General features: G+C 39.2%; 4 protein-coding genes and 1 long non-coding RNA gene across 5 annotated transcripts in view; 3 read left to right on the plus strand and 2 right to left on the minus strand.

Moving 5' to 3' along the window:
- The first annotated feature begins 21,802 nt into the window (after positions 1 to 21,802).
- Positions 21,803 to 27,129, plus strand: LOC149584054 (uncharacterized). The gene is made up of 5 exons (XM_089863310.1): positions 21,803 to 22,606; positions 22,702 to 23,251; positions 23,308 to 23,908; positions 23,974 to 25,336; positions 25,621 to 27,129. Exons 1-5 carry the CDS (start codon positions 21,803 to 21,805, stop codon positions 27,127 to 27,129), a joined length of 4,827 nt encoding a protein of 1,608 aa, XP_089719436.1.
- Positions 27,130 to 50,182: 23,053 nt separating this feature from the next.
- LOC149584055 (uncharacterized) lies at positions 50,183 to 51,525 on the minus strand. Its single transcript, XM_089863311.1, has 2 exons — positions 51,186 to 51,525; positions 50,183 to 51,009 (listed from the first exon to the last, which is right to left on the minus strand). Exons 1-2 carry the CDS (start codon positions 51,523 to 51,525, stop codon positions 50,183 to 50,185), a joined length of 1,167 nt encoding a protein of 388 aa, XP_089719437.1.
- A 137-nt stretch (positions 51,526 to 51,662) lies between these two features.
- LOC149584056 (uncharacterized) lies at positions 51,663 to 55,430 on the minus strand. Its single transcript, XM_089863312.1, has 2 exons — positions 52,694 to 55,430; positions 51,663 to 52,618 (listed from the first exon to the last, which is right to left on the minus strand). The coding sequence occupies exons 1-2, from the start codon at positions 55,428 to 55,430 to the stop codon at positions 51,663 to 51,665; spliced, it is 3,693 nt and encodes a 1,230-aa protein (XP_089719438.1).
- A 4,382-nt stretch (positions 55,431 to 59,812) lies between these two features.
- Positions 59,813 to 60,083, plus strand: LOC149584057 (uncharacterized). Its single transcript, XR_016380292.1, has 3 exons — positions 59,813 to 59,842; positions 59,906 to 60,011; positions 60,070 to 60,083. It is a non-coding gene; the product is annotated as an uncharacterized LOC149584057 (long non-coding RNA).
- Positions 60,084 to 64,503: 4,420 nt separating this feature from the next.
- The window catches only part of LOC149584058 (uncharacterized), a 13,629-nt gene continuing 6,043 nt past the window's right edge, over positions 64,504 to 72,089 (plus strand). Inside the window, exon 1 of the mRNA XM_089863314.1 lies at positions 64,504 to 64,534. Coding sequence (XP_089719440.1) covers positions 64,504 to 64,534 — 31 coding nt within the window. The remainder of the gene's footprint in view (positions 64,535 to 72,089) is intronic.

Genomic DNA, 72,089 nt, shown 5'->3' on the forward strand with positions numbered 1-72,089 from the left:
GGTGACGTAATGCAAGGTCAGAATGTGAAAAGTGCCGCGAAAAAGAGATTGCAGGAAACTTATGAGAACATGACTGCTGCTCAGCAAGGTTCAGGATTAAAGATAAAGAGACGCAAAGTTAAACGCCTATCAGTTTATCACCGTCATTCAAAGCAGACGCCACGCGATATATTTAGCTCCTGAAAAAATCATGTTTTCTCTCCAAGCTCTTAAGAGTGAATTGGACATTTTTGCCCCTGTGCCGATTCAAACTAGTGTCGAACATGCTCAAGGTGTATGGGCCAAACCCTTGGCGGCCATTGGTGATAGCTCTACCCTCGAATACCTCATCTCGGGCAATGGAGATAGCTACATCGATGTAGCCCACACCATGCATTACAACAAAGTCAAAATCACCGACGAAGATGGAAGTGATCTTCCTGATGCCGCCGTGGTAGCTTTCGTGAACAACGCTGGCCATGCATTGTGGAGAACTTGCGATGTTTTCTTGAACAATACCCGAGTTTCTTCAGCCGCTCAAAACTACGCCTTCACTTCTTTTATCGAAACTGTCTCAAATTACGGACCCGCGGCCAAAAAATCTCACCTCATGATGGCCGGATGGGAAAAGGACGAAGCCGGAAAATTCGACGACTTTTCAAATAAAGGTTTCGTCGCTCGAATGGCTAAAACTGCTAAATCGGCCGTGATTGAATTTTTTACACCCGTGTTTAGTGACGTGTTTAATATTCCCGAATATCTCTTAAACGGGGTGGACCTTAAAGTCGTGTTTACTGGCAACAAGGACGAGTTTGCCTTAATGTGTGAAGAAACAGCCACTCTCAAAAACTGTAAAGTCAAGATACTAGACGCTGCACTCGCGGTACGTAAAGTTAAACTCAGTCCTAAAATATTGTTAGCGCATGAAGCAGCGCTTAATAACGGTACTGCCAAACATAATTTTACGCGCACCGAACTTTAAACTAAAACTATCTCTACCGGAAGTAGCACCGAGAGTTTTAACAATATATATCTAGGCCCTCAGCCTAATCGCGTCATTATTGGAATAGTTTCCAACGCGGCGTTCAAGGGCAGTTACGCTCTGAATCCCTTTAACTTTAAAACTTGGGATTTAAATTTTTTGTCTCTGTACCTCGATAACGAACAAATACCTTCGAAACCGTTGACTCCTGATTTCGGTAAAAACTTGTATATACAAGCTTATCAAACATTGTTCGCGGGCACGGGTATTCATTATAAAGACGACGGTAACGATATTACTCCCAACGAGTTTGCAAACGGGTTAACCCTCTACGCTTTTGATCTGACACCGGACCTATCTGCTAGCGAAACAAACCACTGGAACCCCGTTAAGCAAGGACAATTAAGATTGGACATGGGATTCGCTAAACCTTTGTCGGAAGCCGCAGTCTGCATTGTATACGCCGAATTTCAAAGCATGATTCAAATCGATAAAAATAGAAACGTAATTGTAGATTATTAAAATGTCAGCAACCACCACCGTAGACTTGATTCTCGCTTTATCAGATACGCCCAACTTTTTGGGTGTTTTCGCATCAAATAGGTTACCTAAGGTTACCAGATATCCCGCATCGTTAATTATAAATTTAGATCAGCACTATGAAAAGGGGTCTCACTGGGTATCGGCCTTCATAGATGGAGCTCGTGTAGGGTATTATTTCGATAGCTACGGTTTGCTACCATTTCTGCCTAGTATAAGAAGATTTTTATCTTTAAACTGCAGAAAATGGACTTTTGGTAAACGACAACTTCAGAGGCTAGAAAGTAGCGTATGCGGGCAGTATAGCGCCCTCCATCTTATTCATTGAAGTAAGAAGAAAAGTACGAAAGCCCTCCTAAAAGCTTTTACCGCAAATCGAAAAATTAACGATATGAAAATTACTAAACAATTTCAAAATCATATACGGCGACTAAAAAAGTGTAAAAGGAGCTTATTAACAAACCGTGTGGTTGCCTGGTGGTAATGCGTGCAGCTCTGTGTTGTTTCAACAACATTTGAGTTTCCATTCCAGGGTTCGACTTCCTACCAACGGCGCTTTATTAGTCCGGTATAGGAAAAAAACATCATCAGATATGGCTTGAATCAAGTTTAAGGAGGTTTTTTTTAAATATTTAACCAATTTATTATTAATTTAACTTAATTATGTATGTTATTATCACGCTTATTAAATGTTTTTGATTTAAAATCCGATTGTTTTACAACTAGCATAAGCCTAGAATAACCTAGCATAAGCCTATCTTTCAGGATCTACCATAGCATAAGCCTACCAGGATCTACAATAGCATAAGCCTATCCCTATAGGTACCAGCCACGTGACGTCATCAAGAAAACCACCACCATGTGGCTCAACAATTCAAATTTCCCGCCAAAACCATCACGTGACGTCATCAACCCCCCATCTCCCCCTCCACCCCCCAACCCCAGGGATGTCTCTATAAACCCAAAAATTTTACCCCTCCCCCCAAAGGGGGGAAAGAAGGGGGGTAAAATTTTTGGGTTTATAGGGACATCCTTACTCTCTCGAGTCGCACCTAAACCGGAGATCTGAAAAAAGTTATCGCGAGGTGGCGAATGTGTCGCTCTTCTTCAGTATTGCTGCACAAGAGAGGGGAGTTGCAAACCCCGCTTTTGGTTACGTCCTAGGCTAATTTAATGGACTTCTGCAAATAATCAAATAAAATATAAAATACATATTAATCTGATGTTAATTTATTATATCAATCTTTGAAACCCTTAGATTACGTTTAGCATTTTTTAACTGGAAGAGAAAACTGTTCAAAACAAGTTGCCCTTTAACCTTAATTACAGCCATGCTTAAATTCATTTATTTATGGTTTAACCTCAGTTCAGTGTTACCAAACGTGCAACAGTACTCAATTGATCAAAGCAAATGATTTGTATCAAATGTGTAAATATGTTATGAACTCGAAATATTCACGTGATCTATTCGAATTTCATTCAAATCATTTTTAGTATTACAAAATTATAAAGATGCGATGAACCGCGTGGAAAAGATGAAACGAACAAATAATTTATCGTACTTAAGAGATCAGATACATCATTCCTATTGCTAGCTATAAACTCAGACACGTTGCCATTTATCATATCGATTATTTCTTCGTAGGCAATTCAGCATTATTTCACGCAAAATAAGTGTTCATATGATCTGTTCCACCCTCGTGTACAGAATTCATTACTTCCACTGCCTTTCAATAATAATTAAGTTTCTCCGACTTACGTGTGGACGTTTTATTGATTTTAATATTGGCCTACTTTTCAAGTCAAGTTTTCTAACTTCACGGCTGCCGATTGTTCTGACGACTAAATATCATGCAGTCATATCGGAATACAGGCAGGGTTAGCTATTTGAGGTCCAATGTTTCTATAAATTAGTGATTTCATTAACTGAATTGAACTGAATACGTAGAATTTCCATTTCAAGCGAGAGTCAAGATAAATTCGTATTTAAAGACAATAATTACCCGTCCCCACTCAGTTCACTTGGGGTTGGGGAAGCACTACACTTTAGAAGCTTCAAATAATAAAGACACCCTCTTTACATTAGCAATATTTGTTATTATCGACCGGTTTATAGCACTAACATTTTGCACGCTTTATTATTTCTAAATTATAAAAGTATAGGAATATAGTTTCTGTGAGCATAACAACAATAAGTAAGTGGAATAATTTTTGAAACTCACCAAATCTTTCGTAGAAGCGACTCGTGTTGAGGCAGACCCATAGCTTTACCTAGAAGCGATATCTAGTTTACTAGGGAGAAGTTGTAAGATGCCTAATTATTCGCACGCCATAGTCCCAGACCCCCTTTCTAAATACAAGGGGGGACGTGAAAGGAGGCCGCGCTATTTCGCCTCTTCTCAATCGGAAAATACGTAATTTTCGTCATTCACGTAGCGCTGACGTGAGTTTTCAAGAACCAATGAGATGCTGGTTGTAATTTAGAGGCGGGGATTAACTCCGAACCTACGTTTGGATTGGAGATTAAGCTAGAAATGTGGCGAATCTATACCCTCTCCCTAGTAAACTAGATATCGCTTGTTGGCTCTACCAAGACCGCTATCAATACCATGGTAACCAACATGTTAATTAAGTTTAACATCTTGCATTACGGCAATGGCTAGTCTCATACCTATGGTTATTATGTTACATTTAATCACTGGATATATTTTTAGAGTTTATGTGCAGGGTGTTTCTGAAAGTTCTGTAAGATATTGGGTTGATTTTAAGTTAAAAATGACATTTTGCCGTCCGGGTCAATGTTTTCAAGTTAAGATTGCCAAGATTGTTTTAAGGATGAACTATAAAATTTAATTACCATTCTCTTTCAGCTCCATAATTAAATTTAAGAGGTCATCCGTGAAACACTCGAACCATTACTCGAAAACGGTGGCCAGGACGCTGAAGTGTCATATAAGGCATTAGACTCGAAATCGCCCACAAAGAACACTCCACTTTATTTCTTTCAGACCTATGAGAAACACCCTGTATTAGAATCTAATTTCCAGAACTAGCGTGCTTTATATAAGGGCACCCGTTTCATTATTTTGTAACCTGAAAGGAATTTTAACGGTTTTTGTACTCTAGAACGTTTCGCAAATGCTCAGTTTCATTCAGTAGGCGATCCAAAACGTATATTCATTTTCTCGTAAATTATTTTAAACCCTTTTGAAGGATATGGTGAGTAATTTGGTAATTTTTAGTTCCGATAAATATTAGGCCTAGTGGTCAACTGTTCGTTAAAGCCTATCGGCGGAATAAAGATCACTGCTTTTATCATCACTTTCCAGTTCGGTTATTAGTTAGGGAGATATCTGGTAAGCTAATTTTGACCCTTTTTCACATAACTGATCGATATTAAACTTAGCACGCAACAAAAGCAATTTTGTATCTCTTACTGGATCGGCACTCCTTAATCGCGAAAGGTAGGCCTACCGTGATTTTGTTTTCTTTGTTAAAGCACCTTTCAAAGACTTGTTGAAATAACTCAAAAGCGTTTTAAAATCCTTAGAACTTACGTTAAGCTTTAAGTGCCAAAACCAGAAGCATTTGTATTGCAATAGAGTACGTTGAGAGCTTGGAAGTTAGACAATTGATTAAGTTTGCCTTCTATCTCACTTTTTGGGGCCTGCACGGTAGTCAGTTTCATGAGAGTGCACAGAGACGGAAATGTATCAACACCCTTGTACGTCCCGATACTGAGGGGTGCATACACCCTTTTTACATTAAAAAAGGTCTAGTCCAGTCCTTTGGAATGTCAAACCATCAACTTGATAAACTTCTAAAATCAAAACTAGCCTAGGTTATATTTCCTATATAATGAATTTACTTGTATTTCTTTCTGGGCTTAATTTTCAAAGTATGGATGAATTTGATATACAGTGTGGAAAAGATCAGAGTAACACCTACCTTTGTGGAAAACCCTCAAAATCCCTGACGGACTACTTCACTGCAGTACACTTTCTAGCTCGTATACAGGGTGTGACATGCGTCATTATGCAAATAAGAACGTGCAACTGGTATCATAGTGAATATCGTTTAATGATACGCACTTTGAAACGTTAAAGACCTACGATTAAGCTTAGGAACTAAGGCATCACACTAAAAATTAAAGGCTGTTTGGTAAACCCATCAGCGTAAATGTTCGATGTGCCTACCGTCGTGGTGTAGGCACTCTTCAAGACGATTGTCCATTTTTTACGTTTTCTAGCATTTGAGGAGTGATTCCTTATCTAGTTGGCCAAAGCATAAGGGTTCACGTTATGCTTTGGCCTACTTAGAAAAGGAATCCATACTAGGTTACGAAGGTCAGAATTATCCACGGCACTGAGAATTCGGCACATTATTCAATCAAACGTACGCGTCGTTACAAGCAGTTTAGTTCGTATAAACCTTGTAAGTCCTGTATCGTAGACGAATGGCAGCCTACTCCAACCGAGAAAAATTGGACATGAAGTTTCTTTTGGTTGAATGTCGCGGTAACGTTAAACAAGCGGCATTGCTTTATGCCGAACGCTTCCCACACCGACGAAGGCCGGTTCGAAGAACCTTCACGAACATTAGAGACAACCTACGAGATTTTGGGAGTTCCGTCGTGCAAGACCGTCAACGTAGAAGAGACCGTATAATTGGTAATCATGATAGGGAAGTCGACATTCTAGCATGTTTTGAAGCCAATCCTCATACTAGTAGTAGAGCAGTCGGAGAAGAGGTTGGTCTAAGCCATTCAACCGTTCTTGCCATTTACATCGGCATCACTACCGGCCCTATCATATCCACCTCCATCAAGCCTTAACGGACGACGACTACCTAAGACGTCAAGACTTCTGTCTTACCATGCGCGAGCTAATTGAAGCCGATCCATTGTTCTTAAGAAAGGTTCTTTTTTCTGATGAAGCGCCATTTCACAGGGATGGTACGGTAAACCGACATAACTTACATTACTGGACCCAACGAAATCCACACTGGTTGCGGCAACATTACCATCAAATTCGATAGAAGATAAATGTTTGGTGTGGCATTCTGGGGAACAGAATCATCGGACCTTTCTTCTTCGAGGACAACATTACTGGTGACAGGTATTTGCACTTCCTGCGCCACGAGTTTAGTGATGCGATAGACGCATTACCATTAGCAGTGATGCGGGACCTGTGTTTCCAGCAGGATGGTGCGCCACCACATTGGGCGGTCAATGTTCACCAATGGCTAACTGAGCACTTTCCAAACCGTTGGATCGGTAGAGGTGGACCAATTCCGTGGCCAGCAAGATCCCCTGACCCAACCCTACTTGATTTCTTCTTATGGGGATATGTTAAGGGGGAGGTGTATGCAACAGAACCTTTAAATGTAGACGACTTGAAGGCCAGAATTCGAAGTGCAATTGAACGAATCACTCCTCAAATGCTAGAAAACGTAATACAAGGCATGGACAATCGTCTTGAAGAGTTCCTACACCACGACGGTAGGCACATCGAACATTTTCGCTGATGGGTTTATCAAACAGCCCTTTAATTGGTACTGTGATGCCTTAGATCCTAAGCTTAATCGTAGGTCTTTAACGTTTCAAAGTGCGTATCATTAAACGATATTCACTATGATACTTGTTGCACGTTCTCATTTGCATAAAATGACACATGTCACACCCTGTATACGAGCTCGAAAATGTACTGCAGTGAAGTAGTCTGTCAAGGGTTTTGGGGGTTTTCCACAAGAGGGGTTCCCATTCAACCGAATCTCAATGGACAGAATCGCATTCGACAAAAAATGTTTGGCTAGAATTTCAAAATCTAGCCCAATGGCTATATTCCCGATGGACCGATATCCCAATCGTTAGAATTTGCCCTAAAAAATACATCAATATAACTTGAAACACGATAGCCGTCAGCGATTCAGTGGTGTAGTTTTAAAATATATAAATTAAATGTTTCGTGATACTAATTAAAACGCTCACTTTCATTCCTATCAAGGCAAGAGATATTTAGAATTAATTTAAAATGAAGTATAATCTTAATGGTAGTTCCATCAATTTTAAGTTTTAAATTAAAATTTTAATATTTTGGTTTCGGGTAGGTTAGGTTCGGTTCGGTTAGGTTATTTTCCAATTAATTAGCTACCACCTTTTCCAAAACATTCTCCTACTAATTAGCTACCACCTTTTCCAAAATATTCTCCTAACAGTTAGTTGCCACCTTTTCCAAAATATTCTGCTATTAATTAGCTGCCACCTTTTCCAAAATATTCTGCTATTAATTAGCTGCCACCTTTTCCAAAATATTCTCCTACTAATTAGCTGCCACCTTTTCCAAAACATTCTCCTACTAATTAGCTGCCACCTTTTCCAAAACGTTCTCCTACTAATTAGCTACCACCTTTTCCAAAATATTCTCCTAATAGTTAGCTGCCACCTTTTCCCAAACTTCTCCTACTAATTAGCTACCACCTTTTCCAAAATATTCTCCTAATAGTTAGCTGCCACCTTTTCCAAAACATTCTCCTAATAGTTAGCTGCCACCTTTTCCAAAACAATGGTTCAAATAATTCGTAACCACCGTTTCCAAAATATTCTCCTAATAGCTAGCTGCCACCTTTTCCAAAATATTCTCCTAATAGCTAGCTGCCACCTTTTCCAAAACATTGTCCTAATAGTTAGCTGGCACCTTTTCCAAAACATTGTCCTGCTAATTATCTACCACCTTTTCCAAAATATTCTCCAATTAATTAGCTGCCACCTTTTCCAAAATATTCTATTAATTAGCTACCACCTTTTCCAAATAATTCTCCTAATAGTTAGCTGCCACCTTTTCCAAAACAATGGTTCCAATAATTCGTTGCCACCTTTTCCAAAATATTCTCCTATTAATTAGTTTCCACCTTTTCCTAAATATTTTCCCATTAATTAGCTGCCACCTTTTCCAAAATAATCTCCAATTAATTAGTTGCCACCTTTTCCAAAATATTCTCCTATTAATTAGTTGCCACCTTTTCCTAAATATTCTCCTATTAATTAGCTGCCACCTTTTCCAAAATATTCTCCTACTAATTAGCTGCCATCTTTTCTAAAATATTCTCCTAATAGTTAGCTGCCACCTTTTCCAAAATATTCTCCTATTAATTAGCTGCCACCTTTTCCAAAATATTCTCCTATTAATTAGCTGCCACCTTTTCCAAAATATTCTCCTATTAATTAGCTGCCACCTTTTTCAAAATATTCTCCTAATAGTTAGCTGCCACCTTTTCCAAAATATTCTCCTATTAATTAGCTGATAACGTGATAAATATGACTTACAATAATAAAAAAAATCTACAATTCCCCTTAAAAAGTAAATTTTCGGGGATCTGAAAGTACTTGGTTCTTCTAAACTAAAATAGGTGCTTAATATTTTACAGAATGTTCCCGTATGGTGCTCAATTTCTTTGACCAAGTCAAATAAATTATTTGCTTATAAAGATGCAATCTTTGCGCTCCCGGGAATTAAATTCATTTTAGTTCCATCGGGTGTATATGCGCATGCATTCTTGTCCCAATGGACCGAATCCGAAACCCGGTGAAGTGCGGGTTTTCGCTCCAATGAGACTGTCCCATTGGACCGAATCCGCCAAAAGTGCGGGTTTTTCGGTTGATTGGGACTGGTTTCGGCCGAATGCGATTCGGTCCAATGGGGCAGAGCCTTTCCAGAAAGGTAGGTGTTACTCTGATGTCTTCCACACTAAAACCTACGTGATGTATATTATTAAGAAGCTGGTGGTATAAAGTCTGTTATTAGAGTTATAATTTTCAGTATTCTCTATTTCACGATGAACAAGACGCCGCGCGTTGTGTTTGAGATACAACATTACGTAACACATCTTGCACTTAAAAATGATTATTCGGACGGTTTTATTGGTTACCACAGTCAGATGTTCCAGGCTGTTCTGAACTTTTTGACTAGCTTGTAAGTAGCATTATATTATTCACACATCAATAGTTAAATGAATAAAGTTTAGAAAATCACGGAGATTTATCAAGTAATTTAGGAAAAATACCAAAATCAATGAATTAATTGCGTAATAAATTTGTTACATGTCGTATATTTAAATAGAGTGTAGTTTCTGGAAAGAAAATATTGCACAAACTCCACAACTATAAAAAATAGTACTTTTTATATAACTTTTAAGGTTATTTTTCATATTGAGATAAATAACCATCATTTTTTATACGTTATCAGCTCATGTAATTGGGTATAAAGCTCGGTTTGAAAGCGAATGTTTCGAGTAGCTTAACATTTATCTCACGTACGGTGTTTAACAGACATTTTCCTCAATTCACTTTAACCGAGATATCAATCAAAAATTGAAAAATTAAATTTTTGATTGTAGCATGTTTGTATATGTTCATTTGTAATAATATATTTACCATTTTAGGGGAATTCGTTTTAAAATATTTGTAGGCCGAAAGATATTCAATCCCCTTCCAGCCTACGATCTTGAAAATCCATCTGGAACCCTTCGGAACATAATTTTAAATGTACTGAAAGACGCTGAGTATAATAGTTATTCTTTTAACTCCAATGTATTTCAGAGAACAGACATTGGAATACCATACATAGCTTTACTTCATCATGAGCTCCCAAATATCGTAGACATTGGTGGGTTGTTTATGTTCGAGGACATCAATATAGTATCAGGAGGTCCCATAGAAGCGAATTATGGATATTTCTATTTAATAAGCATTTTTGATAAAAATGTGAGCCTGAAAATTTTTACTTCTCTTACTTTTCAACGTTATATTTTTCTAGATAATACCAAACATTCATGGTAAAAACAAAAAGTATTCTTCAATGAAGATTCCTTGTGCCGTGTAACATGAGTAACAAACCCTTTTTACCCACAGAATAGTTTAGACCCCTCTGTACCTTAGCACTGGGAACGATCTTAAATAGGCTCAGTACTGTCCCAAGAATTAACGTTTGGTTTTCTACCATAGAGTACTATTTTCAATTAACCTTTGACCTCAAAAAAAGCTTTTCTCTGATTTTTGGTCCGTGTAGGGATTGAGAGAATTGTCGTTTGCTTCACATTTTACATGGCATCAACAGCCAAGGCCTGTTAATGAAATATACTTTCTGTTTTAATCTACGAACTTTTTATGATAGGTGTGGTTTGCATTTCTTTGCTCCGTCTTTGTCTTGAGTTTTTTTATACGACTAAGTTCACTGGTAATGAAACAAACGAAAATTGCAATCAATGGGCAAGGACTATTTGGTGCTTTATTTCTGGTGTTTGCTTCTCTTTGCCATCAGACTCAGAGTAAGTAAAAGTATTTGCGTTTTCTTCGATTTGGTTAGTAAAATCATATATGACATTATTTTAGATTTTGTGACAATATTATGGTCTAGACGAATTTTGTTGTTTATTTGTATTTTTGCCTCGACGGCCTTTAACATGTTTATCAACTGCAACTTCTTTTCGGAGCTATCATCGGCGCAGAATCCGTTTTACATCAATAGCATCCATGACCTTCTCCTTCGTCCACAAATACAGTTCTTATTAAAACGCGATAACTTCATTTTTAATTTATTGGAGGTAAGCGATAAGTTTTATATCCTAAAAGCACTGGAACAATTGAATACGATTTATTTGTCTGTTCTATTTACTATTTAGAATTCACCCTTTAAAGCTGAACGAGATGTTTTTGAGCAAGCACGGAGAACAAAAGGAATATATGATCGCTATTCCGATTCTTGGCCATCTCTTTTTAAGGGAAAGTCAGTGTTTATTTATAGGAAACGCAACTTCTTCAAAGCTCATAAAACTAACAGGGAACGTTGTAAAAATTATAGGTTTTTTCATATTTCAAACGACAAGCTAGCATCGGTGTTGTACAGCATACCATGCAGGAAGAGACTGGACCCTTTCATCAAAACTAAGTTTTATTTGGGGTAATCTATTTCTAAATGTCTAAGTCCTGACAATGAACGCCCAGCCCAAACCCTTTTACTAATAAGGATGAAATTTAGAATGGACGTTCCATTTATTTAGTGAAATCATTGATAGATTCAATTTTAGAAGTAGGAATGGAGAACAAAGTAACCTTGTCTTAATATATACTTAGGACATTTGAAAACAGCGGCGAGGAGAGAAATTAATTCCCCTTTTTAAACAAATGGGGTCTTTCAATTAATCTACTATAAGTTTGAAAATGGATGTTTCATATACCCTTAAACTAAGTTTTGCTATCAAAATAATCCGATTAGCAGATACTTAACTGAACTTATTCTCACCGAGATCAAACTGAAATTTTTACTGGCCTGCTATTGACTTTTATACCTGTACTTGAAGTTAATCAAAGTTCCTATGCACTCGTATAAACTATCTTTGTACTTTCGTAGCATTTCGAGATACGTGGAATCTGGATTATTTTATTACGAATACGAAAAAGGATCGGACAAGTCTCTGAATTGCATGGCAGAAAGCAAATTACTAAATAAGGCACCGAAACTCAAGATGACCTTTAACAACATTGTCTTACCATTGGCAATACTCGCCGTGGGCTTTACTTCAGCATTATTAGCCTTAATTTGCAGCTGGTGTTAAAATTATGACTAAATTTTGTTGAGATGTGAAAACGTTTGTAAATTTTTATTTAAATATTGAAGATTTTGAGTTCTCCTTTTCGTCTTTGTGATAATAGAATTATCTCTCATCAAGTAAAAGTTTACTTATGTGTCACGTGAAACAAACCTCATGAGCACGAAGTCAACAGCTAAGACCAAACAGGAGATGGGACATTGTCGAAGTCAAACCACAGATATGATTAAAAAGCTATGTGTCTTTTGTGCCCCACAAGGAATTCAGCTTAGGCACCCGTTCAGAAGAGAAAATAGATAACTTGTAACCCCTCCATCCCAAACCTTGTAAGTGAGAGGGAAATCCGTATTTTTTCTCTCTGCGCATGGGCAAAAATTCAGACCCACAACTTAGCATGTATTTTGGTTTATTGATTAAATGTGAATCTACCTCGCATAACCTCTACCTTTCTTTCTGTTACCTAGAAGCACTATCAGAAGAATACATAAAACTAATAGAAATGATTGTGACATTATATCTCCCATGTTAATTTTTGTGCGGGTGTTAAGGGCCGGGCTTGACTATCTGTCACACCTAATTTTTTAACTGGGATTTCATTAGTTAGTAACAATGCAAGGTGCAACGCTCAGAAACATAGGTTATTTGCGAGGTAAAATTTATTATAGCGAATAATGAATCTGGCTGTTACCAGAAAATCCGCCTAGACTTGAGTACACTATGGTTCTTACTAGCTGTATGTATTCCTGGCCTAATACATAAACACGTCAATGGCTTTTTCGAAAGGTATAGATAATGATAGTAGCATGTCGTAACAACTAATGTAAAAAAATAGCAACAACAACAACAAAAACAGTATTACATTAAATAGGTTAATTTTTTTATTTTATTTGTTCCATTACTTTCTGTCCCTATTATGAATCCTGAATTGCTCCTACTCTTGCAATAATGTTTTCCTCTCGTGCAGTGTTGTCAGTAATTAAAGCTAGATTTCCACTCGACCGAAAAATACCGACGGAAATCACGAAGCCGACGGTAGAAATTTTAATTTACGCTGAACTCTAGCGATGGACCGTTCACACTATGAGTTTGGCGATAGATTTTTTTTGGGTCATGTGACAAATGGGAGTGGCTTCCCGACCAATCTATTTTCTATCTTTGTCGCATTGTTTCCAAAAAGGCCGGGTCAACTACTTCTAACAGCTAATATTTAACATAATAAATGAATGGCTTCTATCGATCGATCCCTTGTACGCATGCACTCTTGAAAGTTATGACGTTGTTATTCTTATTAATTTCATTGGCTTAGAAACCGGCGTAACGACAAACACAACCGAAAAAATAAAACACGAGTTAAGTCCGGCCGAAAGAAACTTCCGTTGGGTTCCGCATCAAAAACATCAGTCTAACAACTTTCCGCCGGGATTCCGTCATGTTTTCGGTCGAGTGGGAATCTAGCTTTAAGCTAGATTTTTCGTGCAACGATGTTTTGTCATGGATTGTCTTGTAGAAAGCGACTCTTGGACTTACGTGGTTTTACCGACGATACAGCGACTTTTGTTAGTCAAATTTATAAGGTATTCACTCGGTTTAAAGGTCATTTTTAAGCTTTGAGAAAGAAATGTGTGTAATTCTAAGGTAGCGGTAGCTCCCTTACATAAGGCCTGATGTCGGCTTTAAAGTATAAAAATGTTTCTTTGAATGGATGTAACTTTTTTGTGTAGTGTTTACTGTTTTGAAAAAGTTAGAGCCAAAATACAGGCTCTTAATGTGTGGTTAAAATTTCAAAGAGACCCTTCCAGTCTTTTATGTTATCAAAAATAAAGTTGCTAATCACTATCAGAATCCATGAAATTAATCCGACATTTTGATGAAAAAGACTAAATTTTCCCCTAGAATGTTTTTCGAAGTGAGGGTCAAATGGAAATCTTTATAAAGAAAACTATTCTTTTGTTAAGTTTCTTATCGATTTTAAATGAAAGGTACAAATTCAGATTAGTGCCTTTCCATATTTTCATTAAGTACAATTAAGTTTAAGTATTAATTTTCATAATTTAAAATGCATACTCTGACATACGACCTATTTCCCTGAATATATAACGCGAGCAGCATATGTGGTTGAGCGCGCGATCGAGTGGGCTATGGTGATAATTACAGGTATAGTCATGTTCTTCCGTGATTTCTTTTTGTTTGTTGCTCCTAACCTCGAAAGTCGATAGCTCAGTTGTTTGCTATGTTCAAATCATTCACAACAACATAAAACATGTACACTTCCTATCGAACGATACTGTGTTTGATTTGGTGTTGTGTGATCATATTATAATATTGTCCAGTCTTCTCCAAAATTCTCAGTAGGTATTAATGAATTTATAAATAAATTAAATTTTTTGGTAGACTAGATTGCTGTCTTAATAAGCTGTTTCAAGTTCTTGGTTAGCTCAGTAAACGCTACCTTGAAAATAATGACCAATTGATCGGTATAGCCATACCTTATATTCATTGCTGTTCATCAGAAGCCTAACCCATACCTTATATTTTAATAAAAGGGACTACATTGCTGTTCATCAAACGCCTAACATCTCAAGTTAATTTTGGGGATACAAACATAGCTCTTGTTATATGAAGGATACCGTTCTTTTCAAGAAGTTTCTAACACGATTTTCTTTAATTAGATAATTTTGAATTTGCTTTATGCAAATTATATCCGATGTTGATATTCTGATTTTATTGGAGCTATCAAACAAACGTAAGTTATTACTAACAAATTTTTTTTGTAATTGCCACTCTTGGGTTGTCTCTGTGGTTTTTTACCTCTCCGAGTGACGTATGTCACGGAGAGGTTCTGTAACGATCGTGTGTGTCTGTCTGTCTGTCTGTGTGTGTGTCTGTTGTTACACCCACGTGACCGCGTTCGCAGTTTCCAAATCGGAGCAAACGTGTTCGCCATTTCCGAACTGCTTTCACAGTCACGGAAATGGCTCCTCTACTTGAGCTCTCACACCACCATCTTTTGGTCTTTGTCCATCCCACACGGACACCAGTACTTACTGGCTTCTAATAACCACCATCTTTTGGTCTTCGTCCATCCCACATGGACACCAGTCTGTACATACTGGCTTCTAATCACCACCATGTACTGGTCTTCCGTCTATTCCACATAGACACCAATCTGTCTCATTGGCTTCTAACTCCATCGTCATCGTTGGGTTTAAGACATTCGCGCCGATCAGCTAGGGTTACGATAAACGTTTAGCCTCCCTAGGGTGAGTTGTCCACCAAAGGTTTTCGCAATTGCGGTTGTTCTTGCTTTTAGCTGTAGTTCGACACCCTTATATACCACCTATTTGAGTAAGGCAAAGCAACCGGCGTATGCTTCATTTCAAACGCCAATATTAGTCAAGTCTCTCAAGAATGTTTAATTGTTCTTTTTTAAAACGATGTAACGTTCAATAAGGCGAATAACTAACGAAGAAAATATTAAATATTAATTATATTTATTTTAATATTTAAGATAATCTTGTTTCTCAATTCAAAATTAGTACGAAAACGGTTGAAAAGCTGTCAATTTGATTGTCTGTGTGTGTCCGTCCGTTGTTACACTAGTGCGCCGCGTTAGAAGTTCGTTTTGTTTTGATGTGTATAGAAATCCTACAGAACCATAATATTCCCTTTATCCTTAATATAAAGTGAATATGTGGAAATATTTTTCGTAATTATGATGCATTTAGTACTTTTGTAGCTTTAAAGCTCTGTTTCATTTTGATATTCCAAAGATTTATTTTAATATTATTATTTGAAATGGCTGTTTATATATTACTTAAGCTATACTACATCTGTATATAGAATAATTCTTGGTTTAGTGACTTCATGAAGGAAGCTAAGACCTAAACTCCGGCGGGTATATCTAGTATTACCCCCAATAGGCTTAGTGAACTGAAGAGTAAATAATTGAGGAATTCGATAATTGGGAATTCGATAATTGATAACGATAAATTTTCAATGCCTTCAAATTATTCGAGAATGTTTTTGATTTACTCACCATTATTTTGGAAAATGTGCCAAATGCTTGGGGAATTTGGTTTTTTGGAACAAAATTTTGAAATGAAACGCGTCAAGTTATTGCAACTATGTTTTTAAAAAGGTGTCAATTTATAGCGAAATTAGTAAATGTCAACATCAATATTTCAGAAAAGAAGTCCGGTTTTTTCAACTATCTTTTGGAAAAGGCGACAAATTATTGGGAAAGTGCCAAACGTCAACATCAACGTTTTAGACAAGGTGTCTAGTTATTTCAGCAATATTTTGGAAAAGGCGACAAATTATTGGGTAATTAGCGAATGTCAAACATCTGTGTTTTAGAAAAGGACTCTAGTTATTTCAGCAACATTTTGGAAAAGGCGACAAATTATTGGGCAATTAGCAAACGTCAACATCAATATTTTGGAAAACGCGTTAGGTTATTCCAACTATATTTAGGAAAAGGTGCCCATTTTTTGGCAATTCGAAAAATGTAAACAGCAATATTCTGGAAAAGCGTCAAATTATGTGTGAATTTGTTAAGTGTGAACGGAAAATTTTCGAGTAGGTGTCTAATTATTCAGCAATTAGCTAAATTTGAATGGCAATATTTCGCAAATATGTGTCGAAGTATTCGGTAATTTTATAATTGTAATCAACCATATTTTGAAAGAGATTTCAAACCCTTTGCCAATTCGAAATGTGAAGGGCAATATTTTGGAGCATGTGTCACATTATTCCGGGATGTAACGAAATGTAAATACCGTGCTAGGGAGGAACTCAATGGTATGTAGTAATTTGTGGCACTTAGCGTTACCCGATAAACACCACTTGGAGGTGGCCACAGTCGTTTCTCATAGGAAGTTTATATATGGCAGGATCCCTTGCCTACTCCGCAGGGCAACGAAGCCGGCAGCAGGCAAGAGGGCTTGCCGAATGAAGACTACCCAGGACATTGAAGCCCTTTTGTCTACTAACTAAAAACGAGGACAACTGCATCATTCATCGCTGACTTCAAGAGCGTTTTCAGCGTTTTGCCCCGCCAACAAGGAACGCCGGCTGTAATTCTAGACTCAGAGCACTTAACTCTTCCTCTGACACGCCAATTTCTATTAGCTCAAGGCCTTAATTTTCTTCCTGGACCAGGGTAGCATTCCTTGACGTCCTCCAAGAACCGACGGAAGTTGGTTCATGGAGGAAGTTGGTCCTTGAAAAACAAGCACCTGTACCAAGCCATGTAGCTGTTCAATGCCCTGTCTGTTCTATATGACTTAATGCTGTCCTTTAAATGTCTGTTCCTATTTTCGATGTTATTGGTATGAGCTCGTGAATCCTAAAAATTCACAAACTCATACTTATGAAGGACAGTCAGATGTTCCTAAAACCTCATCAAAGTACAATTCATGTACATTGGGGCACCGTCCGAAACTATAACGGACCCAGGGGCTATATATTTAGACATTTGCGTCCATAAAACCGCCCTGGACTTATTTTTGACCCTTTAAAAGAGACCATCTTTGACCCTTAAAAAGAGACCATCTTTTGTATCTCTGCAGTAAATGCCAAAGATGCAGATGGTCTCTCCGGCCAATTGAGCTCCACGGTGGTATTTTGTAAATACGTTTCGTCCACCTCTTCGAGCAATTCTGGTCCTCCTATCTGAACCCTGTCGGCCCTGTTCGAGATTACAGTCTCGGCTACCTCGCGGCACATGGAATAGTAGTCCACGACGGTATGGGGGGAACATTCACTGTGGGTAACAGCGTCAGATACGCTTATGTTGTACACCAACAGGAATACCAAAAAGAGATTGTCAGTGACCGACAAGTTTTGATTGTAGAACCAGGTGTTTTTGAGCGGACGAAAGCCATTACACATTCGCCTACCAAGTACTCTGGTACTATTCTTTTTTTCGCCTTCAAGGCGTTTCGCTTATTATCGCGAGATTTGGCGGCTGAACAGCGGATTAAATATCCAAATCGCCTTTGAGCATGCTGAACGTCCAAAGGATACCCATTTATCTCCCCATCTTCAGACCAGTTTTCGAATTCACAAATTATCTTTCGTTCATTGAACGAATCAAGTCGCGGGACAAGCTCCAAATAAAGTACCCGAGTAATGGCGTCCTTCTCTGACCTCGCCTTAAAGGCTGATTTACATGGTTTCTAAAATTCTGCTTGTGTGTGAACTTTTCGCTAATGACAGAGCTTAAGATTTTTTATTTACGTTTTTACAGGCTCAAGCGCAAGCTTCAAGCATTTTGATTTACATGCCTTTAAAAATATATTTTAAGATATAACTTGAAATTGTTCAGATTTTCGTTAAGCCTAATTTTTCAAACTTTTGCTAAGCCTAATTTTTCAAACTTTTGCTAAGCCTAATTTTATAAATGTGTTTGGCCTAATTATTCAAATATGTGTTTGGCCTAATTATTCAAATATGTGTTTGGCCTAATTATTCAAATATGTGTTTGGCCTAATTATTCAAATATGTGTTTGGCCTAATTATTCAAATATGTGTTTGGCCTAATTATTCAAATATGTGTTTGGCCTAATTATTCAAATATGTGTTTGGCCTAATTATTCAAATATGTGTTTGGCCTAATTATTCAAATATGTGTTTGGCCTAATTATTCAAATATGTGTTTGATATTTGACGTCAATTTGGTACATTTGCCATTTCAAAGAGGCATAGTTAAAATTTTGTCAAAATGATTAAAAACGAAAATTTCATTGATGGGGGTGGCTTTTTTTGGCGCTTGCTAGAAAAAAACCAAATTCGTTTTGGTTGCGGATTGAGCTTGTAAAAAACCAAACCAAGGAACAAGCGAAGCTACAAGCAGTCATGAAAATGGCCGAGCTTGAGCTTGTGCAGAAAAGATTTAAAATATTTCAAGCAAAATCCGGTTTTTACGAGCTACAATCGTGCATGTAAATGAGCCTTTCGGGCATCATCCATACACGGGAAAAATTCTCCCCAATTCCTCAGTGAAACCCTTTGGAAAAAATGCTCCCCATGCCCAAAATTAGGGTTTTCATTAATATCTCTCTCCAAATTAGCCTCGGCCATTTAGAAATATTCCCTTGACTCCCAAATCTATGAAATATTGCAGCAAAAATAAATGCCTTAAAAAAGCCTTCTGAAAAAACTTGCCTTATCACATTGGTTTTCAACGAGGCTCTGCTCCATACGAAAGCTATTTTTGGGGGGGGGAACTGAGAATTTCACGGATTTGAAAGCTGGTTTTTTTGGGGAGACTGGGAATTTCACAGATTTGAAACCCGGCTTTTGGAGGCTGAGAATTTCACGGATTGAAACCGGTTTTTGGGGGGACTGGGAATATCTGGGATTCGAAGCCGGCCACAACCGCTAAGTATGCTCAGATGTGGATTAAAACTTACCTATCGGGCTCAAATCATCCGCAGTATATTATTGATTGTGGACAGGTTACTGGGCAAGTGTGTCGATCTTTCTTGAAGCTGCCTCTTGTAGAAAAATCGAAAATCATTTTGGTCGGTAGAAATCAAGAGTTTCTCTGAGTTTTGTACAAATTTCAGTTTTTAACAGAAACCTCAGATAAGGTTTTTAGTCAATAAAAAGGTAAGTTCACCTCGGGAATCGTATTTCAGCAATTCTGCCTGTGTTGCAAGAGAGAAACCAAGGCTTCGTAAGCTAAGATTTCATGTTTCGTGAACTCGTGAGTCGATCCTCTACTATCCAGACAGTGTTGCGTAATGCACGGGAACATTTTTTACAGGAAATGAAAAAAACATCTTTAGGAAAACCTTTTTTTAAAAGTAAATTGGCCTTTAAAATGATTAGTTAGTTCAATGTGAGAAATAGGGATTTTTTAAAACTGGACATTTGGCCAGTAGAGCCTAAGATTTTAATTTAAAAAAACGACACGGTGCCACCTACCATTTTTAGCATGAAAAATCAGGCTATCGTAATTTGTGGCGAAATTATGGGTATTTCAAAATATTGGAGTTTTAAATTAAGAAGTGTAAGTCTTTATTGAGTAATGTTAAATTAAAAAAAAACACAAATGGATCACGAGGCGAATTAATTTTTGACTAACTTAAATCCTCTATCATTAATAGTTAACATTTACTATATTATCACAATTATTACTTAAATGTCTTAAGATGTATTGAACTTTCTATTAGCTGCATCTAGCCAAAGATCAAGAGCCGGCTGGCAGTTAAAATCTTCAAAAGAAACATTGTAACCGCTTTTTTTCTTGTTTCCCTGTACTAGCGGAAAACATAGGCGTCTCGAAATCTGACTGTGGGTTCAATTAAAGTCTAGGGTATGAATGTAGGAGTAATAACTAGAGCTGGTTTAAATGTCCAAACGAAATGAAATTTAATAGCATAAAATACCTAACGAAGGCAGAAGGCCCTGGCTAACAAACGATAAACAATTAATTTAGATCCCCATATTATATTTGCATTAGCTCCAACAATAATTATATAAAGCCCCAACGTAAAGTAAATTGGACTAAATCAGTATCAGACAGGACACGGGATCGTTCCGCCTTAAAACGGGCAGCAATCTGGTTAATGATTAGTGAAGTTGCTTGGTTAACATTGTTAAATATCTTGTAAGATTAAGATTAATTACGCGCGAAATACAAGAATTTGAATTGTGTAATTTACTTGTGTGTAATTTTTACTTATGTTATATTTACTTATGTTTATACTTTTTTTCTATTTTTGGTCGATAACCTTAGTCCCTTTTGTAGATTTTTATCTTGTTTTATTTGCATTCACGTCAAAGATGAATTCTTGTGGTACGGGGAAAAAACCGGGACGCACCTTAAATTTCGAGGGGTTAAAAGACCCCTGTCAAGCAGTAGCTAGCAACAATACAGTGCTCCTTGCTTCATACCCCCTTTTTTTCTACGACTTTTTCTCCCCGAACCACCATGAATCAGTGAAATTCTTAACTCTTTTTTAACTAGAACGCTTTTTGCTCTCGCAAGTTCGAGTCAGCCCCAAAAGGGATCTGCCCAATGCAGAAATTAAGTTAGGTTCCAAAAGAACATTTACTCAACTTCAACTTTCTTTAATTTGTATTAAAATAAATTTGTTACTGTTCCCAATGAACACGGCTTAAAATCATTTGACTAGTACCACAAAGTCGCGAAGCATAATTATCCCTAATTAGTAGTGTTGTTTCAGTCCGGCGCTACTAATTTGTAAAGCTCTCCCCAAAAGAACCTGAAAACCCGAAACGAAAACTATAGGCAACTTTAGGCTTTTCTTCATGGTGCTAACAAACCCGGGATAGTTAGGTGCATTATAGATAAGAAAATTAACTGTCGCAAAAAATGGCTACGGGTACTACGAATTCCACGACATAAAACCAGCAACCTCCCGGAATCCTGAGCAATAGTGCAACACCTCCATGTAATGTACAAGAGTCAAAGGAACTTAAATTAGCCAAAGGTATTCGCAAAAGTGCCAGAGCTGCTGCCACAAGAATCATCAATAAAATTAAAGGATACATCAAGGATGGAACCGCCGAGATAGAAGATTACGAGGATGCTCTTGTGGTACTGCTCGTAAAGGAAGACGAATTAATCAAAAAAGACGCAAAAGTCGAGGCTTTGATCGAAGACGAGGTCCAAAGGAAATGGAAACAGATGAAGCCATAAAACGCCGTGAAGAAATCACAGAAATGAAGGCCAAAACGCAAACAATAATTAGAAAGGCCCAGGTATCAACTTTGGGGCTATCGGGTCCCGGATCAACCGTCTCGGTGACGGGAGGAAATCCAACGCCGGCACTGACCAACGTTACGGCATCAAGCAACGTCCCACCACCGGCGATCTACGGGAGCGGCGTCCAGCCGCCTCTCAACCCCGCGGGAAATTTAAACGTTCCCGCCAATATCATGCCGACGCTCAACGCCGCGGGAAACGTGGTAAATACCACGCCGCAGCTTAATACTACGGGCACCGGGTCCTCGCCAATCAGTGGATCGAACTTAGGGGCTCAAACGGGCAACGCTTCGTCAGTGCATCCCATCCTAACAAGCAACAACCGAATGGAAGTAAAACTGCCTCAGCTCACTATCAGCACCTACTCCGGGGACTTCTCCAAATGGAATAACTTCTGGACTCGGTTTCAGGCAACGGTAGATAATAACACTCGGCTGAATAAGGTAGAAAAGTTTATTTATCAAACTTCATATTTAAGTGGTGAGGCTCTTCAAACAATAGACGGATTCGTAGAATGCGAAGAATCGTATGACTTAGCAGTCGGTTTGTTAAAGCAAAGATTCGAACGAAATGGTATCGCGGCACATACCCACATAAATAAGCTTAAGGAATTACCGCAGGTCCGTGATGCCACTAATGTTAAGGCCCTTAGAAATTTGTTAGATACTACAGAAATAAGCTTACGTAGTCTTAAGGCCTTGAAAGTGAACGTGGCGAAAAGGCCGCTTTCCTTTGCCCAGCTCTACTCCGTTGTTTGCCAAGTGAGATAAGAACAGAGTTTTGTGTAAAAAATAAGCCCCAATCTAACGGCACGGAATGGGATTCTGATAAATTAATTAGTTTCTTAAGGGATCAGGTTGAAAACCGCGAAATGTCAGACATGCTTGGCGCGAGCCCAGCGACAACAGAAAGCGCGGGAAAAGCGGAGGGTCACCAGGATAGGTCAAAATTAAAAAGTAGGCACCCGGCATCGGCCTCAGCTCTGTCGATGGGGGCGCAGCAAAAGCCCCAAGAAAATCAATATTGTATATTTTGCAAAAACAATGGTCACCCGTCGCCCCAATGCTCTAATTTTACCATAGAGGAAAAGAAAGCTGAAATTAGAAATAGAAACAGATGCTACACCTGTCTTCGCCTTGGTCATGGTGCTAGAAGGTGCATGTCCAGGTTCAAAACTTGCAAGCAATGTGCCAAAAAACATAATTTTGTTATTTGTGAGGATAACCCATCACATAAGAAACCTAGGGAAGGAGTAGCGATCACTGAAAATTCCGTAACCTTAGCCACTGCCCCAATAATAGCCAATAAAGATGAACAAATCTTGCTCCAAACCGCATTAGCCAAGATAAAGGACCCACTAAATAATCAAAACCACTGCGTAGTTAGAACTCTCCTAGATAATGGCAGTCAGGTTAGCTTCATTAACAAAAGGTTGCTAAACAATTAAATTTACCCAAAGTAGGAGTGTCCGAGCTAGATGTCTTTCCCTTCCTACAAGAAATAGCCACAGAGCGTAAGGCGGACATAGTTAAGGTCAAATTGGAAAAAAGAGAAAACCCACAAGAATCCATTGAGATTTTAGCAGTTGTGCTTCCCTTTTTATGCCATGCGTTTACGGAAATGAACGCTTTGGATTTAGAGAAGGTTGTTAAAAGCAAGGGTTACCAATTAGCGGACAACGTAAGGGAAGCAAATCAGCGAGGTTCAGAAATTGAAGTTCTATTGGGAGGAGATTATTATTGGCTCGCAGTTAGTGGAAAAATTGATAGAATGGGACCAAGGTTGGTAGCAATAGAAACTAAATTGGGATGGTGCATCCAGGGTCCCATAAAAAGAAGTAAAAACTCCCTGGGAGTAGGAACCAATCAGGTGTCAACTTTGCTAATACAGTTAGGACAAAAGCGAGTAAATGAGACATTGAAGAAATTCTATGATTTAGAGAGCATTGGTATAGACAATAGGGAAACAATGGACCCTCAGCAGGACCAAACATTGACCACCCTTTTCGAGGAAATAAACTTTGACGAGAAACAAGGCGCTATTGCGTCAAATTTCCATGGCAGGTGAGACGCGAATCCCTGCCAGATAATTACAACGTAGCTTTGAAAAGAATGCTTACACAGGTTAGGAGATTCGAGAAAGACCCTAATTACTATGAAGAGTACAAGGGGGTGATCAATGAGTGGTTGAATCAGGGAATTATTGAAGAGGTTCCAAGGGAAGAATTGAAATTATCTAAGCCAGGGACTTACTATCACCCACATCAGGGGGTAGAAAGAAAGAATGTGGAGACAACTACCAAATTTCGGGTAGTATTAGACGGCTCGTCACACGCCTACGGAGTACCCTCATTAAATGATTGCCTAGCGGCAGGACCTAACCTCGTTCCTGACCTCATGTTATTGTTGTTACGATTTCGATACAATAGTGTGGCCATTGTGGCCGACATTGAAAAGGCCTTTTTGCAAATTAATTTGGAGGAAGAGGATAAGGACTCGGTTAGAATTTTATGGGTGACCGAAGAAAATGGAAGATTAAAAAATAATGAGTTTAGGGTCCTTAGAATGACTAGAGTCCCATTTGGCGTAACTTCAAGCCCCTTTCTTTTAGCGGGAACCATAAAATACCACGTGCAAGAGACCAAAAACGTCCCAGAGATTGTAAGGAAAAAGGTCAATAATGACTTATTTGTAGATGACCTCACTACGGGAGGCCAAAGTGAAAAACAGGCTTTTGAGATATCAGTGGGTGCGGCCGAACTAGCCAAAAAGACGCACATGACATTTAGAAAATGGGGAACCAATTCCGCAGAGCTAGCACGACTTTGGTCAGAGCATAACGAAAGGGGTGAAGCAAAATATTTTGACCATGAATCACAAAATAAAGTTAGGAAGATTTTAGGGCTAAAATGGGATTCATGTAGTGATTCTTTCTCTTTCGATCTGTCAATACTCATAGAAGTAGGAAAAGCTATGAAAGTAACCAAGAGGCAAGTGTTAAACTTTATCTCGCAAATCTTTGACCCCCTAGGGCTTCTATCCCCGTTCACCATAACCGCGAAAATTCTTTTTCAAAAATTGTGGGAGTGTAACCAAGATTGGGATAGCGAACTGCCCTCAAGGCTTAAATTAGAGTTCGAATCTTGGCGCCATGATTTGGAAAATCTCAACAAAATACACATACCTAGGTATTATTTTTCAAATTTCAATGGCAAAATCAAGGAGCTTGAGCTGCACTGCTTCTGCGATTCGAGTTTAAAGACCTACTGCGCTGCAATTTACGTTAGGTTTCGGTTGGAATCGGGAGAAACGGGCGTTACCTTAGTAACAGCAAAAACCCGTGTAGCCCCGCTTAAGGAACTAACCTTGCCCCGGCTAGAGCTAACCGGATGTCTCTTGGGGGCCAGGTTAACCAATCACGTTAAGGAAATCTTTGGTGAAGATATGAAATCAACCTATTTCTGGACGGATTCGATGGTTGCTCTGGGTTGGGTAAGGGGTGATAAGACAATTTGGAAGCCATATGTGTCCAACCGCATAACCGAGATACAAAATTTAACCGCAAAACAAAATTGGTTTCATTGTCCTGGCAAAGACAACCCTGCCGACCTACCCACGAGGCAAAAAATTTAGCCCAAAGCTAGCGATGGTGGGGAGGCCCCCCTTGGCTTCGAGAACCCAAAACTAGTTGGCCACAGGGAATAAAGACAGAAATCAATTTAGGCCTAGTTGAAGGGGAAAGGAGAAAAACAGTGTTATCGGTAAGCTCGAACAAGGTAGCGGGAATTCAAAATTTGATAGATTTAACTAAGTACAGCTCCCTCAACAAAGCGCTACGCGTCACGGCCTATCTTTTGCGCGTTGCTAACATTGGGAAAAAGGGTAAGACATTGGAGGGTCCCATTAGCTCGGAGGAAATGAACAAATCCGAATTATTGTGGATTAAAGCGGCACAAGCCCAAGATTACGCCTCCGAAATTAGAGCTCTAGAAAGTGGAAAAAACATTGATAGAAATTCAAAAATCGCTATTCTAAGGCCCCTGCTAAACGAACACGGCGTACTATGCGTCAGTGGACGTTTACAAGAGTCCTCCTTAACATACCAAGAGAAGCACCCCATTGTTCTAAACAAGAAACATATTCTGACAAAACTCTTGATGGTCAGAAGCCACCAGCAAACATTCCATGGAGGGGTAAGAGATACTCTGACGCAATTAAGAGAGAGATACTGGGTGCCGGCTGGCAGACAATTAGGGCAAACCATCGTAAAATGTTGCGTCACTTGCAAAAAAATCCGGGCGAAGCCAGGCGACATGCCTACCGCACCCCTGCCCAAAGACAGGATTAACGAAGCCCCACCTTTCTCCGTAGTGGGCATAGATTTTGCTGGGCCCCTGATAACAAGAGTGAATAATCAGGATAAAAAATCATACATTTGCCTGGTAACTTGCGCGGTCACCCGCGCGGTTCATCTAGAGCTGGTGCCATCGTTGAGCACGGACGAGTTTCTGATGGCTTTCAGGAGGGTCATAGCTAGAAGGGGTATTCCCACCATTGTCTATACAGACAATGCAAAGACCTTTAAGAAGGCAAATTCTGATTTGAAGCTCATTTGGCAAAAACTAGACTCCCCAAAACTGAAGGCGTTTTATGCAGCTCGAGGAATTTCATGGAAATTCATTATAGAGCGAGCGGCATGGTACGGGGGCTGGTGGGAGAGGTTGGTTCGGTCCGTCAAAACCTCCCTAAAAAAGATAATGGGCCGTGCCTCTTTAACATATACGGAATTGGAAACCATATTAACTGAGACGGAGGCCTTCATTAATTCGCGACCCATTACCTTCAGTTATAGCGATATTAACGAACCAACCCCCCTCACCCCCGCCGAGTTTTTAATTGGACGTAGGCTCACAACCTTACCTCCAATAAGCTTAAACATACAAAATGTGCCGCAAACGCGAATCGAATTAACGAAACGATTAAAATATCGCGAGCTCTTGATCGAGAAAATGTGGAAGAGGTGGCGTCATGAGTACATTATGGAACTGAGATCTAGCCACCATTCCAAAAACGCGAAAAATCAAAGTGTGTTTAAAGTGGGTGACATCGTCATCATTTGTGAAGATAAACAGCCGCGCCATATGTGGTCCATCGGTCGCATCTCGGAGGTGATAATCGGACGTGACCAAAAAATTAGATCTTGCGTCATTAAGACCACAAACGGCAGTGAAATAAGGCGCGCCGTGCAGCATTTATGTAATCTTGAAATTACAGAAACCGCGTAATTAGCCACTAGGTAATAAAATTATTACCGGTGGGGAGTGTTAAATATCTTGTAAGATTAAGATTAATTACGCGCGAAATACAAAAATTTGAATTGTGTAATTTACTTGTGTGTAATTTTTACTTATGTTATATTTACTTATGTTCATACTTTTTTTTCTATTTTTGGTCGATAACCTTAGTCCCTTTTGTAGATTTTTATCTTGTTTTATTTGCATTCACGTCAAAGATGAATTCTTGTGGTACGGGGAAAAAACCGGGACGCACCTTAAATTTCGAGGGGTTAAAAGACCCCTGTCAAGCAGTAGCTAGCAACAATACAGTGCTCCTTGCTTCATACCCCCTTTTTTCTACGACTTTTTCTCCCCGAACCACCATGAATCAGTGAAATTCTTAACTCTTTTTTAACTAGAACGCTTTTTGCTCTCGCAAGTTCGAGTCAGCCCCAAAAGGGATCTGCCCGATGCAGAAATTAAGTTAGGTTCCAAAAGAACATTTATTCAACTTCAACTTTCTTTAATTTTTATTAAAATAAATTTGTTACTGTTCCCAATGAACACGGCTTAAAATCATTTGACTAGTACCACAAAGTCGCGAAGCATAATTATCCCTAATTAGTAGTGTTGTTTCAGTCCGGCGCTAATAATTTGTAAAGCTCTCCCCAAAAGAACCAGAAAACCCGAAACGAAAACTATAGGCAACTATAGGCTTTTCTTCAAACATAATGTGTGAAAGGATAGGCTGACAGAGCGATATGAGAAAGAGCGGCATAAATCTCAGTTAGAACAACCATGGTAATGACCAAAGTGAAATTACAAATGGTATGATTCCTCCCTGGGGAAGCGACCAAAGACCAAAAGTGTTCTGGTGGGTGGCGGTGGCCTTTCTATCTGAAAAGGCGGTTGTAACCGTAAAATTTAAATGAAGGAAAGGGGGCCTTATTTCACGGCTCGCAAAGAAATTAAATTAAAACTAGCAATTAAGAAGTTCCCAGGTTCCCGTTTAAAGGACTTATTGTCCATGACAAGGATAGACTCAGAGTTGAATACAAAAGAACTTTTATTGAGCGTTTAAAGAAAACAATAAACTGGTCTTAACGCGAACACTGACTAGTCTGCCCTTTTACAGACTGTAGGCGGGGGTTTTTATCCCCGCGAAAAATGTTTTTTAACAAGGTTGACAGCAGTGGCGCTTAAGGCGCCACTTCAGGACAATTTAACATTATACAAAATTTAGTATAAAAAATACAAAATGAGTAAAGCAGACGACGCGTTTTTTTCCCGGGCAGGAGGTTCTGGCTGTGGACGGTTACACGGTCATTTATAACTTTTAAAACGGATGTAACGTAAGGGCAAAAATAATATATATGGAGAAACGAGCCAGGCGCGGGACAGAACAGGCAAAACCTGTTGTCCATGGGAAGGACAATGTGGGATAGACGCGTGGGATGAGGGAGAGAACCATGAAGAACTCGCCAACGGACACAGAGTTCCGCTCTACTGTTTAATGGGGAGAGCTGACGACCATTCCACCACTGAAGAGATGGAATGAGAGCGGTATTCGGGGGAGTGACTGGTTGCGTGGGAGAGAAACGGTTCGAGACAACTAATTTATACAGCGCAGAGGTCGTTACGGAATTGGTAATCATAAGCTTTCGCTCAGAATTACCAAAACGGTACGTGGAGTATAGGCTCAAATCACCACCAGGGGTGAACTGATTGAGGCCTCTAGCTGTAAAAACGGCCGGCAAAGAGTGGATGCATGAATGGATTACCTGGCGGACACAAGCGATGAGCATTCGTGAAGGGGGCGACCCAGCAACAAAGAACCCTGTGGTCGCCAGCGTCCTCGGTCATCCAAAAGGTCCCCCAAAACGCGCACACGAATGCTCACAAGGCAACCAAACAAATCTTGGGTGAGGCGGTGACCTGTGACGTTAGTGATAAACGGGGAAGAAACTATTGGAATCCCTAGAAAGGCATATCTAGAGGAGAGTAACGGGGAGATCTTAGGGTTAATCTTATACCAGGAGTTAATGGCGTTTGCGTAAAAAGGTATTCCGGTGCTAGTGTGAGAGGCATCATATAAACAATGCGAAAAGTGAGAATCTGTGGAATGAATTTACGAAAAAGTGCGTGAGATATTGGATTTGGGCGTAAGACCAATAATCGGTGTAATAAAACTGCTCGAAAAGCGTCAATTTTGCTTTAAATATGGACGAGACCAAGCCCGCCGTGTCAACGTAGAAGGTAAAGCGACCGGAACGGCACGCAGTGAATTCCTGAGCAGAGAAAATTAACGATACTAGATTGCCAATCCGTGACAACGGTATTGGGGGGATGGAGCACCTTGAGGCGGGGTCTCGTACATAATCCCCCTGGACATAATCCCCCCGGACAAAATCCCCCTATTTTGGATTTGCCAAGACTTTTTCCCCCCGATTTTAGACGTGTTTGTACAAAATCCCCCCAGAGAAAACGTCCAGGACAAAATTCCCCCAGAGAAAACGTCCAGGACAAAATCCCCCAAAAGGAAAACTGTTCAACAAAATCCTACCGAAAGGATCATTTTATTGAAAATCCCCCAGATAATAGGCATTTAGAAGTAAAGGTAAACGGAAGCCCAAATCCAAAGATTATCTTCAATAATAATGCAAAAGTATAATTCACAAGAGTGAAAGGTATTGCAAACAATGTTCCTAAACCAAAAGAAGTAAACTACTGATTTTGTTTTAACTTATTTCCAAAATTCCAATATTTTGGGAAAGGCGGCATTTTATGGTTAGTCAGCAATATTTTGGAAAAGGCGGAAATTTATGGTTAGTCAGCGATATTTTGGAAAAGGCGGAAATTTATGGTTAGTCAACGATATTTTGGAAAAGGCGGATATTTATGGTTAGTCAGCAATATTCTGGAAAAGGGGGAAATTTATGGTTAGTCAGCGATATTTTGGAAAAGGCGGAAATTTGTGGTTAGTCAAAAATATTTTGGAAAAGGCGGCAATTTATGGTTAGTCGGCAATATTTTGGAAAAGGCGGAAATTTATGGTTATGAGCAGTATTTTGGAAAAGGCGGAAATTTATGGTTAGTCAGCGATATTTTGGAAAAGGCAGAAATTTATGGTTAGTCAGAAATATTTTGGAAAAGGCGGAAATTTATGGTTATCAGCAGTATTTTGGAAAAGGCGGAAATTTATGGTTAGTCAGCGATATTTTGGAAAAGGAGGAAATTTATGGTTAGTCAGCGATATTTTGGAAAAGGAGGAAATTTATGGTTAGTCAGCGATATTTTGGAAAAGGCGGAAATTTATGGTTAGTCAGCGATATTTTGGAAAAGGCGGAAATTTATGGTTAGTCAGCGATATTTTGGAAAAGGCGGAAATTTATGGTTATGAGCAGTATTTTGGAAAAGGCGAAAATTTATGGTTAGTCGGCAGTATTTTGGAAAAGGCGAAAATTTATGGTTAGTCGGCAATATTTTGGAAAAGGCGGAAATTTATGGTTATCAGCAGTATTTTGGAAAAGGGGGAAATTTATGGTTAGTCAGCGATATTTTGGAAAAGGCTGAAATTTAGGCTTAGTCAGCGATATTTTGGAAAAGGCGGAAATTTATAGTTAGTCAGCGATATTTTGGAAAAGGCGGAAATTTATGGTTAGTCAGCGATATTTTGGAAAAGGCGGAAATTTATGGTTAGTCAGCAATATTTTGGAAAAGGGGGAAATTTATGGTTAGTCAGCGATATTTTGGAAAAGACGGAAATTTATGGTTAGTCAGCGATATTTTGGAAAAGGCGGAAATTTATGGTTAGTCAGCGATATTTTGGAAAAGACGGAAATTTATGGTTAGTCAGCGATATTTTGGAAAAGACGGAAATTTATGATTAGTCAGCGATATTTTGGAAAAGGCGGAAATTTATGGTTAGTCAGCGATATTTTGGAAAAGACGGAAATTTATGGTTAGTCAGCGATATTTTGGAAAAGACGGAAATTTATGGTTAGTCAGCGATATTTTGGAAAAGGCGGAAATTTATGGTTAGTCAGCGATATTTTGGAAAAGACGGAAATTTATGGTTAGTCAGCGATATTTTGGAAAAGGCGGAAATTTATGGTTAGTCAGCGATATTTTGGAAAAGGCGGAAATTTATAGTTAGTCAGCAATATTTTGGAAAAGGGGGAAATTTATGGTTAGTCAGCGATATTTTGGAAAAGGGGGAAATTTATGGTTAGTCAGCGATATTTTGGAAAAGGCGGAAATTTATGGTTAGTCAGCGATATTTTGGAAAAGTCGGAAATTTATAGTTAGTCAGCGATATTTTGGAAAAGGCGGAAATTTATGGTTAGTCAGCGATATTTTGGAAAAGGCGGAAATTTATGGTTAGTCAACGATATTTTGGAAAAGGCGGAAATTTATGGTTAGTCAGCAATATTCTGGAAAAGGGGGAAATTTATGGTTAGTCAGCGATATTTTGGAAAAGGCGGAAATTTTTGGTTAGTCAAAAATATTTTGGAAAAGGCGGCAATTTATGGTTAGTCGGCAATATTTTGGAAAAGGCGGAAATTTATGGTTATGAGCAGTATTTTGGAAAAGGCGGAAATTTATGGTTAGTCAGCGATATTTTGGAAAAGGCAGAAATTTATGGTTAGTCAGAAATATTTTGGAAAAGGCGGAAATTTATGGTTATCAGCAGTATTTTGGAAAAGGCGAAAATTTATGGTTAGTCGGCAATTCATACTATTTTCTCCATCATTGGTTCCGCTTTTCCTCGTAGGGGGAATACTACTATTTTTACTACTATCCTACTAAAAAAATTTCCACTGTGGAAAACGACCTCTAAAATAGGAATGACCCCTGAAGGGTTCGTCTCCAAGGTGGGGATTTCGTTCCGTAAGCGGGGGATTTTGTCTCCAATTTGGGAGGGATTTTGTCTCCAGTTTGGGGGGATTTTGTCTGCAAATGGGGGATTTTGTCTTATGCCCATTTGGACGGGGGGAAATTTTTGGGGGGATTATGTCCAGGGGGATTATGGGAGTCAACCCCCTTGAGGCGATGCCATAAAACCATGAATTTATTTATTAACATGAATATATATGTGTATCATTAGCCTTTCTATCATGTTATTCAGGGATGGGAGGGACCTTTCTATTACATACGCGTTTAACGTCATCGCGGTAGCCAATCAAAATCGAGACATCTGGAAGTTCGAACAGCAGACGACCAGTTTAACAAAATTGTATGAGGGATACAATTTTCGGTTAGGTTCACCAAACTGCGTCAACTGAATATTAAAAATGATCGCCGATACGTGAATAAATATCTCAACACGATGTCCGAAAGTGATATTGATCTTTTAAAGGAAATTATAAAAAGTGCCTGCAATGTTTTTCCTAATCTTAAACTGAAAACTGTTGGTAAAGTGCTAAGCCTTGGCCATAAAGAAAATGAATATAACGGTTGAAAGTAAACTACTAACATTTTAAATCGTGAGAATTGATGATGCTGGTTTTTCCCTGCTGTTGGAGTTAAATTAATGCAGTAGTTGATCAATTTACAAGCATAATTAGCCTTCCGCGTGACAAGAGCTTTAGCTTTAAAAACAAACCGCCGGAACTTCTCTGACGTCACTCAAACTAAGCCCCTCCCATCCCTGAATATGTAGTTTAACTAGTCAATGCAGATATATATTCATGTTAATAAATAAATTCATGATAAAACGGAGGCCGCTAACTGGTTAGCCAGCAAGACCCTGCCAGTGAAGGAACATAAATGTCGAAACCGATGCCATCTGCCCAGCACACCCGCAGACGAGCTGAAAGCTCAGGCCAATTACGGTGCAAGAAGATGTCAGAATTACCCAACCCCGAGAAATTTGCCACCATCACTCCGGGATGGGGTCGGTATATGCAGGGTGGGGGGTTTTTATACCAGGCCCCGCACCAGAGAATAAATGGCTTGCCGTAATTAACCTGAGCCACCGAAACACGAGAGTAAAGGCTAGGAATCGATCAAGGATTGTGAAATCTTGTTCAGTACGGAGTAATGACGTAAGGTCATCGGCGAAGGCGGCTGTAACTACGGAAAAGTAAGCAGGAGCGTGGGAGCGAGGGATATTTCGGCGGAGTAAGGTGAGGAGGAGTTCCATGCATAAAACGAAAATTAAGCCGGAAAGCGGGCACCCTTGCCTAATGCCACGAGCAAAAGGGATATTACTGGTAAGAGTGTCATTAACACGGAAGTGAGAATCACAATACAAGATACGGATACGCTGTAAAAACTCCGGAGGAAAACCATAGCGTGACAGAAGGTTAAACAAATACTCATGACCAACCATATCGAAAGCCTTGCGAAAGTCAATGCTGACGAGAGCTCATCGCCTGCATTGGCTAGGGCAATGCCATCGCATAGGATGGTCAGGGTATCGTAGATTGTTCTGCCAGGGATAGAGTAAGTTTGGGTCTTGTGAACAAGCTCGCCGACGACCTCGTTTAAGCGGGAAGGTAAAACTCTGACAAAAATTTTATAATCGGCATTGGTAAGCGACACTTGGCGCCAATTCGCGAGATCAAGCAGGTTCCCGGACTTGGGGAGCAGGGAGACCACCGAATCAGCGAAGCGACGCCAGTAATCAGGATGTTGATTAATTTCGCGAAAGAACGAATGTAGGATCTCACCCAACAAAGGCCAAAATGTCAGATAGAATTCTACGGATATGCCGTCACGACCGCTGGCCCTCCCTCGGGACAAACGCTTAAGAGCTGAGGTAACCTCCAGTAGGGATAAATAAATAATTAACTAAACTGTCAGGAGTCTGAAAAAATATTTAAAAAATTTTTTGTCCGCCGCAAGTTGGTGAAAACATTTTGGAAAATTTTAAAATCCTTGCACTTACCGCCATTACGAACGCAATCCGATTAACGCATTCTGCACTCAATCTTACAAAATAAGCCGGGGGACTGTAAATCAACGTCCTCGTGCCGGAGTTATAGCCCGACATCACGGTAGCCGAAGCGGCTCGTTTCTCCATTCGCTAAAAGTCTCGCGAGGGAGTATCCATTGAACGGAAGTGGGATTCACGGGCATGAAAAAAAGAGGAGGCGAATTGACGCATCAAAAACTCGTTGAGGCGTTCAACATGGACCCTTCTCTCCAAGGAGTCGGGATCAGAGGTGGCCACTAATAATTCTAATCGTAGAAGTTCCTGGTTATAAGAAACCTTCTTACTGTGCCAAAAAGAACGCTAAAGCGCTTTATCTCCGGCTTAACGACATTGAACCACCACGGCACCACAGGGAGCCGCGGAGGTTTGACATAGATCAGAGACTGGAGATGACCACGCATAGCATCGACAAAGGATATTTCATTTAAGGCATTAAAAGGAAGCCTCCAGAACGGAGGGGAACGCGGAATAAATAGCGGCTCAAAAAATCACAAACAACGGCATCATGATACGAGAAAAACTCTGAATATGGCGCACGGCTTTGAGTTTCAGGGGAGTACGGATATAGACACGATCAAGTCGGGCAGAAATAAGTTTGCCATGATTACGCGCGCGCCACGTGTAACTTGGCGTCGAAGGATGAAGCGTAGTATATGCGTCAAATAAGTGAAAATCCTGCACTAGAACACGTTGGGCTCTGCTTAAAGCGAAGCGATTTTCTTTACAATTGTTACGGTCAAAATCTGGGTGAAAGTAACAGTTAAAATCACCAGCTAGGACAACGGTGTCCTCAGGATCAATCGAATGTAAAACGTCGCGCACAAACGCGATAGTTTCAAGCGCGGAGGCGGCACTACTAGCGGAGAGGTAGACATTAAATAAATGAACGGGGGTCGGCGACGAAAATGTATAAGCGGGTAGTTGTAAGTACAGGGCATAGCCATTGAAGGATTTCGTCTTTAAGACTGTTTTTGAGGGCAGGGGTCAAGGCCACAGAACCCCTGAGCCCCGGGTGGAAGTGCCGGTAGCATAGTTCCATGTGGTCCAAATATACGACCGAGAGAAGGCGTCAGAGACGTTAGTTTCCCGTAGACAAACGACAGAAGGTAGAAAACGATTGATGAAATTACGGGTCCGGATGGCAGTGATGTCCGTGCCAACACCGCGCACGTTCAAACTGAGGAGCGAATAAGTCATAAAAACTGGGAATTCATTTGAAAAGGCTCCAACAGGAACCGTGGTCGTGGACACGAGGCGCTTAATTTCGCCCGAGAGTCGGTAATACGCGTTTCGAGTGTTCTTACGTAACGACTCAGACGCAATTGCTTTTATAGCTGGATCAGTTAAACCCACCACTAAAACTTGACGAGCGAGTGATAGGAAGGAGGGTTCGTATGTGGCATAGCGTTTGCAAATTTAATGAACGACGTCGGTAGGGGCGTTGAGTGATTCATTAATAAATGACACAACGGCTTCAAAAGGGAAAATGGCCGGGAAAGGCCCTTTAGTGTCTAACCAAGTGTTCGCGGCTTGGTCGTAGTAATATCGCGACTGAGACGCTTAGTCTCGCAGGTCTCGGACCGGGGGCCTAAATTGACCAATATCTTACATTGTTCTTTTCATTAAATTTGCAACAATATCTCAACATTTAACTATAATATGTTTATTTAGACTTATTTAAATATAAATTATTATTTATTTAATAATAAGGATTATTTATTTAATAATAAGGATTATTTATTTAATAATAAGGATTATTTACTTAATAATAAGGATTATTTACTTAATAATAAGGATTATTTACTTAATAATAAGGATTATTTACTTAATAAGGATTATTTACTTAATAATAAGGATTATTTACTTAATAATAAGGATTATTTACTTAATAATAAGGATTATTTACTTCATAATAAGGATTATTTACTTCATAATAAGGATTATTTACTTCATAATAAGGATTATTTACTTCATATTAAGGATTATTTACTTCATATTAAGGATTATTTACTTCATAATAAGGATTATTTACTTCATAATAAGGATTATTTACTTCATAATAAGGATTATTTACTTCATAATAAGGATTATTTACTTCATAATAAGGATTATTTACTTCATAACAAGGATTATTTACTTCATAATAAGGATTATTTATTTCATAATAAGGATTATTTACTTCATAATAAGGATTATTTACTTCATAATAAGGATTATTTACTTCATAATAAGGATTATTTACTTAATAATAAGGATTATTTACTTAATAATAAGGATTATTTACTTAATAATAAGGATTATTTACTTAATAATAAGGATTATTTACTTAATAATAAGGATTATTTACTTAATAATAAGGATTATTTACTTAATAATAAGGATTATTTACTTAATAATAAGGATTATTTACTTAATAATAAGGATTATTTACTTAATAATAAGGATTATTTACTTAATAATAAGGATTATTTACTTAATAATAAGGATTATTTATTTAATAATATGGATTATTTATTTAATAATATGGATTATTTATTTAATAATAAGAATTATTTATTTAATAAGAATTATTTTTTGAAATGGCACATAATTTTTTAAAAACAAACTAGGTCGAGTCACAAGAAATTTTTATCTCTTTAAAAAAAATGGTTTCACCAACTTATTTGGTAATGTCTTTAATGACCTTATGCACAAACTCTTTGGCAGAATCGCAACGGTCAATCGCCTTAAAAAGTTATTTATAGTTTTGTTTGAAACCGCGTCTTTTTTGAAGAGGAATCCGTTTCGATTGCTGTACCTTTTCATTAAAAATGAAAGCCACATGTTGTTCATGATTCGCTTGTGTGCCTGCCATTCATCCCTATTTAAGCGCGCAATTCAAAGACAATGGTGAATATTAATGTGATATTCTATTATTTCAATAGCAACAGTAAGCCTACTACATACTACAATTATCACGCCAAAAATTGATCATTAAAAAAAGTAGTATTCGTTTAGTCTGGAAAATTTTTAACTCACAAAGTCTCAAGTCTCATAGCACGATGAACATCATGCTGCTCGTCACCGGTTCCGGTGAACAACTCTTCATCGTTCAAGTTTTTTCTATACGGGTGTTCCGTCTATATTAATATACAAATGTTTAATAGTTTACAAAATTAAAAATTAATTAATCTCACCTTTATCGAGCCTAGATTATGTGAAATGAATAATTTTAACCTCACACCCGTTTGTCAGCGGCGCACTTCTTTTGAGTTTTAGAAATTAAAACATTTCCTTCGTGCTCGAATTTCCTGTTGGGTTGAATCCATCAACAGGAACTATTCTCAATACTTGAAACTCCCCTTTACATCTAATTTTGAAAACTTTCGCGTAAGACCCTTCCCCAATTTTCTTTGCGGTAGATAAATTCCTGGAAAGTGATCTTAGTGAATGAATTTTCGTAATTCTCTTTAATAGAAGCCGTCCTCAGATTTTTTGGTTTGAGCGTAGACAAACAGACTGAATCCTTGAAATGATTCACTTACTTTTGGTTAAGCAAAGTATTCAATACTAGTACATACATTTTCAATATATCACTCTCCTCCGACTTTTTTCGATTCCGTGTTTCCAATTCTGCTGGTTGAGGCGAGCTGCGTTTCATAGATGCCCGTTTCTTTAGAAACAAAGCGTAAAATTCGTGATGCTTCGCCTGTAAGTGAGAAAAAACCCGTAATCGATTTTCAATACTCAATCCGATCTCCTAATGTTGATCTCTAAGGGGTTTAACATTACGAGGTCTTCTTTTTTTCTATTTTCTGACCCCTTAGTGGGTTTTAAATGACCTGGTTTCGCCAAGGATTGAGTATAATTGCAGTTTTTTAAGGATTGCGAAGCGAAACTAGTTTTTGTATATTGTTTATAATTAGCCAAGAAAAATTTAACAAAGGAATTGTTAAGGATACTCACCTTGATGTGTTTGATGAAATGGGACGTTATATTCAAAGCACCTGAGACTTTTTTAACCACGACACAATGTTTACACTGTCCGATTATCGTTTTCAGGCGATCTTGTTGGTTCTGCAGCTTTTTTTCAACAGAGAGAGAAGTTGAAATAATGAAGGATACCCTTCTCGTACCATGGTAAGTCGTTATTACGAAACGCGTTAGGGTCAAATTGAGCCTGGGTTGTAATTCCTCTCGAGCTTCAAAATCTTCTTTTGAGCTTCGTTTCTAATATCTCGTTGAACGTACCTCTAAAAACTGGGCGTAAATATCTGGATGCTTTACCTGTAATTAAGAAAAATCCGTTAGCGATTTTCTATTTACCGATCTAGTAATGTTAATCTATATGGGGACATTACGAGGTCTTTTTGTGGGTTAGACATATTTTCCCGACCAAGGGGGTACACTCTTTTCCAAACCCGACCTTAGAGCACTAGCAAAGGCTGAAAAGAAATGAAATAAATAATCTTAAGGGTTAGTCACAGTGTAGAAATAATTGATGATTATGGTCTATTTACATGAGAGTAGTACTAAATATGGGAAGCGCCAGTAGGGATGCTCGTACTAATAATAAACACTTACTGAGATGTTGAGAGCCATGTGAACAAGTGTGTCTTGTGCCCTAACTTCAACGGTATGCGACTAGAGTACTATAATAAGTACAGGAATTTGCTCTTAGAACTGAACCGTTGGAGGGTTGGAAAGTCGACCGTCTATCTCGCCGATGACGGGTGTTAGCCACTCGGGTGTTGAACTGAACTCCTTACTGACTAGGCTTCTTGATTAAAGTAACTCTACTATACCACTTAACTTGACTAACTCAGTTCCTGAGGCTGGTCAGGTTATATATAATTTCCCCTTATCTCTAGTTCCGCCTATCTAGACAAGGGGCGCTCAAGTAGTGCAATAGAGCTCCCTCTAGCTAGATACTCCATTTTATTAGAATGGATATAGGCCTAGGGTTAAGTTCATATGATTTGGAGCCTGAATGAGTATATCTATAAGTATTATTATATTGTGTGTGAAGGACCAAATGTAGCTGTCCGCTGCATCCCCCACACATTTTAGAAGGACATTCCTACTCCCTACTGGACGCTCAATACGGATGAAAGTATTTTCTTTCGGAGGGAAGAAATACGTTTTTTCGGTCTTCCCGCCTCCTATAAGGGCAATCCCGCACGTGGTGCGGGCACCCACAACGATAGCATACAAGCCCGCCCGAAGTTGTTCGGGGCGTTAAGTGGACCGTCAAGTTGAAGGGTATTGCCGGGGTAGGCAATGATGCCCGAACTTGGTTTGACGGAGGAGGAGGCGTAGGCAATAACGCAGATGATGGTCGAGGTGGTGGATACGGGGTCGCCAACCGTCGCAGGAGTGCCCCCCCCCCCGAGAAATACCCCGGGAAGGCACTCCAGCAAGGGTTGGAGCGACGTTAGAACATACACTAGGTTGTACTGCAGGACCCACAGTGGTTCCTCTACCCGCCAACCGGCGTCCACTTAGAATAACCCGCTCCGGGTAAGGACGTTCTCGCCTAGCAGGCGCCGTTGGCTCCGCGGTCGTCACTGTATTTACCCTATCGTTAGTCTCTAAGTCTGTCTTTAAATTTTGGATAGAGAGATCCAATACCTGTTCACGCGCAATATCCGCTAAATTAAAGGTATCCATGACAGGAGGCAATGGAGGAGGAATCCCGTATCGCACCTAACGCATAGCCTTCGGGAGGAATATCTCTGGACAACGCGTCCGCCACCACGTTTTCTACGCCTTTACGATATTCTACCTTAAATTTATAAGTCTGCAGATACATAATCCAACGTAATATGCGGTATGAAGGGTCAGTGCGTGTGTAAAGCCATTGTAGGGCTTTATGATCAGTGATCACTGTGAAGTCCTTTCCATCCAAGAAATGCTTGAATCGATTAATAGCCCAAAATATAGCTAAGCATTCTTTCTCATATGTGGAATAGTTCTTTTCCGCTGCATTAAGCAGGGTAGAAGCGTAAGCTACAGGATATTCTACCTTTCCCTCTTTTTGACTAAGCATAGCGCCCAAACCAATGTTGCTAGCATCTGTGGTTAGGTACGTATGTTTACTGGTATCATAATGGTAAACAGGATGTTATTAGCATGTACTATAGCTGTTTTAAATTTCAAGAAGGCTTCTTCACATTGCTCACTCCAGAACCATTGGATGTTCTTACACTTAAGACGGTACAAAGGAGCTACTATCTCCGCATAATGGGGTACAAACCTACTATGCCATCCCGTAAAGCCTAAGAAACGCGACAGAGACTTAACATCTGTTGGTCTAGGAAACTGCTTATTAGCTATGGTTTTAGCCGGGTTTACATGTATACCTGTGCTATCTATTACATGACCTAAAATTAATGTAGACGGTTTAGCAAAGCGACACTTCGTTAAGTTCAGAGTAAGACCAGCCTTTGTTAATTGTCTAAAAACATATTCAAATGCATTAAGGTGCTCATTCCAAGTACGGGAAGTAATAATAAGATCATCTAAATAAACAAAAATAGTAAATTTAGATTTATCCCTAACCACCTCATCCATGAGTTTTTGGAAAGTGGTGGGTTCATTGCACAAGCCGAAGGGCATCACCACAAATTCGTACTTTCCAAAAGGGGAAGCAATGGCTGTCTTGCAAATACTATCAGGATCCATAAGAACCTGAAAGTACCCACTCATTAAATCTAACGAAGTTATGTACTTTGGCTTATTTAGGCCAAACAAAATGTCTTCTACCTTAGTAAGAGGATAAAGATCAGGTTTAGTAACCTTATTAAGAGGTCTGTAATCAATACAGAATCTCCATCCACCTTCCTTTTTAGGTACGAGGCAAATTCCGGAGGACCAGGGGCTTCGAGAAGGACGTATTTGTCCTGCCTTCAACATTTTGTCTATATGTTCCTTAGTGATTGCTCTTTTTGATTCTGTGCATTGAAAGGCAAGAGTACTTATAGGCTTACTGTCTCCTGTATAAACGTTTTTTTTATTTCATTCAATACTCCCGCGAAAGACTTCCACGTTTCCTCTTCCGAAAAGCCAGTAAAACCACTTTCCCCCCAACAACACCCCACCCCAGTGGCGCCGCCAGGATATTTTTGGAGATAGGCTAAGGAAGATTTGGGGGCCCCTTATAAAATTTCAAGAGAAAAATCTAGTTCCACAGCGTCGATAATATTATATTAACAACTACTTTTATCATATCATTGATATAGAGAAGTTAAATGTATTAAAGTTCAGTATTACCAGACAATAGACATGTTATTATAAAAACTATAGTTTGCGAAAATAATAAAAACACCGAGTTGGAGAGATAGCGGAAGCCGAGGGGGATTTTCAGTTAAGCCCCCTATGAGGTCACTGTGCACTGTCGATGTGGTGAGGAAAAGTTAAGTCGGTTTACCAAATGGAGTCTGACATAGAAGCATAAGGACATTATCTCTCTCTCTAAGGGCCCAAGATTCTATGCTACGGTTGAAATGTATGTATGTCCGATTTGGTCAGCCATCCGTCTCATCTCAAGTGGTATAATAATTGTATAGCCTAAACAGAGGCCGAGCGCATTCGCTGCAGAGTAACCCGGCATTGAACATTTTTCCCTCCTTCAAAGATTTCTCACGACAGCTCCGTGATTTTTACTAAGCGCGAATTTACCTCTTGTGTCTGAGAGAGCTGGGGGGTTCTGGAAATTATCTTACTCATTTTTTCCCCTCAGTCCTTCCTCTCTCGCCTATCCGCCTGTTTTAGTTTGATTCCCAACCGCTTGGGAGCGTTATCTCAGAGCTCGCGTCTAGACCACGACCGGCTTAGGATATCGGTCGTGGCTGATTTTGAAAATAATTTTTCTCTCCCGCGAATTTCACGAAAAATTCAGGAGCCCCTATACAAAATCTACGTCACATCTAGCAGAACTAGATGTTTTTGCTAATAGATGCGCTTGGGCCCTAAGAGAGATGATGTCCTTATGATAGAAGTTATATGTTAGCAGAAGGAATGAGAGAGAAGAGGGCTAAAGAGCGCGAAACCAAAAATCAAAAAGCTAGATAACTTTTTATGCTAGTGAAAAACTTTTTTCACGAGTGTGTTAACCCATTTTCCATTTTGTAGAATATTGTAAAAATTACTTGTGGTTTCCCGATAGTAGTGTACCTCGTATGAGCAGTTCCCGGTAGAGCAGTTCTCGAAATAGCAACCACGATTCCAAACAACAGCGCCGTTGTTCAAAACTGCTGTTTTAGAAATAAAGGCTGCTGTTTTAGAAAAAGCGGCTGCTATTTTGGGACATAGCAGTGTTTGTGTTGAGTTTCGAGCATTTCTTAACAATACAGTTAAGGCTCGTTTACATGTGCGCGAGAAATGGAAAAAGTCGAAGCGTAAAGCTGAGAGATGAGGCGTGTTGTGGTTTGCGTTCCCTAGGCATACCGTTTACAAACAAGCGAAAGCTTTTTAAGTCGCGCTTGTTGCTCATAGATGAAGCGGGTGTTCGGAATAAGCTCCGATCTGCCGCAGTAGAATCTTCAGCTCGTGTTTGCTTCTCGCAAAGAGTCACGTGATTTTCCAAGCCAATAATATCCAAGGACCGAATATCGTTTGATATTTTGGCGTTTGTTTATCTCGCGAAATAGGCCTAGGCACCACCATTGAGAATGTCTTTAAAAGAACAAGATAAAATTTTTTAAATACGTGTAATCACATTAATTTGCCTCATCCTTTCAAGCTCGGCAATTAAATCAAAATTTTTCTCAAGCTCAAGTAAAGAAAATATAGGCATCTTGACAAATTATATCAAGTAACCTTCCAAAAGGCGAAAATAGCCATCTTTGTTTCTATTTCTCCATATAGGATGTGCCCACCAACGACGTTCAGTTCTAATTTTCTGTTGTTTTTTTGTTATAAATGTCGAATGTTTTTCAAAAGCAATAGTTTCCTTTTAAGCAGAAGTAAACTAACGACAGTCGACGCCATTTTAGTTGTTTACTTCCGACTGAAAGACAACTCTGCAATCTAGGCTCATGCTACTGCCCAGCTCGTATGTAAACGAAGGAGCAGGTGGAGCAGCGGGAAAAAACGCTTTTTTCAGACGCGATTTTTTTAGGCGCGAGAAAAAGATTCGACTTTCAACTTCTACTCTCCGCTTTAAGCTTAATTCTCGCTCACATGTAAACGAGCCTTTATATTCGTTGGTTTCAAAAACTACCCTTTTCTGTGATCATTTAATCAATGTGACCTACTAACGGATCGTGTTTTTGAATTTTTTTAAGTACACTTAAATACTATAATATTCTTTAGGCTGCATCAGTTGAGAAATCTCATACCAGGATAGAGAAATAATTCGAGATAGCTTATCTCATTTCGCAAGTCGATAATTGTGAACAGTAATTTTTTGGAAAAGGCATATTATTACTTGGGAGGTCAAAGAAGATAAACAACAATATCTTGAAAAAGGCGTAACATTGTTACACTATTTCCAAATATTACTAGCCTAAGTCTAACTAAACGAAACAAAACCTAACCGAAAACAGCCCAACACAGCCAATCCTAACCTGACCTGACCAAATAATATTTAGCTGAAATAATCAACTTTAACCCAATCAACTTTAACCCAACCAAATTATCCATATCTGACCTAGTTCTATTTGAGTTCATATAACCCAGATTACACCATAAAAACAACTATCGTTTTTCGCATATCTGTTTTTCTTCTCTTTAGAGAACTGCTGTAACGGTACGCCGCGTTAAAGAGAACCACGGTATCGGTAATTGCTATAACGGGTAAACTGCCATTTCGGGAAACCGCTATTTAGGGAACTACAGTTATGAGGAGCGCTATTATGAAATCCGCTCATACGGAAAAGGCTCATGTGAGGGCTTCCCGGTTTAATACGATACTAAACCGATACTCGTTTAAAATGAGCGTTAGATGGCGCTACATGATATTTTAGGTCATTCAGTAACGTATCGATGGTGATAATATCTCATTTTTATGAATGTCAATCGTGATCAGTTCTCATTTAAATAAAAAGAACCTGAATTTAGTCTATCTAATAATTAATAAGCGAAAATAGCTATAAAACTGTTGATAAAACAAAAAAAAATGTTTTATATCACCATATTTTTAAACTGAAAGTTAGCTTCGCAAATAGTTTTCAAATTTTGAATAAATTTAACATTTTGCTTTCAATAATTCAATGAAAACTCACTAACAATTACTAAAAGTATAAGTATGAAAGGGCCTCTCAGCATATACTAGTTCAAAAAGACAAGCATTGATATTATTTTGGAAGTACCTCTAAACATTGTACTTAGTAGTATAATTCATGAAATTACTCTTTAAATTATTAAAGAGTATTTTTAATTCATATGTATGTAAGTGGCACTGAACTACTAAAAATATCGGTATTGGTTTAAGTATCGGGTTTTGGGTCATAGTGAGTAAATATCGGTATCGGTTCATTTTTGCACCGGTATCGATCGGTATCGGGTTAAGCCTGCGGTATCGGCCATCTATAGTAGAAATCAAATGCCAAAAGGTTCATCATCCTTGTGAAACATTGTAAAACTGAATTGTCTTGTAGGTCATAATATTGTAATAATGGTATTTTAGTATTATTGGAACCTAATTTTGGGGCCCCTCTGAAATTTACGGGTAGGCTGTAGCCTACCCAGCCTACCCCCTGGCGGCGCCACTGCCCCACCCACCCATGTTCGTTTAACCCCTTTTGATCCATCTCTCGAGAGGTCCGAGGAGAGACGAGAGTCGGGATTCAGATTTCGGACGCGAACGTTCTAGCAATTGTCGGACTGTTACTAATGCATTAAATAAATCTTTTTCCTATGTAAATAACGTCCTCCACTCATTCCACTTGACCTAAGCACAGAAAAAAAACGCAAAAATCTCAGAAGTTGGATAAAGAACTGGATAAAGAGACCAAATTAAATAATAGGATCGAGATAAAAAAAAATGGAACGAGCTGTTTTGATGCAAGCACGTTGACGAACGCGTGGTGACCGCCATTACTTCTTCTTAGTACGGCACGTAGCTAAACCGGAAAGCGTCTGGTTAGATCGAAATGTTATGAGAAACGATAAGACTATGAACGAACTGTTAGAACGTAGAACGAAATGGATGATTACTAGTACGAAATATTAATTTATATTGACAGCAATATTGTACCAAGAAGATCTTTAAGGGTGAGAGCGAAACGAGTTTGTGAAGCTTGTTAAGGTTTTTCGACAAAACCGACACAGAACGAGAACGAAACGAGTCCGCAGAACGAGAACGAAACGAGTCCGCAGAACGAGAACGAAACGAGTCCGCTGAACGAGAACGAAACGAGTCCGCTGAACGAGAACTAAACGAGTCCGCTGAACGAGAACGACTACGCAAGTGTCAATCAACCATTGTTTGAAATGGAGAACTCCCGAGCCAATAGCGCTAACGAAAGCGATAGCGAGGACAGTTACCAACAGCCTCCAGAGAATAGAAATCGAAACAAAAGAACGAATGGACTGGAAGCTGCCCCACCCGGGTTTCTCCCATTAGATCAACTTCAAGGCATTATTAAAGCGGCAGTAGAAGCAGCCATACAAGGGCAACAAGCACACCAACGAGAAGCTATCAGGACGCAGAGAAACTGATACCCGAGTTTGATCCTAAACAGCCCCAACAGACCGTGGATATGTGGTTGAAAAAGGTCAAACAAGTGGCTAAAACGTATAGTTGGGACGAACAAGCTATAATTCGATACGCATTGCCGAAACTGCAAGGTACCGCGAAAACATGTACCGCTTGAACACTGTTGATCACACGTGGTCCGAATGGAAGTCCTTCTAAGGAACTGGTTCACGTCCCCTCAAGGAACCATGCATCATATGAAAGAAATTAAGCGTCGTGTACAAGGCCTGGCCGATCCCGTGGATGAATATTTTCATGATAAGGTAGGGAAGGCACCCCTAGCAGGATTGAACGAACCAACCGTGATGGACAACATCATAGCCGGTTTGAATGATGAGAGCATGTCAACTTCGCTTAGTTCGAGGTCATTCAACTCACCCCATGAACTCCTGCATGGAAAGCCGCTTATTGGTCAAACGAGGCCACAACAAGACTGTAAGCCATTCGCACGATAAGTGGAGAAGTGAAGAATGAACAACGACCGGCCAGAAGGCAGAACGAAATGAAGAACGCTACAAAGAACGAAAACGCAACGAAGAGAACAAAACTACCCGCTCGTATAGACCAAGTATAAACGCAAAAGGAGATTCCCTTTGTTTCAACTGTCTTGAATACGGACATCTCTCGCGGGAATGCGACCAGCCACAGAGAAAGCCTAGATGTTCGCACTGTAAGAGAACGGGATATACGACCGAGTATTTTCACCGAAAACAAGAAACGCCATCAGCGAAAAATCTCGCCAACTGTCACGTTGACACCAAGAGTGAACCCACCCAAACAAATGAAAAATATTTCAAGGACGCATGGCTGAACGACAAACCTGTTCGATCATATGTTGATCAGGGAAGCAAATGTATTACTCCACAGAAGTCTATCACCGAAGAGATGAACCTAACGCACGAGAAACCGCCCAAGGGAAAGGTAATAAGCGGTTATGGACAGGGATAAACGTTACCCATCGGAGTACTGAGCGGTTAACTAAAGGTGATCAAGCGAGCGCCAATGTGAATATTTACGTAGTGGATGATCATGTCCAAACAATACCCTTACTCATTGGTCAAGCTTTGACAGATCAACCCCATGTAACGGTGGTTAAACGAAAAGGAACAATCCGCTTGTTCAATGAACAAAACGAAAACGAAGAAGAGGACGGTTGTTTAACCAATATCAAGATTCCCATATTGCCGAAAGAGAAAGTAAATCTCTGGGCGAAGGAAGCCGTAGTTATACCGGCCAACCACGTTGGATATATGGATTTACTGGCCAACGATCGAGAAGAAATTGGACGAGAACTTTTCGTTGATGCAAAAATACGAGCGCATCCTGGGAAGGAACATTGCATTCCAAGGAGCATTATGGCCACCGATAAAAAAGGAAATAGCGTGATGCCTATAGTGAACGTCTCCAACCAAGAAATAACGATTAAGAAAGCGCAGAAAATTGCTAGAGCAGAAGTTTGCCAACAGAACCAGAGTGAAGAACCGTGCACGAAAACTGTTCATCACTTGAACGATGAAAATATGCAACCTTTCAGGGTCGAAGAAATAAATATCGGACCGGACGTCACGGAGGAAGAAAAAATCAAACTTGTCTCATTGTTGAACGCGTTCCGAGACTACGGGAAATTGGACGAACAACCAAGGCGGAAATGAAGATAGAGTTAACATCGAACAAACCCGTTACTTTTCGTCCTTTCCGATTGTCGTACGCAGAACGGGAGAAAGTTCGAGAAAAAATAGGAGAACTTAAAGATTGTGGCATTATCGTTGAGTCATCATCTCCTTACGCAAGTCCGATACTTCTCGTAAAAAAGAAAATTGGGGAAGATCGGATATGTATCGATTACCGCGCATTGAACCGTTTGACTAAAAGAGACGCTTTTCCGTTGCCTAGGATTGATGATCAACTTGATCGTCTACAGGGGAATAAATTCTTTACAACTCTCGATCTACCATCGGGATACTACCAGATTCCCGTAGAAGAGTAATCGCGAGACAAATCAGCTTTCGTGACGCACGACGGCCATTACCAATTTCTTGCCATGCCCTTTGGCATCACAAATGGGCCTGCGATTTTCCAACGTTTGATGAATAATGTTCTAGGGCCGTTGCGATACACTATCGCTATGGCTTACTTAGACGATTTGTTGTTGCTTAGCGTAACCGTCGAAGAAGGTTTAGGAAACCTAAGGCAAATCTTAGAAGTATTTAGAAATTACGGATTAACCTTGAGCCGAAATAAATGCTTTTTCCTACAATGCCGAATCGATTTCTAAGGCTTTGAAGTCAGTAAAGATGGAATTCAACCGGGAGAAAAGAAGATCAACTGTGTACGCAATTTTCCCCGTCCCACAAACGTGCATGAAGTTCGAGCGTTTCTTGGATTACCAAGTTATTTTCGCCGATTTGTAAAGGGATTCGCTGAAATTGCAAGCCCGCTGACCGCTCTGTTACGCAAGGACACCTCATGGAAATGGGAAATGAACGAAGATCAGGCTTTTGAACGTTTAAAAGGAAGCCTAATAACTAGACCCGTTGTAGCGTCTTTCCGGATACGATGGTTAGGTCGGGGTGAAGAATTAAGTCGAGAACTTGTGTTTAAAATTTAATTGCCGCGATGGCATTTATTAATGTTAGGAACAACTAAACTCATTAAGAGTCGCGTACATTATTGAAAACTAACTAGCATTTTATAAAGGTTAAAAGCGCGAGAGCTGAGACTACAACCGTATTATAATGCAACTGACTGGATCTACCCAAAATTACAACTTTACACTGGTTTTTATACAAAATTCTAGAAGCTAACAAGTCGGGAAAACCAAAATATTACCTCTCCGTGTCGAGAAGATTATATAACCTTAAGTATCCAATGAAAACGTCGACCTTTTGCCCTCATCCTTTCCCGCGCTTTGCGCTTCCGCATTTCATCCTTACTCTCAACATTATCTTCCTCCATTTTACATATAAAAATCAAATACTCACAAAAAGAAGTGGCAAAAACCTGCTGGCTCTTTACAACCACTTAATTTGACTTAATATCCAATTTCCAACAACAATAATATACCGGTAGTTTAATTGACAACCTACTAGCATCGAAATTCTCATAAGGAATGGCTCCCGCGGATAAAAAACGGCAATTTTCAACTAGGTGGGCGTTATCTCATAAGATTTGAAAAATATCATTTGTCTTTTTTACCAATGCCTAACCGTTTGGATTTTTTAAAGCAGTCTTAGCACCAAAAAATATTTTTGAATGAGGATAAAAAAGGTCTGTCCTCTCGTAATTTTTTAAGCTTTTATCATGATTACTCTATACAACAGTAACAAGGAGTATAAACGCATTAGTGGAAGCAGTATTTTTTTCCCAAAACAATCTCGCTTATGTTTATGCAATGAATGAAATATATCACAATGCACGGGCCTTGATAGATATAGGAGGCAATGAAGGAAATATATCGCATGCACGGGCCTTGGTAGATATAGGAGGCAATGATAATCTCTCTCTTTGCACGAGAGGTTTATCTTTAATATTTAAATAAATATAATTATTTTTAATTATTTTAATCTTCAATAATTAACATTAATAATAGTTAAATCGTTTAAAATAAAGTTATACTTATTATCTTCTCAAACTTTGCTAATATTGACGTTTAAAGTGAAGGGTACCCCTCTTCCCGCTTTCTTCAAATTTTGGGGTATATATACGATTCGTTTCCATTATAATAGTAAGGAAAAACCGCAAATGCGAAAACCTTTGGTAGCGATCCTACCTTAGGGAGGCTAGACGTTTCTCGTAACCCTAGCTGATCGCCGCGTATATCCTAAAACCAAACGATGATAATGGAGTAGAAGCCAATGATACAGATTGGTGTCTATGTGGAATAGACGGAAGACCAGTGGATGGTGGTGTTAGAAGGCAGTGTAAGTGCAGACGGGTGTCAATGTGGGATTGACAAAGAACAGAAGATGGTGGTGATTAGAAGCCAGTATGTACAGACTGGTGTCCACGTGGAATGGACGAAGACCAGAAGATGGTGGTGATTAGCAGCCAGTAAGAACAGACTAGTGTCCGTGTGGTATGGACAAAGACCAGAAGATTGGTGGTGTGAGAACTCAAGTAGAGGAGCCATTTCCGTGACTGTGAAAGCAGTTCGGAAATGGCGAACACGTTTGCTCCGATACGCAAACTGCGAACGCGGTCACGTGGGTGTAACAACGGACAGACAGACACACACACAGACAGACAGACACACACACAGACAGACACACACACAGACAGACAGACACACAGACAGACACGGCCGTTACAGAACCTCTCCTGGACTACGTCACACGGAGAGGTAAAAAACACTATCATTAGATCAAAATAATACTTTTAAAGTCTAATATTCGTCTACAGTTTTTTAGCTGCAACATCCTCCGCCCAATGAACAGGAAAACAGTTCATCCCTTGTCGACTTCCAAGTTGTATAGAGATTGAACCGCTCTTCTGACTTCTACGCCTCCAGGTAGTCTTAGGCTGCAGGCTCTTATTTTTCCGTCCCGGCCGGGATACGTCTGGGTGATTCGTCCCATCCGCCAGATTTGTCGTGGTAGCTTTGAATCGTCGAGGAGTACGATGTCGTTGACTTTGAATGTTGTTTGATTGGGCACTGCTCTACTGCTGTGAGCTGATCGTAGTTCTAGCATGTAGTGGTTCCGCCATCGCTTCCAAAACTGATTGATTACGACTTGTCGATGTCTGAGTCTTCTTGTCAGCTGGTCCTTTTTGGCATCTGAGGGAGTGCCTTGGAAGATCTGATCCGGAACTGTGGTAACTCGTTGACCAATTAGGAAGTGTGATGGGGTCAGTGGTGATAACTCCTCTGGATCGGTCTCGTTGTTCGTCAAGGGCCTTGAATTAATCACGGCCTCGATCTCCGTCAAACTCGTCGTGAGTTCCTCATAGGATAGGCTATTTTTACCCAAGGTTTTCTTAAGGCACATCTTTACGGAACGGACTAGTCTTTCCCAAAATCCGCCCCACCAGGCGGCTCGTTCTACGATGTATTTCCATCGTATTTGTTGATTTCCCAGGTACTCCTGGAAGGGCTTGTCTTCTATATTTTGATACAATCTTTTGAGGTCTTGATCCGTTCGCTTGAAAGTCTTCGCGTTATCGGAATATATCGTGCAGCATACACCCCTTCGAGCCACGAATCTTCGGAATGCCAGCATGAATTTCTCCGCGCTGAGGTCGGTGACTAACTCTAGGTGGATGGCTCTTGTAACTCCACACGTAAAAAGTGCTTAACACAACTTCGTGGTACCCTTTCCTGCTCGTGCGAATAAAGGCCCGGCAAAGTCGATCCCTGTCACGGTGAATGGAGGCGATTATCTGATTCGGTCCAGTGGCAAGAGTGCGGTGACCCTGGTCCCCTTTTTTGACTTTGAAACGCCGACAAACGATTCATTTGCCAATGACTCTTTTCACCATTTGACGTCCTTGCAGTACCCAAACTTCCTCCCTGAGTTGAGTTACCGTGTTGTTTAGGCCTCCATGCATCGTGGTGTAGTGACTCTCCATCGCCATTAATTCCGCCAACTTGTGCTTCGATGGTAGAAGATAAGGGTGTTTGACTTGAAAATCGAACGTTGAGTTTTGAAGCCGACCTCCCACTCGGAGGAGTCCATCTTGCAGGAAAGGATTGTATTGAAGAATCTTCGATGTCCTTGATAATGGAAGCTTTTCGGTTAATCATGCGATTTCTTCCGGAAAGGATTGGCTCTGGACTTGGTGAATCCATAGTTTTCGAGCATGGTCTATCTCTAGGGCGTTCAATGGTCCTTTGAAAGATGGGGCATGCTTTCTGATATTATTCGTGAAACGAACAACCCAAGCGGTCACTCGAATAACTCTTCTTAATGAACTGTAGTCTTCAAGCTAAATGATTGGCTCCATCTCTTGGACGTGACTTGCTAATTGACAAGTGGTCCGTCTCTCAACGTCTGCTTCTTGGGTGTCAGCGGCTGTTTTCATCCATCCTCTTGGCCATGCGGATTTATCTTGCATCAACCAAGGCGGACCTTGCCACCAAACGTTATTGACTAGTAGATCTTCGATGTTAGTTCCACGTGAGGGATAGTCAGCAGGGTTAGTTTTTCCGGCGCAGTGACCCCACGATGACGGCTCCGTTAGTTTGTGGACCTCGGCCACCCGGTTGGCTACGAACGGTTTCCATTCTCGCGCCATTGTTTGAATCCACTGTATGACTATAGTGGAGTCAGACCAATACGTGGTGATTTCTCTTTCAAATACGTCCAAGGTATACTTTAGCAGGCGGGATCCTATGACTGCGGCCATCAGTTCAAGACGCGGTATCTTCACCTCTTTAATTGGCGAGACTCTAGTCTTTGAAGTTATTAGGCTGACTCCAACTTCTCCATTTTTCGTCTGGTATCTCAGGTAAGTGATTGCTCCATAGGCATGTTTACTGGCATCGCAGAAGACGTGTATCGCCTTCGAGGTCATTTCTTCTCCTGACGCTTCGTAGTACCAACGGGGAATTGCGACATCTCTTAGGTTCGACAGCTCCGAACACCATTGACTCCATTCTTGACTAAGGTTCAATGGTAACTCTGTGTCCCAGTCTACGCCTTCAATCCATAGCTTCTGGAAAAGACACTTGGCTCGTATCAGGAACGGTGATAAGAAACCGATGGGATCAAATATCCTTGCGGTCGCTTGTAGCACACTTCTTTTTGTATTCTTTCTTGTCTCCAAGAACTCCAGCAAGGGCGACACGTTGAAGGTCAGCTGATCGGTATGTGGGTTCCAAGAGATTCCCAAGACCCTCAGTGATAATGGTGAGGTTTCCGCCGTTAACGATAGAGATTTCTCTTCAGGGATAGCTTGATTATTCCAATACTCTGACAGTTCCTTAGAATTGGATATCCACTTGCGTAGGTTCATACCGGCTTTGTTGAGTAGTTCGGTTGATTGAGAATAGAGCGTTTTAGCTTCCTCTATGCTTGCTACGCTGCATACGAGATCATCGACGTAGAGACTCTTAGTTAGTTCTGAGCAGGCTTCTGGGTACTGATCTTGATATAAGGCAAAGTGGTATTTCAAGGTGGCTGCCAACAAGAACGGACTTGAACTGACGCCGAATAAGACTCTGGCCATCCTGAAGTGGACATATTCGACAGGTTCGGCTCCATTCGGCATCGATTTTATCCATAGGAACCTACAGAATTCTCGGTCCTCTGACGCCAAGGATATCATCAGGAAGGCTTTTTCTATATCGGCCATGACAGCGATTTTTCCCATACGGAATCTCATCAGTATGAGAAGCAGGTCTGGATTCAGGTTGGGGCCCGGACTTAGTAGCGAGTTGAGTGAAGGCTGACCCTTTTCATGAGCTGCAGCATCGTAGACGATTCTGAATTTCGTCGTCTTCTTATCTTCTCTAGTCACCGGAAAATGAGGAATGTAGTACTTCGGTCCGTCCGAATGGATCAGCTCTGGAGGTACTTCTTCGATAATACCTTGTCGTAAATACTCTTCAAACGTATCTTGATACCTCTGGTACAGAGCCGGACTTCGTTGAAACTTCTTGACCAATCCTTGCATCCTTCTGCTGGATAATGCGAAATTGCTCCTCAACATATCCGGACGTTCGTTCCATGGCAGCTGGACTTCATAGCGCCCTTCTCTGAATTGGATAGTTGAATTGTGCTTGGCTACGATCTCTTCGTCGCTTCTTGACATGGATTTTTCTTCTAGGATTCCCAAGGCTTCGAGCTCCCAGAACGCCTTTAAGTTCTTATTGACTTCTTCAACTTCAATAGCTGCATGCATTACAACTACGGCTTGAGCGAAGACACTCGAAGACATCGGTGCTGGTCCTTGTACGGCCCATCCTAACTTGCTCTCCAAGGCAACGAATGAGTCGTTTAGTCGATGGATGAGGCCTGTGACAATGGTCCAATAATAATCCGCAGCAATCAGCATGGATATCTCCTTATTCACCGGCTGGCCTTGAATTTCTCCTACATCGGCTAGTTGAACTCCTCTTTGGGACATCATCTTCCGTATATCTTCTCCAGGTATACTGATTGCGCTTCCTAATATCTTTGGGCTTTCGAGGACTGTCAACTCAATTTGATATGCCGGATTGTTCACAGATCTCAGCGTGACCTTGACTTTCCTTCGGACAGATGTGCTGGATTTCTCGCTTTCAAAACTCCCAACGGCGATGGTTCCTTGACCTACGATCGGCAATTTCAGTTGCTCTACTACATCTCGAGTTATGAACGATTTCTGAGCTCCATTATCCAGCAGGCATCTGATAGGTTGCCTTTTGCCTTTCTCTTCCGCATACACAACTATGGTTTGCAGCAGGACTTGTCCTTCGTTAGAGCTCCTCTTTGGACAGACTGCTGTCATGGATATTGTTGTTGTGTTTCCTTCAGGCTGTACTTCTGCGTCTGATTTCCTTGTCGTTTCTTCGTGAATCTCCCGACAAATTGATACGTGGTGTCGCCTCTGGCATTGACTGCATTTCTTCTTTGATTTGCAGCGACGAGCGGCATGTCTAGGCTTTAGACATAAAAAATATCTTTCTTGGCGACCTAGCAGCTCCATTTTTCTTGGCAATGTTACTGCTGTGCAGTCTTCTGTCTTGTGGGTGGCGCTGTTGCAATAGCAGCATTCTTCAGGGTTCGCTATTCCCACGTTCAGGACTGCCGTTGATGGAACTCTGCTCTTGTATGGAAACCCACTGGGTCTTGAGTTGTTGGTCTCCAATTTATAATAACTTCTTGACTTGGAGGTTTGGTTATGAGTCTGCTCTTCCTGTACGTCTCTGGTTGGCCTGTTCAGGATTACTGCTCTTTCTCGGCACTCGACTTCCTTTTCCAAGTGATCTAGTACGATGTTAACATCGTACTCGTCGAGGCTCTCCAGCTTTCGTGAATATTCCAAGGCAATGTCCGGTCGTAAGAGCTTGATTACCATGTGACAGAACATGTAGCCATAATTCTCCTTGGGGACTCCTAATACTTCCAGACATTTAACTTGTATATCGCAAGTATCATAGAGATGTCTTAATGCTGCGATGTCCGACGATCTTTTAACTGGGTTTAAGCTGGATATCTTGCTGAGATGGCTGTTGATGGCAATCCCCTTTCGTCCAAATTTCTTTCTTAGTTTTTCCACGGCCTTCTCGTAATTTTCCTCCGTAAGAGTGAAACCGGATAAGGTATTTAGAGCTGCTACTTCCATGTAGGACTTTAAGTAGACGAATTTGTTGACTTCACTGATGGTCGTATTTTCGTGAACCGCTACTCGAAATTGATCCCAAAAACTTCTCCATTGGGTCGGCTCACCATTAAACTTTGGAATGGTGACACGAGGTAACGTGACCATGACTTCATCTGCTCGGCTGCCAATTAAACTTTGGCTTTGATCCTGTCTTTCTCTTGCAATACGTAGCCATTCCTCAATTTTGGCTTTTCTGTCCAGGATCTTCTCTCGGAATTCCTCAACTTCATCAGTTTCTCCTTGGATTTGGTCGATCAGTATGAGTTCCTCCAGCTTTTCGTCTTTGGCCAGTAGTTTGGTTTCTTTCTCTTCCAGCTGCTTAAGCAGCCCTAACAGTTTCTCTTGGTCCATAAGGGTTCTCAGTCCTTCCGCGTCAATGCTGTCCATGATCGCACATGTTCTCGTTCTTAAAGCCTCTCTCTGCTTTTATATTCTCTCCATATTTACCCAACTGTCGTAGCAACTTAACTTTGGCTTGATGACTGTAAGGGTCTTCTTTGTAGCTTGCTGTCGTACTTGTTGAAATGACGTTACCCTTCTTATTTGAGCTTGTTAACTTTGGTTTTGCTCCTCCCGAGTTTCGGCACCAATAACGTGTAGCGTCTTTCCGGATACGATGGTTAGGTCGGGGTGAAGAATTAAGTCGAGAACTTGTGTTTAAAATTTAATTGCCGCGATGGCATTTATTAATGTTAGGAACAACTAAACTCATTAAGAGTCGCGTACATTATTGAAAACTAACTAGCATTTATATAAAGGTTAAAAGCGCGAGAGCTGAGACTACAACCGTATTATAATGCAACTGACTGGATCTACCCAAAATTACAACTTTACACTGGTTTTTATACAAAATTCTAGAAGCTAAAAAACACTATCATTAGATCAAAATAATACTTTTAAAGTCTAATATTCGTCTACAGTTTTTTAGCTGCAACACCCGTTCTGGGCTTGTACGATCCCATGGCAGAAACGGAGATACACACGGATGCCTCCCAACGAGGTCTTGGCGCTGTACTTTTTCAGGTGGGAGCAGATAGAACGAAACATCCCATTTGCTATGCTAGTCGATGTACGACGACAGACGAAGAGAAGTACCACTCATACGAGTTAGAAACATTAGCCGTCGTATGGGCCTTGGAGAAGTTTAGAACGTTTTTAATTGGAAAAACTTTCAAAGTTGTAATGGATTTCAATTCAATGAGAAACACTCAAGTGAAGAAAAACCTAATACCACGTATTGGACGATGGTTTTTGAACTTAGCGGAATTCAAGTACGACATTGAACACCGACCGGGTGCCCGTATGGCTCATGTCGATGCACTGAGCAGGTATCCCGTTAATGAACCGGAAGACACTGACATCACGCCGGGATTGGAAGAACTTAACCTTCAGCTTTCCGAAGACTGGCTTATAGCCGCTCAGAGCCAAGATGAACGCATAAAAACGATTAAGCGGCACCTTTTGAAAACAACAAACTTGAATAAGTCTGACCGACAGACTAACACTGAGTTCGCAATCAAACAAGGACGAGTTTTTCGTATAAACACAGACACTAGTCACGGTGAATCGCAATACCAATGGGTTGTCCCAGAACGAGCGCGATGGAGAATCGTGAAATCGTGCCATGATGATATCGGACACATCTCTGTAGATAAAACTTACTCAAAGATCAAGTCTGAGTACTGGTTTCCGCGCATGGAAAGATATGTACGTCGGTATATCGCCTCATGCTTGCCGTGTCTATACAATAAAAAGCCAGCAGGAAAACAACCCGGAATGATCCACTCAATTGAAAAAGTGGGCGAGCCGTTTCATACGATCCATATGGTTCACTTGGGACCCTTTGTCCGAAGTCAAAAAGCAAATACGTACCTAGTTGTCGCTGTCGACGGGTTCACAAAATTCAGTATTCTTAGAGCTGTACAAAACGCCGGAATGAACCCGGCAAGACAATTTCTCGAGGACATAATCGGCATTTTCGGAGCGCCACAAAGGCTAATAACAGACCAGGGAACGACATACACAGGCGGAAACTTTAGACAGCTTTGTAAAACTGCAAATATTAGCCACGTCTTGAACGCAACCGCTTCGCCTAGAGGTAACGGACAGGTAGAGCGGTATAATCGAACGTTAACACCTTCTATCGCCAGCTTGTGCGAACGCGAGGACGAAAAAGACTGGGATGTGAGACTGGCCTAAGTTCAATAAGGACTCAATAATACCGTCCACAAGGCAACTCAAACGACTCCATTTGCCTTGCTGTTTAATTATCATTCTTGAGCCCCAGCGGGAAATGAAGTTTCAAGCGCACTAAGAGAAGAATTTGTTGATGAAGTCATGAGAAGACGCGAACGAGCCATAGAACGAATTCGAGACAATCAAGAGCAGCAACTGAAACGGTACAACGCGAAGCGCTGCAAGGCGCCAACGTACAAGCCTGGTGACCTGGTGCTAGTACGTAGAGAACCGCCTGCTAGCGGCGAACCACGGAAAACGAATGCCTCATACAGTGACCATACATAGTAACTAAAAAACTGAAGTACGATCGGTACGTCATAGAAGACCTATAAGAAGCCCAAAGATCACAGCGCTTTTACAGAAAAACGGCTCCAGCTGGTAAGCTGAAATGCTTTATAGTCGCGGACAACGACCACCATTCTAGTTCGGGAGAGTCTGATGACGATGATCAAGAAGAAAGACCAGACCAACACCAACAATCACAGTCGTTAACCGAACAAGCACGGGATGGCGTTTTATCTGACGAAAACCAACTGCAAACAACTTTTGAAGATGTCCGAACGAGACAAAAACGGAAACTACGAAGACCAACATACTTGAAAGACTTTGATTAATTGATTGGCCCATAATTTAGTTTGATTATCATGTAATAACCGAACTTTCTAAGTAGAACGACAATATTTTGTTAGTAACTTTTAACCAAGTACGATTTCTAACTTTTCATTTATCTGGCAACAATTAATCGGGAGTTTAATGAGAACGGATGGCCGAGTATAAACGTTTTTTTTTATTTCATTCAAAACTTCCGCGAAATACTTCCACGCTTCCTCTTCCGAAAAGCCAGTAAAACCACTTTCCCCCCAACAACACCCCACCCATGTACGTTTAACCCCTTTTGATTCATCTCTCGCGAGGTCCGAGGAGAGTCGGGATTCTGATTTCGGACGCGAACGTTCTAGCAATTGTCGGACTATTACTAATGCATTAAATAAATCTTTTTCCTATCTAAATAACGTCCTCCACTCATTCCACCTGACCTAAACACAGAAAAAAAGACTAAAATCTCAGAAGTGGGATAAAGAACTGGAAATAGAGACCAAATTAAATAATAGGATCAAGGTAAAAAAATGGAACGAGCTGTTTTGATGCAAGCACGGTGACGAACGCGTGGTGACCGCCATTACGTCTTCTTAGTACGGCACGTAGCTAAACCGGAAAGCATCTGGTTAGTTCGAAATGTTATGAGAAACGATAAGACTATGAACGAACTATTAGAACGTAGAACGAAATGGATGATTACTAGTACGAAATATTAATTTATATTGACAGCAATATTGTACCAAGAAGATCTTTATGGGTGAGAGTGAAACGAGTATGTGAAGATTGTTAAGGTTGTTCGAAAAAACCGACAAGAACGAGAACGAAACGAGTCCGCAAAACGAGAACGAAACGAGTCCGCTGAACGAGAACGAAACGAGTCCACTGAACGAGACCGAATCGAGTCCGCTGAACGAGAACGAAACGAGTCCGCTGAACGAGAACGAAACGAGTCCGCTGAACGAGAACGAAACGAGTCCGCTGAACGAGAACGAAACGAGTCCGCTGAACCAGAACGAAACGAGTCCGCTGAACGAGAAAGAAACGAGTCCGTTGGACGAGAACGAAACGAGTCCGCTGAACGAGAACGACTACGCAAGTGTCAATCAACCATTGTTTGAAATGGAGAACTCCCGAGCCAATAGCGCTAACGAAAGCGATAGGGAGGACAGTTACCAACAGCGTCCAGAGAATAGAAATCGAAACAAATGAACGAGTGGACTGGAAGCTGCCCCACCCGGGTTTCTCCCATTAGATCAACTTCAAGGCATTATAAAAGCGGCAGTAGAAGCAGCCATACAAGGGCAACAACCACACCAACGAGAAGCTATCAGGATTAACCCATAATTTAGTTTGATTATCATGTAATAACCGAACTTTCTAATGGCGCGTTCCCACTATCCAACTTTAGTCAGCTGACATGTCCACGGACTAGTCATACCGACTGGTCATGTCAGTCTCGAGTCAGCTGACACCGTTCACATTATCTCACTTGTCAGGCCGATTTATTTTTCTCGGCGTCTCCAAATGAACTGAATTGATCTGAATTTAATGATAATTTCACTGAATAGTCGTCTGCTACTGGTATACTCTAGGATTTTTCATTAGCGGCGTTTGAAAAAATTAAAAAATGGAAATTGATTTTAAACGAAAAAAGGCTATAGCTCTAGTGGGGATTTTGGCATTGGCCAATTCCAAGAAGAAAGTGAAAGCGAAGAAACGTAAGGTTTGGGTGAAATCGTGGATCAAAAGACGAAACGAGAAAGGAGTGTTTCACAATTTAGTGAAAGAGCTAAGGCTAGAGGACTCCCAGGATTATAGGGGTTATCTTCGGATGTCCCACGATACTTTTACCTACATTCTTAACGCTGTAAAGAATAGGATTACGAAAAATGATACTTTATTCCGGAAAGCAATACCACCAGATGAAAGATTGGCAGTGACACTGAGGTTTTTAGCTACAGGTAAGTTTTTATTTTGAAATCTGGGTTTATTTTAATAATAAATGATTCATTATACTATTATAGGCGAGTCAATGCGCTCTTTAAGCTACCAGTTTCGTATGGGTCTCAGTACCATCCACAGAATAATTTATGAAACCTGCGAAGCAATTTACGAAGAGTTAGCAACAAAGTATGTATAACTAATGGACGCAGTTTTCCATCGTAACTTTCTTTTAATTCTATGACAGGCACATTCAATTTCCACAATCAAGAGACGATTGGCATAAAGTTGCTATGGATTTTGAAGATAAATGGCAATTTAATCATTGCATTGGAGCCCTTGATGGGAAACACATTAATGTTACAGCGCCACCAAACTCTAGCTCATATTATTATAACTATAAGGGCACATTTAGCGTAGTGCTGTTGGCTCTTGTTGATGCAAACGCTAAAGTATTTATCAATAAAGGTTGTATTTGAGTAGATAACAATATATAATTGTGTTCGTATCTTTAGGGCATTTTTGTGGAAGTTGGTAGTAATGGACGGTGCCATGACAGTGCGACATTCACAAATTCCAAGCTTTACGAATTCCTGACCGTCAATGAAAACCAGCTACCAAGATCCGAACCTTTACCAGGCCGTCAGAAATCTGTGCCATATGTTATAGTTGGGGATGAGGCATTTACCTTAAAAACACACGTTATGAGACCTTTCTCCAAAAATGAGTTGAACTTCCATAGAAGAGTGTTTAACTACAGGTAAACTAGCACCTAAAAGCTGATAGAGTTGAGAACGTTTGATCTAGGACATAGTTCAGACACTTCCCAAAGATAAGGGTGATTTTGCTAGATTATGTTTAAAATATATTTCGTCACTGTCCTATCTAAAATTAAGCCTAACTTTTATTATCGGTTTATATTCTGATTTACATATAAAAAACTATTTCTATTTATTTTAATTTTAGACTTTCACGAGCCAGAAGGATTTCCGAAAATTATTTTGGAATCCTCGCTAGTCGCTTTCGAATTCTGTTAGGCACCATACAAGCTATTCCAGAACATATTGAAAAAATAGTGTTGTGCATATGTACACTTCATAATATTTTGAGAGATCAATCAAATTCGGAGAACGATGGTAATGATGACGATGAAGATAACGAAAAGAAAAAGGAAATAAATAATGGGACGAAATTAACGCCGCTAGATCACCAAGGATCTCACGCATCTGACGCTGCGAAAGCCATAAGAAATGAATTTATGGAGTTTTTCTGTAATGAAGGAGCTTTCGAAAAACAATGGAACCGATTATATGATTATTAGTTATAAATTACATGTAATTAAAACAAAATGTTTCTTGAATTAATGATTAACGAAATATAATTTTATTGATTGAGATCACTTCTTTGTTGTTTTTTTCAAAAATAAGTTGCATAAATTTTAATTTTATTGATTGAGATCACTTCTTTGATGTTTTTTTTTTTCAAAAATAAGTTGCATAAATTTTAATTTAAGTTCATCAGAATCTTGTGGCGTTAAAACCCTTAGTTGTGAAGCTAAAAAGGCTGCAAACATATCATGTTCATCTTTTGTTTCAATTGTGGTTTGTGGTGTTTTAAGACATTTCAATGCTTCCTCCAGAAATTCATTTTCCAATGGGCCTTCATCATTCTTTCGTTTTCTTCTTGGAGTGGTTGATTTTGGTTTACCACCACTTAAGCTTGTGCTAATTCCCGAGGAACGAGACGCACACTTCAACTCATCTGTAACTGAAGACTCATCATCCTCAGATGGTTCAATAATTTCATCAGGAAAAAATACACCTGACGACGTAGAGGGTGCATCTATGTCTTTTGTGATCTGTAAATTTCAAAAAGAGCTTCTTTATGCGTCTTGATACATTTGAGCCCTTGTAATATATTACATACCTCTTCGGGAACTTCTTAATCCAAATTTGTACGCCTTTTTCGAGGCTGGGTTGAACTTTTCAAAAATTCCATATCTGAAAAAAACTCCCATTTCGGAGTATAAATATCATCGGTGCCAGCACCGCTGGTTTTTGATTGCGATACTTTGGCGAACTCCCGTTGAAAATATGTCTTGAGCCCTTCCCATCTAGACTTCACATCAGAAACTAAACATTCAAATGCATAATTTCAGACCAGCCGCTCATATTATTTACATTATTTATTATGCAACAAGCATCAAACACTGCTTATTTATGGAATAGATGCCATTAATTACCTGAACACCCAATGCTTTCTGCAAATTCCTGAAAGGCTTTTTCTCTGAGCCCACTTTTCTTGTAGTCATTATGTTTGGGGTTATGTTCTTTTTCCTTCACATAATCAATTAATTTCCTTGTTTTAACCGAGGTCCAATTAAATTTCTAAGCAAACATTTATTAAATCAGCATTTAACTTTTCAAATAATGTTAGGCCATGACAAGGCTTAGCTATTTTTACTCAGAAAATATATTTTATAATTATACTTGGCAAGTTGGCACACGCTATTAAACTTAAGACTCGGCTCTCCTTATGGCCGCGGCCGTCGCGATAAATTTAGCATCCAAGAGAGGAAAATATCTCGAAAGGACGTCATTAACCACGTGAGTACAACTCGCGATTTTATTGGCTATTAAACTCCAAGACAAATGTCGGCCTGACTCCGATCGGGTACTTCCCCAACAAAAATCGTGTCTCGAAACAGTCAATAGTCAAGTCAGGTGTGGCGTTCACACTACCTGACCAGTCGGCCCGACTTGTCAAGTTGGCGTTGTCAGCTGACTAAAGTTGGATAGTGGGAACGCGCCATAAGTAGAACGACAACATTTTTGTTAGTAACTTTTAACCATGAACGATGTCTAACTCTTCATTTATCTGGTAATTTTTAGCCAAAATTAATCGGGAGTTTAATGAGAACGGATGGCCGAGTATAAACGTTTTTTTATTTCATTCAAAACTCCCGCGAAAGACTTCCAGGCTTCCTCTTCCGAAATACCAGTAAACCACTTTCTCCCCAACAATACCCCACCCATGTACGTTTAACCTCTTTTGATCCATCTCTCGAGAGGTCCGAGGAGAGACGCGAGTCGGGATTCGGATTTCGGACGCGAACGTTCTAGCAATTGTTGGACTGTTACTAATGCATTAAATAAATCTTTTTCCTATCTAAATAACGTCCTCCGCTCATTCTATCTGACCTAAACACTGAAAAAAACGCTAAAACCTGTATCTATAGTATGTGTCGTCATGTGAGCCTGACCTGGCTTAGCTGCAGTTACCGCAGGAAACTTCAACAATAACTGTTTCAGTTCCTGGATTTGAATTGGTGTCATAGTACTTTCCGCTAACGCAGGACTAATTTCTTTTTGCTCACTAGCCGATTGAATGGTACCAATTGAGATCGGTGGTGCTGGTAACAAAGAATAGGGTTTGCCTAACAAAGTTACCGATACACTAGGGAAGTCTATGATAGCTAAATTTCTCATAAGGAAATCCGCGCCTAGAGTGATCTCACAGAACAGATTTGAGACAATGTGGAAAAAGAGTGTGAATGAAGTCCCATACATAGTGAATTCTAATTCTTCACTTCCACTAGTACAGAAGTATTGCCCATTAGGCAAAAAGATGCAATCTTCGGTATTTTGTGTATATGTGTCATGAAGGTCCATAAGTATGTCTGAGTATGCCTTAGTTGATATAAAACTAGTATCAGAACCCTGATCTACTCTAGCTAGAATAGTTCTAGTATGTAGAAATTTTAAAGGCAAGACAAACGATATACTGGTATGAGGGGAAACACTAGAAGAAGCTAAAATATAGGAATTAGGAGGGATTTTAAAAATTGCAAGATAGGGACCCACTTCTATCCTCGTTTCTATCTAGTTTCCCTTCATCTTAATAGGTTGCGATGCCTTGGATTTTGGAGAAACAGGCTTATTTCTCTTTGAATCCGGACAATTAGGTCTAATATGTCCCGCCTTCCTACATTTATGACATACCAGCTTAGAAGAGCTACTAGAACTAGACGTGGCGTGGGTATTCTGACTAGTTGCAGCCATACTTCGAAAACTATTGGTTCTGGAAGACAAGCCCTAAGTTGTGATTCTACTGTCTGAGCACAAAAGCTTAGCTCAGAAATAGTAGTGTAATTTCTTCGTAAATATAAACTAATATCAGAACGTAAGTTTTCCTCTTACAAGGGAAGTAATTCCCACTCCAAGAATGGATAACGTAAGGCAAAATTCTTACTTTGCATGCGTTTAATAAATTGAACCACACTTTTATCCTGACTTTGTTTAGTAGTAATTAAATCGATACTCATAAACCGTTTTTCTTCCTCAGACATAAAGTAAGCCTGGAATCTTAGCTTAAAATTAAGTAAAGACATTTCCTCTTCCATCCTCCCCTGCCGATACCATTCTCTTGCTCCATCCATCATTAAAGTAGGCATAATTTTAAAAGATCAATGTCATTTAGGGAATGTAGCAATTAAAATCCTTCTATTCGATTATGGAAATTGACAGCTTCTGCACAATTACCATTAAATCTAAAATCCGGTTTTAATACCCTAGCACCTTGTGACATGTTTGAAGCTATAGTAGCATACAAATTGTTCGTGGTACAGGAAGCTACATAAGTAGACACTAACTCTGTTAATTCAGTAAGCTTAGCGTTTAACATGGCAATTGATGGATCTGGTGCCGGAACAGGCAAAAATTGATTAATAGGATTAATAGGGGTGGAATGTAAAGGTCCATAGGAAGTTACAGAACCCCGACCCGTTACTGGTAAAGTTCCTTGAGGAACAAAGTGTAAAGGATCAGAAGTTGTTGGTTGGCCTGACACTGAGGAAAAGTTTGAAATGGCTGATATGTTACCAAATGGATTTGTAGAAGGATAAATACTTGTGGTAAACACAGGTTGTTTTCCTACCACTGAAGTAGTACTGGTTATAGGCCTAGTGTTAACGTTCACATAAGAGCAAGGTACACTAACATTGACATGCGTTTTAGTGGTAAGCCTTGGTTGTGAAGGCGCAACAGAAAATGGGTTTAAACCTGTCTGTACATAGTTAAAAATAATGTTGTTCAAAGGGTTTATATAGGGTTTATGATTTTCTCAGCAACCACTAATAGTTTTACAGCACCAACTAAATGGTTTAAAAGGGTCGCCTTCAAAAACAGCAAACCATTACTGGTTTAAAACAACTTTGATAAACCGTTTCTGATTTATAATAAGAAAGGCAGGGATCTGTGAAAAAATTGGTTTCAATGTAGTCCCTTTCAAGATAACTCCTTGATGGTTTAAAAATGGTAATGCTAAAAACAGCAAACCATTAAGGGTTTAAAAGTGGTGCATGGAAAACAGCAAAGCATTACTGGTTTAAAAGTGGTGCGTTCAAAAAACTGGAAACCATTACTGGTTTAAAAGTGGTACCTATAAAAAACATTGAGGCTTCACTGTTAGAAAACAAGGTTTACATAGGATGAACAAACAGCGTAAACCTCTTTGAGTTAAAAATGAAGCAAGAGGGTCTTCTTTCGATTTTAAAAGAGCATATAATCAGTTTCTGCTGAATGCAAACTCTTTTACTTCTGAAAAAAAACCTTGAAAGATAATAATGCTAGAATTTCAAAAACCTTTGATTTCCCGAAACTTTTAACAATTTAGCTATCCAATTAAAAATACTAATAATAAATTCATAAGAAAATAATATATAGCACCCTATAATTATGAAACGTAGAATATTTTCATATTACAACATTTGCTTTCAGATTGAAAGTGGTGCATGGAAAACAGCAAAGCATTACTGGTTTAAAAGTGGTTCGTTCAAAAAACTGGAAACCATTACTGGTTTAAAAGTGGTACCTATAAAAAACATTGAGGGTTCACTGTTAGAAAACAAGGTTTACATAGGATGAACAAACAGCGTAAACCTTTTTGAGTTAAAAAAGAAGCAAGAGGGTCTTCTTTCGATTTTAAAAGAACATATAATCCGTATCTGCTGAATGCAAACTCTTTTACTTCTGAAAAAAAAAACCTTGAAAGATAATAATGCTAGAATTTCAAAAACCTTTGATTTCCCGAAACTTTTAACAATTTAGCTATCCAATTAAAAATACTAATAATAAATTCATAAGAAAATAATATATAGCACCCTATAATTATGAAACGTAGAATATTTTCATACTACAACATTTGCTTTCAGATTTAGCGCGCTTACACTTTTGCACCCTGTTGGAGAAGTTTTGGTACTACAATAGGGGGCACAAAACCAGCACCGCCGCCTAAGGGGTTTGCGAAAATCACGATGCGCCGGGAAAATAGGGAAGAAAATGCTGTTAACATAGCTTAAATGAAGAGTTTTATACTTACACGGAGCTATGAGCTATTTTCTAATGATAAACTAAAATAGACTACTCCAAGTCGAGACGAAATTAAGAGGTTTTCTTATAATCAAATAAACATAATTGATAATTATTATATTAATCGTAATTAACTTACCATAATATTAGTTAAATCGTTTCAAGAAACTTTATTCCTAAAATCATTTAAAACATTGCTATTGTTGACGTTTGAATTCAAGTGTATGCCTCTTTAACAATTTTTGGAAATTTGGGGTATATAAGGCGCTTGATTCACAATAAATCATGATTTATAAGAAAAGTCGTTACTGAGTGCATCTTTGGTGAAATGATGGGAGTAGAAGCCAAAAATTGCTTTCTGTGAACGCGTTTGCTCCAATTTTTCATGTGCGAATGCGCTGACAGGCAGGTCCGATGTAATACCTCTCCGTACCGTCATCTTCACTTGGAGAGGTAAAAAATCCAGAAACCAATTTAAAATTTAATATTAAAATTCAAGGTCTTAGTATTCAAAATTGGGTTATATGCGAAAGATGCCCATATGCAGCTTCTGGTTTATGCCAGCACAATTTTATCCAAAAGATGACGCATTTTTTTTAAATAAAAGTTTTATTGTTTGATTGACTTAAAATACCGAGGAGATTGTAACTCAGTGCTTCCTCCAAAGCTTTATGCAATTGCGCTGTCATTTACATCATTGGAATTCGAAACCTTTATATACTACCGATTTGCGTATGGCGAAACAACCGGCGTATGCTTCATTTCAACCGTCAATATTAGTCAAGTCTCTCAAGAATGTTTAATTGTTTTTTCTTAAAACGATGTAATGCGCAATAAGATGAAATATTAACGAAGAAAATATATAGTATTAATTACATTTATTTTGATATTTTAAGATACTCTTATTTCTAAGCTCAATTTAATACAGAAAAGTAATAAAGTCGTCTATCTGTGTGTCTGTAAGCGTCCGTTGTGACATTAGTGCACCACTTTAGCAGTGTCACTTGTGCTGGTGTGTGAAGAAATACAACAAAATTATAATTACCTTTTTTTCACAATATGAAACGAAAATTTGGGAAATATCTTTCGGAAATGCGATGCCTTTACTAGTTTTGTACCACTAAAGCTCCGCTTCATTACGATATTTCAAGAACATCTTTTGATATTAATATTTGAAATGGGTGTTTACACTTTAGTTAAACCATACTACATTTATATATATCCAAAACACTAATTTTCGCAGTACAAAGTAAATAAAAAAGTATTATTCAATGGCGTGTGTTCCATTTATGATATATCTGTTCGGAGTACGCCGGAATGTTAATACTGAAGACTGGATATGAGAGAGTATAGACGCCAGTATACCGAACTAAGTTCGGTATACAGGCGTCAGCTATATGGTGGTACTGTGAGGAGGAGGGGGGTCATTTCTCCCCCCTTTTCGTTCTTCTCTCTAGTCGTGCCTGGGGGAGGGGGTTGCAAGGGGGAATTGATGACGTCACGTGATGTTGTTGGCGGGAAATTTGAATTTATAGGGGTTTTTTAATCGTGTATTGGTATGACGTCACGTAATTTATTGGTGTTGAAGGCATTCAGTGTCCATAGTGTTATTAATTTGGTGTATCTTTAGGATATTGTGTACATTTAGGGGATGATTTATTGGTAATTCTATAGGTTCTGTAGACCCTTTCTATACCATCCCTGCCGGTAATGTTATTCTTTGTTTGTATGTATGCTTATGTTATTCTTATATTAAAGAACTAGTTTTAATTGAGATATGGTTTACATTGCAAAAGGTACAAACTAAACTATGGTGATGTTCTAGGTGTACTCATGTTTTGTATTGTTATTATCTGGGTGTATCTTTAGGAAATTGTGTACATTTAGGGTATAATTTATTGGTAATTCTATAGGTTCAGTAGACCCTTTCTAAACGCACCCCTCCCCTAATGTTATTATTTTTAAGGTATCTCATGTATGATTATGTTATATTAAAGAACTAGATTTAAGTGATATAGGGTTTGCATTGCAAAAGATACCAATTAAGCTACGACGAAGGTCTAGGTGTACTCATGTTTTGTATTGTTATTATTCGGTGTATCTTTAGGATATTACGTTCATTTAGGGCATGATTTATATATGTTCAGTAGGCCCTTTCTACACCCGCCCTTCTAGTAGTGTTGTTCTTTGTACGATTTTGAGATCTCTCCATGTAGGCTTATGTTATACTAAAGAACCGGTTTTAAATGAGATATGGTTTACATTGAAAAAGGGTACAAATTACACGCGGATCTAAGTGTTCTCCTGTTTTGTGTATTGGTTATCAAGTTACTATGTTAAAACAATAGTACACTTTAGTATCATAAAGGGAAATTACGGCAGTTTTTGCACAGTTGGATAGTTGATTAGAAGTTAAAATGAAGCAGTACTGCTAAAAAACTCAGAACATAAGGATTACATTAGTTTTAATACGAATTTGGAGAATAAGTACAATTACTTGAGTTAAAATGCGAAATATTACTAAAAAAAACATCAGAAAATACGGGTTACATAGAATACATGGTAAATAAGCACAATACTAGTTATTAAATTAAAAATCCTCATAGGATTGACTGAAAAATATATATTTTCCTACGCGCTAAAATATTTATATACAGTTAAAATGCGCAATCATTACTAAAGAACTAGATTAAGTTTATTGAAAATTAAGCAGCGATTACGTTCTACAGTAAGGGTGTATGCTTTGTATTGTTATTATTTGGGTGTATCCTTAGGATAGTGTGTACATTTATGGTATGATTTAATGGTAATTCTATAGGTTCTGTAGGCCCTTTCTACACCTACCCTTCCCTTGCTATTATTCTTTATATGGTTTAGAGGTCTCTCCATGTATGCTTATGTTATACCAAAGAACCAATTTTAATTGAGATAAGGTTTGCATTGCAAAAGGTACCAATTAAGCTACGATGCGGTTCTAGGTCTACGCAAATATTGTATTGGTTAGTAAACGAGACACTGGGTTAAAACAATAGTACATTTTAGTATCAAAAAAGAAGAAATAAGGTAGTTTTTACACAACTTGGTAGCTGGTAATTAGTTAAAATGAACAAATATTACTATAAAATATCATAAAATCCTGATCCTAACATTTAACATTTCCGAGTAAAGTATACTCGAATATAGCTTGACTGTTTCACATATTTTCTAATTAGCACACATTTTAACCAAAAAGGAATTACATATACCGTAACACATGATTTCTTACTAGCCTTGTCACCAACCTTTCTCTCCAGAGCTGTTTTTATTTATACGTAAACACGTTCAAACGTATCTAAAGGGCTTTGGGGGGGTGGCAGTGCCATTAGATTCCTTGCATTGCTATCAATGTAATTTATTTTTCTTTAATTGGACCACCCACCATGTTTTATGATATTAAAAGGTAGTGAACCTTTATCCTCATCTATTTTTTATTTATACGTAACCACGCTAAGCCGCGATGGCTTTGGGGGGGGGGTCGAACCATTTGTATTGAATCAATGGAATTTATATTTAGAGTGATTTATAACACACACAAATGTGTTACGTCCCAGTTTATGTCATTGAGGGGGGGCGGTGACACATCCTACAATGGGGTTCAAACATTTAATTGATTCCAGGTATTTGCCCTGAGGGCATTATCAGGACAAGTCTCAACAAGTTATGTTTTTATAGCGTTAACAGAAAGGCAATATATCATTAAACCGAAGCATTAACCTATTACGTACTATATTTATCAAAATTATCGGCAACGTAATCAAAAATTTGTGGAAAACATAAAACGGTAACGAAAGAAGCATAATTCACAACGCATTTCGTGTTAGAAGTAAAAAACAATCGAAACGTTTTTGATCAACTACGTTACATTTTTTCGAAACGAATTTGATCATTTAAAATTCCTAAAATCCCATAGGAATACATAGGAAAATGAACAAACCATCGAAACAAAATCATTCATGTACGTGGCAATTTTGCAACACGAAACGAGTCATTTGAAAAACATTTTAAATGATTAAAAACGTTTCGATAAATTTTAGCTAAATTTATCAAAACTACTCTGTTTCACCAAAAAACAATTTTGATTTAGCAAAATTTCACCAATTTTTTTCTATTTAAATAAAAATTTATTACCTCTTGACCCCCCCCTCTTCGCAGAAACTAGTATAACAATCTTTTACTATAACAAAGACTAAGCTAATTAACCAAAATATTTCTAGGGAAACGTCAATCAATTCGAGCACGAGAATTAAAAATAAGTATATGTTTACAATGCCGAACCATTTACATAGTTTCACACTAGAATTTCACTGCTATTTACACTGTTCTAGGGAAAAACACAGATTCTAGCTAACACCTTTAGAAAAGACATAACACCTTTAGAAAAGACATACATCCCTATATACTAAAACAGAATATACGACCAGCGAAAAGGTCAAAGTACAACACAGAGTGTCATTTAGCTAATGTCAGTGCATGAATCGTGGATTTCTAGCAATAGAAGGAAATATTGTACGCAACATTTTTCTATAAAAATGCTTATTTGGGTTTCCTAAATTCCCCAAAGAATTGCATACAAAATTTAAAAAAGTACTGACTTCAGTTAATCCAACTCACTTTGTTTCTTTAGTTGCCTTAAAATGACGAAACGAGTCATTTGAAAAACAGTTCATATGACTAAAAACGTTGCGACGATTTTCGCAATATTTATCAAAATGATTCGATGAAAAGCATATTTTCATTTATTTCAGAATCATTAATTTCAATTCGTAACTAGATGGTGTTGCAGACTTAAGGGATTTAATTTTCTATACCTCAAAACTAGCTTTACTCTTATCGTTGCAATTTATTTATTTATTTAATAAGGCTCGAGGGAAAGGGTCGTGAAGCCGCCAGGACTTGGGTACGACCCCCCTCCATGGCACAAGAGTCTAGATACAATACGAGAGTATATACAAACGGGGAATATTACAAACAGAAACGTACAAATGAACTAACAAAAGAGTTAAATCTTACGAAATGGTTAAGTTTAAACATTCTGTTACGTCATTAAAAATGTTCCTTAATAATACATTTGAATATCATGAAAAATACTGGTTTTTACAGCTATAATTGCAAAATTTGACGCCTGCATTGACTATATTTAATATTGAATATGATAACACTAGTGTTAGGGTCGCTTATTCTTGAGATGTTCAGACTTTAGAGTGGTGCTTCCCTCGATTGTTGTCTGATGATCATAGATTTTTTTAGATACATTGGAATTTATTGTCCTTTCTTTAATTGAACCACCCACCTGGTTTTATGAGGGTTAGGGGGAAGAGGTTGAACTTGATCCATAACAAAAGGATTTATCCCCATCCTTTTTTATTTTTACTATAAAGACGTGTCTTAATGGGTTTAGGGGCATGGCCGAACCATTTGTATTGTTATGAATGGTATTTATTTTGTGATTTATTGCTTTGTTAGTTTATGACTCTTCCTAACACGAAACATTTGATTCGACGGGTTTGCCCCGAAGCCATTATCCTGACAAGTCTCTACGTGTTTAAGATAATTTTGGTGCACTAACCGAAACCAGGAAAATATATGAGTATTTTTCCAGAACTATAGACTAGGAGACTAATTTCGTTCTTTTTTTAAAGGAAATAACGCTCTTTGATCATCTTTAACGTAGCAAATAATGTAACAAAGCTATCCTAAATATCCGCCATTTTACCTTCAATCTGGCAGCTAAATCAAAAACTTTCAGTGTTTACAAGTAAACGCTGTATCAATCTAGGATTAATCAAAACATTTGTTAAAAAACCGTACGTTTTTTAACCTTTTATCGCAAACCATACAATATATTGTGATTTTCTCGCTC

The sequence above is a fragment of the Phalangium opilio genome, unplaced genomic scaffold (genome assembly GCF_054372755.1).
Source record: "Phalangium opilio isolate 3A_F unplaced genomic scaffold, DU_Popi_V2 ptg001170l_1, whole genome shotgun sequence".
Taxonomy (NCBI): Eukaryota; Metazoa; Arthropoda; class Arachnida; order Opiliones; family Phalangiidae; genus Phalangium; species Phalangium opilio.

Bases quoted from the DNA above. Each gene is read 5' to 3' on its own strand.
- LOC149584054 (XM_089863310.1), top strand. From the start codon at position 21,803: ATGAAGGCCAAAACGCAAACAATAATTAGAAAGGCCCAGGTATCAACT. The intron at 23,252-23,307 runs GTCAGGTTAGCT...TACCCAAAGTAG, and splicing joins AACTCTCCTAGATAATGGCA to GAGTGTCCGAGCTAGATGTC. The intron at 25,337-25,620 runs GTAAGGGGTGAT...AGCTCGAACAAG, and splicing joins CGATGGTTGCTCTGGGTTGG to GTAGCGGGAATTCAAAATTT.
- LOC149584055 (XM_089863311.1), bottom strand. From the start codon at position 51,525: ATGGATTCACCAAGTCCAGAGCCAATCCTTTCCGGAAGAAATCGCATG. The intron at 51,010-51,185 runs GTTTGTCGGCGT...TTACGTGTGGAG, and splicing joins GAGTCATTGGCAAATGAATC to TTACAAGAGCCATCCACCTA.
- LOC149584056 (XM_089863312.1), bottom strand. From the start codon at position 55,430: ATGGACAGCATTGACGCGGAAGGACTGAGAACCCTTATGGACCAAGAG. The intron at 52,619-52,693 runs GTATGAACCTAC...CTATCCCTGAAG, and splicing joins CGAACTACTCAACAAAGCCG to AGAAATCTCTATCGTTAACG.